This window comes from Aplidium turbinatum, chromosome 17 (assembly GCF_918807975.1).
Source record: "Aplidium turbinatum chromosome 17, kaAplTurb1.1, whole genome shotgun sequence".
Taxonomy (NCBI): domain Eukaryota; kingdom Metazoa; phylum Chordata; class Ascidiacea; order Aplousobranchia; family Polyclinidae; genus Aplidium; species Aplidium turbinatum.
The window spans coordinates 15,846,861-15,909,997 of NC_137488.1; the positions used below are offsets into that span (position 1 = coordinate 15,846,861).

The 63,137-nt window shown below is 39.2% G+C and overlaps 2 protein-coding genes across 2 annotated transcripts; both read left to right on the forward strand.

The window, feature by feature from the left end:
- Nucleotides 1–11,440: 11,440 nt before the first annotated feature.
- Nucleotides 11,441–18,862, forward strand: LOC145787006 (retinoschisin-like). The gene is made up of 5 exons (XM_082598759.1): nt 11,441–11,748; nt 12,221–12,280; nt 12,975–13,133; nt 17,793–17,962; nt 18,653–18,862. Exons 1-5 carry the CDS (start codon nt 11,475–11,477, stop codon nt 18,788–18,790), a joined length of 801 nt encoding a protein of 266 aa, XP_082454885.1. The 5' UTR covers nt 11,441–11,474; the 3' UTR covers nt 18,791–18,862.
- Nucleotides 18,863–29,253: 10,391 nt separating this feature from the next.
- On the forward strand, nt 29,254–44,687 carry LOC145786251 (lactadherin-like). The gene is made up of 10 exons (XM_082597892.1): nt 29,254–29,440; nt 29,883–29,942; nt 31,326–31,484; nt 31,781–31,950; nt 32,805–32,937; nt 38,926–39,249; nt 41,822–41,887; nt 42,282–42,440; nt 43,384–43,553; nt 44,466–44,687. The coding sequence occupies exons 1-10, from the start codon at nt 29,254–29,256 to the stop codon at nt 44,601–44,603; spliced, it is 1,566 nt and encodes a 521-aa protein (XP_082454018.1). The 3' UTR covers nt 44,604–44,687.
- Nucleotides 44,688–63,137: the final 18,450 nt, after the last annotated feature.

Here is a 63,137-nt window from a genome sequence, read left to right on the forward strand (position 1 = left end):
CTTGAGTGCTGATTAGGCCTACACAGCTGTTGTGTAAAATAAGCTACAAGATTATAAGTAACACAGCACCTAATTCGGTCAAGAAATCATAAACAAAAAAAATATTTATGACAGGGTAAAGTGGACCACCACTGGTCCACTTTATCCCACCTCTACATTACTACTAATTTAACTGTTGGCCAAATTTAGGCTAGTCAGCAACAAGAGTGAATCTACGTAATGCGTACGTGATATAGTGAGGCTCATTTTCATCATTCAAAAAAACTTCTACCGTATGTACATAAGATACAATTTAAGTTACCATACATACCTTTCAGTAGATCAGAGGGTGCAAAAAGTAATTTCCGTGCTTTTTTGTGTCTTATAAACCATGAAACCTTGAATAATGGCGTGTGCAGCTACTTTTCGTCATGCTTTACTAAACTTAATGGTATCCGCACAATAGTGAAACTTTAATAGCAAAAAAAGGCGGGGTTCCACTTTACCCCGTTGGTCCGCTTTACCTCACCTTCCCCTACTCATCTACTACAGTCAGAATGTATTTGTTATTTGTAGCAGAAGGTAAAGGTTTTTTGAAATCGATGCTTAAGCGCTCCATAGGTTGCGTAGCTTTTATCAATGGAATTTCAATTGGCTATAGAACTTAGGTTTCAACTCAGCACAAATTTTACAAGAGGATGTCATCAATAGAATAAGGCAAATTCTTTGTTTTAACGTAATGATGCATGCGAGTTACTCCAGGGTGGCATAAGGCCGCATGAATTTCATACAACGAATTGTCCATCATAGTTGCACAATACACTCTAGATAAAGTGTCCGGAGCAGTATTATACTTCCCTGCTCGATAAACGATTTCATAATCGTACTGTGATAGTCTTTTCTGGAAAACCAGTCAACCCCGCCAGTCATAACACACTTTCACATTCCACTGTGTGATTGCAATGAAGAACAGATAAATTTAACATTACGCAACAAAACCAGCTAGAAAAGACACAAAAATTGCTAGTTCTTTCTGCACCGACGTTTCACGGGATGGCGCAAACACTCCAAAAAATACATCCTCGGAGCCATGACTGGTGTTGGTGACATAGGCGTAGCCAGGGGGGGCGAAAGGGGCCATGGCCCCCCCAAAATTTTCAAAGTTTGTATTCCGAAGTTGAACCCTTTGTTAAAAATGTAATATAATTTGTATAAATTCATATCGTTTTCCAAGACATCTAGCTATTAACACCCCCAGGACTTGTTTTAGACACACAGAAAGACACCAATAAATTTTGCAAATCGTAAATCGCGCAAAGTTTACTCGATTTACGCTTCTTTTAACTAATCTGTGGAAGCAATTTCAGAATCGCTTACTCTGTTGGGTTTTTGTGTAGCTGAGTTTTTTTGTGTTCTCTACTTTTAGCAGCAGTTTTTGCCCGTTCGTGTGTAACAGCTACCTTTAATAAGTTAACAGCTGTTTATCTGCTAATAAATTTCATACAATTATTACCCTGAAAGTGTTTCCAGAAAGCGCTATAATCCATTATTTGAGTGTAATTTTGCAAAAATTTTCCGGGGGAGCATGCCCCCGGACCCCCCTAGAATACGCGTGCCTTCGGCACGCTCTAACCACCCACCAGCTTTATTGCTTCCCTTGCTTAACCCACCAGGATATGCCACTGCACATCAGGTGGCGATGTCTTAAATCAAACACTTTGTCGTTCTCTTCACTTCATCAAATATTTGCCCCCCCCCCAAATTTTTTTTCTGGCTACGCCACTGGTTGGTGTCATTCTTTTCGGTATCAAACCTGGCTTGATGTCTCCCGCAACAGTCGAATTACATCTGTCTTGACTTTTTCTCGCAGTGCGTCAGCATCGTCCGTGGAAACGTAGTGCAGAAATTGTAGCCACGACGTCTTGAAGGAGGGATGAAGACATGATGCCATAACGCATTTCATGTTGTTGAAGCACTTGTTGAATCGTTTCCTCACCCCTTCAAGGACTTTCACTTTCAACTCCTCACAGGTCACAAGATCACTGATCTCTGTCAACTTCTTCCCGCAAATTGTGATGGTTGGAAGCAAGACTCCGTAACATGCCTGGGACTCGCCCTGGAGAATGTCTAAAGCCTGGCAGATAGGCTTCATCACACGGAGATATTCGCCAAAGAAGTTGACATCAGCTAGAAAAGACCGAAACTTTACAACCAAGCCGATTATATAGCTGCTTGACCACGCCAGTACTGCAAAAAAAAAACAAGCATTTTTTTCAATTTAAATTGAAAAGTAGCGGGTAGCGGGAGTGTGACTGAAAAAAAGTAGCGTCTCTCCCGCTACCGCTACTTTGGAAAAAAATAGCGCCGCTACTGCAGACGCTACTCCAATTAAAAAGTAGCGCCGCTACCGCTACTTTTACCAAAAAAGTAGCGCGCTACTGCCCACCTCTGAGTGTAGCCTATAACTTACCTCGAGCAAAACAATAACAAAGTGATCATTGAAAGCCTGTGAATGAAACACTGTCAGATAAAGATAAAACAGATGCTATCTACTATTCTCATAAGTCATAACGATGCGGCTACTTGGCCAGAAACATTAACTCATAACATGAGAGTTGAAATCCCGGGTTGAAATAATCAAACTAGGGCCAGAAAGGTTTCAGAATAAAGAAGGGCCATTCAAGCCAGGGATTAGAGTAAATACAGGAGACAAAGAATCCTTCAGCTGTCTGAGTAAGAAGTGGTTTTATTTGGAACTTTTAATAAAATTAAACAAAACTCAGTTCAGTTTGTTTTTATTTCTGACCATCACAACGAAAAAACAATATAGCCTACCGGTATGAAAAACATAGCAGAGGTCCAGAAAAAGGTAGAAGCGACAAAACGCGGACGTTATAGCGTGCATGATACCAAAGCAGGAGAATCAGTTTCAAATATGGCACGGTCACAACACCTTAATAAATTTTTTTATAAATTTAGAAAAAAAAACGAGGAAAAAAATGGACTGTAGCGAATTTGTTTTTAAACAATTTAAATGAGTAAAAAAAGATAAAAAAAACTGCTTTAATTCTTCTGGTGTGTAGAATTTTAATCAGCTTTTACGACAGTGTCAAGGGGGTAGGGGCGGCGTTTCGTGCAAAAATCCAAGGGCGGCATATTGCGTTGCTACACCACTGGGTGGTGTGCAAGTATAATTCATTTTCAACACTTTTTGGAATTCTTGTATGTTTTAAACGTAATAACGAGACAAAATCGTTTGAATCTCAAAGCAAAATTCTTCACTGAAAGTATAATTTGGAAACAAGACGACGAATTTCTCTTCAATACACAAATGTAAGACCACCATCATTCTGGCAGAATAATTTTTCCGCTTTCCGCCTAAAAAAGTTATTCGTGAATAAATGCGAGGCAAAAAATGCGACATGACCTACCTTCGACAAACCTAAAATAAAACTATAATCCGCAACACGTGCCACTCAAATTTTACATGCATCGGATTCAGTATTGAATTACCTTTCCAGGGGTGTGCACCAATAGGTGGGGATTTGGTATGAACTCCTAGCAGAACGGTCCAAAAATGCTGGAGGATATATTTACGATAATCAAGAAAATAATGCAATTTTTTGGATAATTGATACTTCTCCAATAAATCTCAAATAAAACTATATTGGCTACTCAATCGAAATACAATTAAATTTAATATGGAGACTGTGATGTAAGTGCACAAATTTCTCTTTATAACCACCAAAGGATATTTTACTCGGATTTAAAGCTAACGCAGTAAAACTTCATGCTCATAAACATGGACGTAGGGGAAAGTTAGGGGTACGAAACAATTCTTGCCCAAAAATAATTAAATGCGCTCAAATAATTATTATAAAATTAGACCACCTGATGAAAAATTCTACACTGCTCCCAGTTGTGTGGTATACTGTAAATGTAGGCTACTTTGTCAACTATCAGTATCGTTCAAACACTGCAAAAGTAGCCTACCATAACAATACAAATAACTCAATTACAGAAAAAAACATTTTACATCAATAAGACTATGATAGGTCTACATGTAGCCTACTTCAAATTACAAATTGTCTTAACTTATGAAGATTTTAGATCACGACAATTTGTGTCGTTGTATCGAAGGTATCGTATCGAATGTATTTGTGCTTAGTTGGATTTTAAAATCTTTTTGCTGCTAAAAGTTATTTGCCAAACATGCCATTGCAGTTGCGTTGCATAACATTTCGAGAAAAATTTGTTGAGAATAGGTTTTCCTCTATTGCGAAAACTTATTTGAACATAATTAAAAAAGAACTTAATCAAATGGTTACTATTAGCCTGCTTTTTTTTGTTTCATTCTTCAGGAACTTTTATCAACAAACTCTCTGCGATGCGCCCTCTCGGTCAACGCTCGAAGACGCAAGACATGATAATTATCCTATAGAAGAAAATGAAACCATTTTTGGCAGAAAAATCAGAAAATGTCCCATTTTACGAGCAAATAGATTAATTTCGTATGTTGGAGAGAATTGCCAGGTGGCCTAAAATTCGAACAAAAAAAATGAGAAAATGGTCTAATTACATTCGGCGTCCGACGGCTATCGCGTTTTTTAGCTAGTGTTCTTAAGTTAACTTTGTGCAGTACTTATTGTGTGACCACATTATTACCCAGCATAATATGATCACTATGCTTTGCGCAGGAAAGTACGTAATCAGGTATCATCTATAAAATTTTAACGTGACTCGACCTAGAATGGAACCGATCAATAAGAGCGAATATAAACCACTAAACTGATCATCACAAAATTTTTATGTGTGCAAAACCGACAAAATTAAACGTTTAATTATTTTGAATAACGATGAAATTACCTCACAAGGGAATACGTCTTCGTTTTACTTGGTTGTACATCCCAGCTGGCAAGCTTTATTCTTTTTTACGTTGATTAAACGTCTGTTGACGTTGATTAACTTCAAAGTAATAGGACGAATTTTGCTGACTGGGATGGTAGCTGGACAATTTAATGCACATTTCTTCCGCTTTTTTCTGCTGGCAGTTCCGGAACCACTGTTGAGTCTTTGCATGTCTTTTCTGGCTGGTTTTGTTGCGTAATGTTAAATTTATCTGTTCTTCATTGCAACCACACAGTGGAATGTGAAAGTGTGTTACGTTAAACTGGTGAATCTAAGATATCCACTTTGACACAGCAATAAAATTTACTGATAAGTGTATATTTTCGTAAACAAATCATCATATTCTAACTGCGGTGATGGCAATTACTGTAGGCCTACTCTTCAAATATGAAGTAATACAGTAGTTAAAATACTAAGTTCAGTTTACATCAGAAACCTAGAAAATAAAATGAGCCAAATTATCTTTAAAACAGGAATGTGTCTGAGATACCAGCTGCTGAGGCAGGTCAGGTAACTACCACCGATGCAATGAACATTTCATTGTAAAATATTTATGCTAAAACTAAAGCAAAGTTGTTATTATTTTGCTATGAATCTACACGTAGCCTATATTTTTTCGTGCAGGATTTCTTTTAACAGTATCATTTGAGGTTTTTGTCGTAGCCAACTTGAGGCTCCTCTCTAGCCACGTAGTTTGGCTCGGCTCATTTTGATCTTATGGAACTACATTTCTCTGTTTTCATAAACATATTTCGCTCGTTTAACATTCTTCTGACTATGCGTCTCACTATAACGTGATTATGTACGCATAAGTTTCGCTTATATAATGTAACCTTGTGTGTTTTGTGACTTGTGTTGTGTTTATGAATATGGGCCTGTCTCTTTAGTGCCTGATGCAAATAAATAATAATAATAATCAGAGGCATAGGAAAAACGTGTGCTGTTAGATGTGGATATAAGGAGTAGAAATTCTTGTGCTCTTCCAAACGTGACACAATCAGGTCTAAAACTACGAAGATATTGGTTAATTGCTATTCATTTCAAAACGAAAATGAATCTCCAGAGACTTTAAACCAGAGTTGGTTCATTTACACAGTTTTCAGTCCAATTATATTACAATTACACCATCAAAATTTTGAATTGCGTTACAATTACATTGTTCTGATATTTTCAAATTACTGTAGGCTACAATTGCCGTACTTCCAAATATAATAAATTACACGGTTCAAATATAAATATTTTTATCGGTGATACTTTTATAGTTTGATTTTATCAAAAGCAAGTAGAATTGCATTTGACAAAAGTTAAGCTGCAATATGCAGTTGAGGTCACTTTTAAACCCCAACTAGCGGATTAACAAAAATAGGCTGTAGCCTACTGTTGTCATGCGAGCAACTTACCAAATGTAGGCTAATTGTAATTTAGACCAAAATGTTTTGAAATTACAACTACACAACAACAAAAAGTTCCAACTACATAAAAATGTGTAATCAATTACATGCAATTACAATTGCAATTAATCCAACTTTACTTCCAACACACTTCAAAACCCATGAGGTACAGGCAGTGGCGTACGCAGGATTTTCTCAAGGGGGGGAGGGCCATTGAAAATGCTTTTGAATCGAAACGAAAAAAATTAAAAAACGCCCATTTGCTAATAATAACCGCAGTGCCGGTCCTAGGGTATTTCGGGCCCTGTGCGGAATATACTTTTGCGGGCCCCAATGACAATGATCCAATTCAGTAGCGTAGCTAGGTATTTTTAAAGAGGAGGGGGTGGTTTGACGGTCGGCGGGCGAAGCCTGACGGCGTGACTGCTGAAGGCGACACCCAGAGGCGGGGGGTCTGGGGGGCATCCCCCAGAAAATTTTAAAAAATACTTTGAATTTGGCGCATTCTGAGAGTATGTTCAACAAAAATTTAGGTATGAATATTACTGTAAAATGGTGCTGTCCGGTGGCATAGCAAAAGGATAAGATCATGCTTTGTTTGGCATTTTTCGGAAATAAAGCTATGTCTCTACATATGTTGAGTCTGGATGCAACCTATTTCGTCCTCTGAAAAATTCAAACCCCGATTTCGTACCCTGAAATTGGAGTAACAAAATCAAATTTCGACCTATTTCGTTCCCTGAAAAGATCGAGAGAAATTTTAAAATGTTTGCGGCAACTCCGATCAGTGACTTCGGCTCTGTTCTTTTTTTTTTCTCGATCTTTTCAGGGGACGAAATAGGTTGCACCTGTTGAGTCTCTATGTTTTCTTGTTGCTAATTCCTTTGTTGAATTCACTTGTTGATTTTTTCCATTAGAAATGACAAAATTACTGCATTTTCTGAGTAAATTGCGGGCCCTGTGCGATCGCACGGTTTGCACACCCCAAAGACCGGCACTGATAGCCGATAGGTTACTGGCATAGGTACTCAGCTTGCATTGACGATAATGTTTTAATTTGCAACGGCTAGTTTACTCATTTGGAGAGTTGTTGTATTGAAAACAAACGATACCATATAACATTCTTAACGTCGCATTCAATGCTTTACGTAGACGACGTAGTTGGCTTACTAAACCCAATGAACTACGCGTATTGAGGGTACGTTCAATGGCGTACGCAGGATATTGTTCCGTGAGGGAGGGCATTCGATATAATTTGACTTTTTTTCTATCAAGAGTTGCCTTATGCTACTCTATAGTCTGACCAAGGTTTAAGGTAGCTTATCTGTTGGTAAAATATAGACTCTCACGGTCTTTGCGTATGTCACTGTAGCCTACAGATACCGATTCTGAATATGAAAAGCATGATAGTAGGCCTAAACGGAGAAGTAAAAACCATAATAGTTCGATCATGATAGGCAACGTCATTTCCTTAATTAAAGCATAAATCGAACTACTTTGTGAAAGTTTAAATATCGAATGCAATTTTAACTTTAATCAAAAATTACCGCACTCTGAACTATAGAACGAAAAAGAAGGCCTACCCTAAACCACCCTCAAGCAATAACATAATTATTTACACTACACAATCACAATAACGCTGAAAAAACACGCTCAGTAAGAGACGAAGAGTATGTAAAGCTAATAAATCATTCAATAGACAATTGAAAACTTTGATTAAAATTCTCAAGAAATGTTGCTTTCAACTCTGGTTTCTCTCCAAGCGTAGCCTACCGGTAGGCTACCCATAAAATTTCGTATCATATTATTAGCCTATTTCAAGCTCTGATACACCTAAATTTCGAAAAATGTAATACGTTTTTGGTATGCGAGATTATATGGATTAGATTACCTATAAAAATTATTTTGGATATTTATTGTGGCCCATAGACCTACCAGACAATAAACAAACTTGAATTACAATAGACGCAAAACGGTTTGCATGAGATTTTACGTAGGGCGATAAAATGACGAAAAAGGCAATAGTGTTTTTAATTATCGTCCAGCAATAATGGTGAGAGCAAAATAATGATAAGCCGGAGTGCTAGGACTAAATTCACCTGATTAGAAACGAAAACTCGGAATCTAGGCTATTGCGTTTGCACCAAGGTGATAAACGCAGCGTACACAATCAAATAAGTAATTTTACACAAAGTCCAATCGTCGATTGTTCTTGCTAAACTCTGTTATTACGTCATCATAGTTTAGCTCTAACTCCCGATGAATATACAATAATGTCAGTCCGTTGAGACGTTCTTCTACCATTGTAGATCTCAAATAATTCTTTATGTACTTTAGAGTACTGAAGATTAATACGAATGGTAGCTGTTGTTACTGGTATAGTTGCAAATATCTGTAGCAACGTTGCGATGTTGGGGAACGTTTTTAGGTCCACTGAGGCTTTGAAAGCATCAGTAACGTTGTCAGGTATACATGAACTGTTTCGCCAATGGATTTGTCATCTCAAATATTCTATTTTGACCGAATCTTTTCCACATGAAAGAAAAGAGCTGTAGCCTACGTGCTAAGGTTTTTTTCAATGGCTTCAAATGGTCGACTTGAACAATATTTCGGTAGCAGAGATTGAAGTGAAAATGCAATAGTTGTTTGAGAGCTGAATTGTTCTCGCAATTGCAGAAGACAAGCGTCTAAGAAAGGATAGAATGCGCTTCTGTGCTAGTATTCAGAGGGAGTGTCAGCTGGTACGGTACATTACTTCTCTGTTTTTGAAAGCGAGCTAATCTCGGTATAGTAATGGCTTCACCGTATAGTTCCTCAGATAGGGAAAAAATAAAAACAACATCATCTATAAAACAACATTGTTAATTGCTTTGACAGTGCAATCCAAAACATATTAAATGCCTTGATCTACGTCGATAACTACTAAAACATTTTTAGGGGGGGGGGGGGTGGCCCAATGGCCCCCTCTCTGCGTACGCTAGTGGGTACAGGCACAGCATGTTTAAGGACTGGAAACATTTATTGCGACGAATTCGAAGTCGTAAAAGCTCCGCTCATCATGTGGCGGCGTGTGTCATATACGAGGAATGAAGAAACCGTAAAACAATGCAAAGAGCGTTGCACGAGTCTTTACTGCAAAACGTACAGAAAAAATGAAGCCACATGTTGTGCGTTAGCACTGGGCCGTAAATGTCGAAGTTACGTATCTGCGCTATGTAGAAAATAGAACTCAAAAGCTTTGTTTTGCTAATTTAAGCTTGAGTTGCACACAACAAAGACGTTGTTGGATTTGCAGCATTGAGTAATACGTTCAACAATAATTAATCATCGCTTCAGCACAAGCTACTGTAGGGCGTAGGCTATGTAGGCTACTGTGTAATCGGGAGACAAAACACAAAAATTTGCTGTCTTGTCGCATCATATCACAGGCACGTTTTTCGAATAAGAAAACTGTTTCTTTAAGCGACAACATGCTCGTATGGGGTGTCATAATCTTTTGAAAGCGTGGTGGTTGGTCCAGCTTATAATAGTACTCAGGGGCTCTATCCACTTTTAGAATTCGGGGGGGTGATTTTTGGACAGTGGGCTAAAATCGTCATAGTCATTTCAACTTCTGGGGGGCGTAGCCCCCCAGACCCCCCATTGCAGCATCAACTTCATTCTGATCGAAGCTCATTCGGCATATAGGGGAGACCGGGGATATTTCGGACGCGGGGATACCTAAAATAAGGCATTTGACGTCACAGTAGAGTATTGTTAAATCACGTTTACCAAAGCTTTGTGGCTCCATTACAAATCAGGATAAAGTTTGCAAGTATGTCTAGTTTTCTTAGAAAGTTGAGGTCGAAAAAGTAACTTAGAAAGTTGAGGTCGAAAAAGTAACTTTAGTAGTGATATCGAGATTTCAAAATTGTACGTGTAAGGTCATAATTCCGTTGCAGTTAACCAAAACAAACTTTTTATTGATTGAGGTTGTAGTTAGAAAGCAATACTAAGATAAGCAAGTGATGATTTTGACCAGCAGTTAATCAGGTAGCCATATTTTCTTCATTTACCTGTAATCACGTGGTCGGGGATACTTCGGACACAATGGCCAAAGTATCCCCGTGGAAAAAATCAAACTCCAACAAAATCTTATTTTCAGATCTTTTGAATAATTTATTGGATTTTAAAGACATAATGGTTCGGACATATAAAAGAAAAACAAATATTCTGTAATAACTGTCAAATCCACTCAAAACGTCTGCATAAAATTGCTGTCCGAGATGACCCCAGGCATGTCCGAAATTACCCGGGTACCGGGGTGACTTCGGACATTTGAGGACTGTAGAGATTATGCTTTTTATAAGCATTTCCGGTTTGCTGAAAGAAACGATACTCCTACCCTTTTTCGGCAAAGCTTTACGGTTTACAACAAAATAACATTTACGAACTTGCTGTGTAATTAAAAAAAAATATGGGCTGTTTTCGAAAAATCGTCCGAGCTATCCCCGGTCTCCCCTAGATCATGTTTTGTACAGTGAAGACATGAGCTCTTTCCCACCAATGAATGTAGTCATCGAATGCATGAGCAGGGGTTAATACCCCAAACAGCAAAATCCGCCATTTTTACATTGATTTAATATCTGCAGACCTTAAATCAATGTAAAATTGACACATTTTGTTGTCTGGGACCTGGCTCGTAGTTCAGGATTGCCAAATCAAAAATTCATAAGTTATTGAAAAAATTGATAACAGTGGAAATATTTTTTTTCAAAATTCGATCAATAAAATATCACAAAACCTTTTCAAAGCCAAATTAGTGGGGGGGGTGATTTTGCATTGATCACCCCCCTCACCCCCCCTTGGATAGAGCCCATGATAGTACTGAAATATCAAGAGGCCTTTAAACAGCGCAGTTGCGTAGCTAGTTAGCTGCTGCTTTGAATACAATCGTTTACGGTAGTAAAAAAAGTTTTTAGGTAGTTAAATATCTGTTTGTTTTAGACCTACCGGTAGCTACTTAACAATTAATTAAGCAGTATTAATAGTTTTAAAGTAAACTTTAAAAAAACCTGCGCTAATCTAAGAATTGATAACAACGTTTTACGAGACGTGGAAGTAGAGATGTTAACACTCACTCTAGTTAAGTAATTTTCTTTATATTTGCAGTATTACTCAAACGGCAAATCGTAGAAAAAAGTAACAAAATAGGAAATGACATTTCTTGAAATATTTACTGTTTTTTGTCTGTTTGGTTTATTATGGAGCAACGTCGCATTTGCGCAATCTGATGACGAAGAGATGTGTTTTCCTTTTCGTCGTTCCCTTCCACGGAGACCCACAGTGGGGCAAGGCTTGCAGGGTCGTCCTGGAAAGCTCGGACCTGAAGGGCCACCTGGGCCTCAGGGGCCTCAAGGAACACCTGGAGTGTGTGGTTGCAATCCAAGCGAAATAGATCAGTTGAACGGCAAAATACAGACACTTACTGGTAAGTCAATCAATTAGTGTCATGAAGACTTATGATGTCTCCTGGAAGTGGCTACTAAATCATCACATAAAATCCAAGAGCAATACTATCATTTCAAAGTGATTTCAATAAAAACAAAATCAATATAGACCTTATAGTAGGCTAGGGTAAGAGCAACCGCTTTATTTTTGTGCAGATCTTTGCCAGGTCGGCTGCAGGTCTTAGTAAGATCTAGGTGTAGACTTAGTACCAATAAGTTAAAAAAGAAACGATTACAGTATGTTAGGTGCAAAATGAAATGCTATAAATCTCTTTTCTTACTTTGGGGCTACTGTTAGGTTGATCCATACGCTTGATGTTCCACGCCATGGCCAATACTTCCTCAGTATTTTAACCTATCAGTATTTTTTTTATTGATCAACGTTTTAATCTTTTTTTTTCGCCTTTTAAGCCTTCGACTTTTTTAATTATCAACTATAATGTTATATTACAGAAACTACAACACAGATGGCCAGTACGATCTCGAACTTAATCTTACATATGCCTGTGGATTGTAAGTATTCAATAATTGCATGTCAAGCCATTTCATGATTTCAAATCAACGATTCTGATCTAATAGGACTGAGCTGAATCCGTAACAACAAACGGCAGACCTTTTCAAAATAAAATTTCTTAACAGAAATGAAACTACTGTAAGTTAGTATGTAAGACTAGAGAGGTGGCTTTTATTGACCAACACGAAAATCGGCTCGAAACCAATCAAGCAAAACTTTTTCTTAGAAAAATTAATTTGCATTAAAACAAAATTAAACAAAGGAATTTTCCATCCAATTGAAATTTACTTTTGTTTGCTACAACTTCGAAATATTTCTCTTTGAAGACAAGCAACACTAATAACAATTGTTTAACCTTCGACACAAACTCTGCGTGCTGACATTCTCATATCACGTGTTTCATTTTCGTTTTGTATAAATAATAAAAAGAAATTGTTTCCATTTCTGAATTAAGCAAAACAAAAAAGCAATTTGCAAACAACGCAAATTGCTACTAAAAAGTTGTGTTACTTTCAGTTTGAATTTGTACAAGCTTGGACTTGAACAACAGAACTTTCCTTTCAAAATGTTCACCATAGTGAACTATTTACAGTAACTTGTGACAAAGTAAATGTGAATTGTAGGTTAGAATCAGGGCTGTTGTGTCGAGATAGTAGACTCTTTGACAGCTTATTTATTGTTATTGCATTGAAGATTTTGTCGCTCAATGCGCCGTGGGATTGAAAGATGGAAGGGTTCTTGATGCGGACATTACTGCTTCAACTATTCACAACAATAACCATGCTGCTCATCAAGCCCGGTTGGACTACAAGGGGCGATCAGGTTACAGTTGGTCATGGACTTCACTTACTTGTAAGTACAAAATATTAGCTTGAGTCTCAAATAGCTTCATTTTAGGAGCGAAATGGTTAGAAACTTAGAAAATGGTTAGAAACTTTGTTAACCTAATCAAAAATAAAAAGCACAATATGTAGATATCTAAACTCAAGTTTAGCAAACTTTTTGAAAAGTATGCTGCTTTCATCTTCAGTACGGTACTATAAATGTAAGCAATCCCTAATGCCGCTTAGTTTTAAATTAAATTGCGGATGACGTTACAAGAACCAATTACATAAAAAACAGGTGAAATGGACATTATAAGTGAAAAAAGTAACAGAAGTCAAGTTTCAAAAACATAAAAAGCTTCAAATGTAGAACTAAACTCATGCTCAGCAAGCGTTAATGTTGATCAGAAAATATTAAAATCTTTTATTACGTTTTTTCGCTCATAGCAACTTGGTGTTTGGTCGTTGTGACGTCAGCCATAATTTAATATAGAACCAAGCGACACTAGGGATTGCTTACATACATTTATAGCAGTGAAGATGAAGGCAGTGTAGTTTTCAAAAAGTTTGCTGAGCAATGAACATGGGTTTGGTATCTACATTTTGTGCTTTTTATTTTTTGATTTGAATATCACTTTCCTGCTCTAAACTGAAAAAGTAATGAATAATGATTAAATTTTTGTTTGGGGTGAAACGAACTTTAAAGAAGTCCTGACTTGCTGTGGCCGTGCTTAATTTACTTTCATCTACGTAACCTTTAAATCTGCATCGCATGCACGTTTTAAACTTCTGTGGTTTTGCCACCTTTTTCTTTTTTTCATTTTGTTCCGTATAGCACCATCTGTAACTTTATCATTGCTGTTGTTTCCGACAATAAAAAAAAAATAAATTGAATTGAATTGAAGTGGTAAAAAATTATCAAAAAGATGTGTAATATTAGAAACGTGCCTTTAAACTTTTAATCTATTTGAGAACTTGCCTTTTAAGTTTGTACCGTGTGTTTCGCATTTTGCCTTAGCCTACGCGTTTTCCATGACCTCTTGATTGGCCGCTGTTAAATACGCTTTCCTGACAGCGTTGCGTCATTCAAAACTCGAAACCAGCTCAGTGGCCGAGTGGTTTCGCCTTCGGCTCTGGTGCTGGTAGATCTGAGATCGATTCCAGGTCGGGTCAAACCGAAGACTTTAAAAACGGTACCGATTGTGTTCTATCCTGCATAGCGCAGTGAGAATGAGTCGGGTAATAACACTGGTCTACACAAAATTTCAGGTTTGGGTTTTGACGACTCATTTTAGCTAAGTTTGGGGCACTGAATCCGAAAATGAACTCAGATTTTCTCCATCACATCACGTTTTTGAGATATGAAATATCCCAAATTTTTGAAAAAAATCAATTTTTGCCCCCCCTCTGTTGTCAAAACAAGGAATTCTGATGCAATAAACACTGTTTTACCTGCAATAATCTAGCTTTAATTAGCAAACAAGCATTCTATATTATATTCACACAAATTTGCGTTGTCTTTATTAAAATTTCATGCCTTGGAATAAAAAATAGGCATGCAAAAGAGCAACCATAATAACATCAAACGCTACATTGTGCTGACGAACATGTCGATAGGACAGTGACAAGGTATTATCTGAATTATAGCCTACAGTTCACACAATATGCACATAGACATTCCAATGGAGTGCAGAAATTCTGAAGACACACACAGAAATAGCAAAGTGCCAAAATAAAGACTGACTCAAAGGGACTTGGGCAGGGCGAGTTCAGAAACAGTAAAAAAAAAGAACTTTCATAAAATATGAACTCTTCACTTATAAGCTTAAAAATGCTCTTTTGAGGGACTTTCTTTTATGAGCAGCATCTGGAATTTCTCTTTTAAAACTCCAGCAATAGTCGACCATTATATGACAATCCCACCGACCTTGATAACGTTCCTCCATAATTTTAATATCCTGGTGGAAACGTTCACCTTGTTCTTCACTAACTTTCCCAAAGTTTTCTGGAAACTCATCCGCATGGCTCTTCAAATAGTGAACTTTGATGCTTATCCTGCATCCCAAATCTTCAAAACTAAGCAGTAGCTCCCTTAAGAGATCTTTATAATTTTCTGCTTTTCTGTTTCCCAAAAAAATTCTCACAACAGCACCGAAAGCATTCCAAGCTTTAGCCTCGAATGGCAACATTGATTTTACAAAATTTTCATCCTTTAACAATTGCCTGATTTGTGGTCCATTGAAAATCCCAGCTCTTTTTTTCTCTTCACTGAGACCAAGGAAAGCATAACATATATACTTAAAACACTCTCCTTCATGATCCAAAGCTTTTACATATTGTTTCATTAGACCAAGTTTGATGTGAAGAGAAGGCAAGAGGATCTTTTTGATGTCAACTAACTGATCACGTATGATATTTTTGTCTCCAGATGTCAAGGTGAGCCTTGGAGGCCACTCTTCTTTGTTCCAGTGCTGATCCTTGGCCCTGCTGTCCCAGTAGCATAGGAAACATGGGTATTTGGTGTAGCCACTTTGTTGCCCCAGCAAAAAGTTTACCATTTTTAAATCTACACAGATGAGCCAACCATGCTCATGGTACCGTAGTACCGTACTTTAACTTTTCAAGAACGGCTTTGATGTTCTGATACTCTTCTTTCATTGTCACCGAATGTCCTGTCGGAATAGAACCGTACACGTTACCATTGTGAATTAGAACACACTTCAAACTTCGTTTGGAGCTATCAATGAAAAGTCTCCATTCGTCTGCATCATACTGTGGTAATCCCATTTCTAAAAGAAGCCCTTATATATTGTTGCAATAAACGAAATCACTGTGGGAAGCAAAATATGGAAGCAGTTCTTCTTCTCGTTTGCGGTAAAATGTCATGCTTGTACCAGCTTTGAGAAGTTTCCTTTCCTGTAGCCTTGATGCCAATAACTCCGCAGATTGCTTAAACAAATAGGCTACAAATCTCTCACTAAATCATTTAATTCCATCTGATTAAACTGGGAAGGCTTGTCTGACAGATCCTCGGGTGCTGGTTGAAAAATTTCACTTTCTCCTTCACTAAACGATGCTTCTGAAGAAGAAATAGCCTCTTCGTGTAGTTCTGGAAGTGATGTAAATACTGGCAGTGGCTTTTCATCACTGTGAGGAACTGGCCGCAGTGCCGAATCCAGATTTGGATATTTCAAACGATGTTTACTCTTTTTGTTATACCCTTTCACACTAACAAGACAAAAATAACAACCGTCAACATGATTTTGTTGCTCTCGCCAAATCATGGGTATTCCAAATTTCATTTGTGAACCTTTTCCTTGCGACCAAGTTCTCAGACATTCAACGCAGGTCTTGCACACTTTATGAGGAGCCCAGCTTTTTTCCTGGTCTCCCAACTTGACTTTAAAGTAAGCAAGATATGCCCTTTTTACAAACGTGGTAATATTGCATTGTTGAGACTTCAACATGAAGCATCCACAAATGTAACAAAATATATCCGGATCATTACAACATTTTCTTCTTTTGCTGGAAGCAGACATAGCTTGAGATCAAATATAATCTTTCTTTGTTAGTAGTTTTCTAAGAGCAAGTTTTTCCACAGAAACACAACTATACCAAAAACTTTAACCGACTTGAACTCAAACTTATAAAGTATGAAGATACCTTTTCCTTTTACAAACCACTTTTCAGCTTGAACTCTGATGTTGGTCTGTACAATGTACATGTGCTTTATGAAACTTCTATATAAATCTTCCTTACTAAGCAAGAATTTATTACTAAGTCAAATCTACTCCCACCAGCTGTCTTCCTACGATATATTCCATCTGCACACTGCATAGAGATAGCAGCTGACCCACAGATAACGCCTGAGAAGCCAATTAGACAGGGAGTTCAAGCCAGCATGGAAAAACTCAACCCTACCAATCTCCACTATGTCCTATTACGATTATCATAACAGGATTTTATTTTATTTTAGAGGAAATTTGAACCAATTTATGAATTTAGTGTAAAAATATCTTTATGTTTGAAAGTTTATAGCTGTCAGAAAATAATTATATTTGACATTTTACTGCACTAAAAATGGTAAAAATTGGTCAATTTCATGAAATAATGGCAACGAAAGAAAGCAAACTCGATGTGATAGAAAAAATCTGAGTTCATTTTCGGATTCAGCGCCCCAAAATTAGCCAAAATCAGTTGTCAAAACCCAAACCTGAAAAAAAAAGTTGAAATTTGTAGACCAGTGTAATGTGATAACATCGTAAACCTGATACAAATTAAAAATGAGCCCTGTCGCTAAAAGACCTTAGCTGTTGTAGAGCGACAATAAATAAAACCATAACATTATTTGTTTCTCGGCAGCCGATTTGTAGCAAGAAGCAATTATTGTAGCAATTATTATTATTATTCAAAACTCGAGTTTCAACAATAAGTGAATCGATTTAGTGCCGCAGTTATGTGGACGTTTACGTTGCTAGTTTATGTTGAAGTCTGAGTAGGCTACATGTTGAGATTCAAATAAAGTTATCTGTTTGTTTATGACTGTTCGTCCGAGAAGAGTTAGACGTTAAGACTTCCGCGAAACATTACAAGATGGTCTTTCAACAATCGCTTTGTATTTCTGTCAATGGATTTTTTATTAGTAGGCTCATTGATAACAATAAAGACTGCAACACCTTGCTTTCAGCCAGACGAGGTGAATGGATTCAAGTGGACTTGAAGACGCCCACGCTTGTCACTGGCGTTGTGACACAAGGCAGAGGGGATATCTCACAATGGGTCACTCAATTCAAAATTTCTTATGGAAACTCGCCAAGCAGCTTATCAGTAATCAGAAATAATAATGGACAAGAAAAAGTAAGTGGTTTAGAGGTTCAGAACTTTTTCTCAAAACAAAAAGTGACAAGATTTTCATGCAGAATTAAACTTCAGATCAGAATTCAACTTTACACAACGTATTAGAAATGAATTACACCTGGCTGAATAAACTTGGTACTGTATTGTAATGAAAAGTCACTTTCTTTCCGATCCACAGCATCTTGGTTCAACTTACTGTCACATCGACACTGAAGTTAACGGCGCTCTGTGGGTGTGACCCCTTGCGTCCCACACCTATTGAACGATCATTTTCTTGCGGACAGCCAATTCACCGAGTTTTGTTTTAAACAATCCACCATGTTTCTTGGTTGACAGGCACTGGAGTTAAACTCTCCTTATCACCCTAAAATTTATGCTTCTTCTAATAAGGAGTACCCCCGTCGATTGAAATCAAAACGAGCGTCCATAAGTGTCAATTACAAAACTTCTCCGCACGTAAAAGCTGGCAAGAAAAATATTTTCACCGCTAATTAAGCAAACAATAATCGACAGTCGGATAAATACCACCAGGCTTCACCTTGTTTTATTGCCATTGCCGATGTGGCATGCATTGGCTTTTTTCTACCGAGATAGACAACAATTTGCTGCCTGCCATATGAGTTTGACATCTGTCAGAAGATATTTCATATTTTTGAAGATTTAACTTGTTTACTTTCATCTTACATTCAGGTTTTCCAAGGCAACAGCGATCGAAATACACACGTCCTCAACAGATTCCCACAACCCATTGTTGCAAGGTACATCAGACTCATCGTGCAAGAGTGGAGTGGATTTGTTTCGATGCGTTTGGAGTATATCACTTGCTAAGCATGCATGTGTATCACCGTCACCAACCAGTTGCTGTTTGTGCACCACTCGGTTAAAATTGTACAATACACTTCTTTGCATTTACTCATCTTTGTATTAAATGTCAGACAAAAGTGTTTTCAGGTTTGCATGAACATCTTTCAACTTAATACGGATTGAGTTACGGGTTCAGTTAAGGATTACGGATTGAGTTATGGATTACTCAAAAGTAATTTAAGTTTAGCCAAATTTACGAAGAGCAAGAATGTGTTTGGTGGCAATTTTTTTTCAGCTAGTGTATCATGAACTATCGCACTGCAGTGCTAGCGTAATTCAAGTAGTTACGCGTTTGCTCCACGCTTGCAGCGAAAATACTAACAAATTCATTTTCCATTCACCTTAAAATTTGCTTCACCTTATAGGCTACTTTTGGCTATCGCGTGCGGTCATAGAGATAGAGAGTTTTATTTTCTAGTTTCAGTCAGCTATTATGTCATTGAGGTTTGCACTGATATATCTTGCAAATAATGAAATTTCTACTGTTTGGCACCGCACATATTGACTCATGTCACTTTTTATCAGTGTTGTTGACTGTAAGCTGATGTAGGGCTAACGTTTCATTGTACGCAAAAAAAGGTGAGAAACGTTAAAAGTTATGTCTTTCACCGGAAGCTGAAACTGCTACATCACACTTTGTAACATCACACATCACACTTTAAGCTTCATTGCAAGAGAGCGTCTCTAATTTTGTTTTGTAGCAATTGCTCATGGTAGGATGGACACAGTGACATAAGCCTACGTAGAATTTTCTTGCGCGGAGTCTATCCTATGAAATGGATCACCGTTCATAGTTAAGTTTGTATCTTGTGTTTTCCATTTTTTGCCTTACGTGTTTTCCATGACCTCTTAAATAGCCGCTGTTGAATACGCTTTCCTGACAGCGTTGTGGCATTCCAACTCTAGTTCCAATTATAAGTTCAATCGTTTTCGTGTCGCAGCCATGTGGGCGTTTATGTTGAAGTCTGAGTACATGTTGAGATTCAAATAAAGCTATCTGTTTGCGTATGACAGTTTGTCAGAGATAGTTAGACTTCAAGGATTTTGTGAAACAGTGCAGTCAATTGACCGGTGCGTAGTTCTAAGGTTAAAGAAATGGATTCAAAAAAATAGTTGTATTCGACTGCAGTTGTATAGGCTACGGCTGCACTGACACTGCCTGGACTGCAAAGCGCTGAAAGCAACGCATATCAGCAATGATGTAGCGCTATGTTAAAACAGATATTGTTATTATTATTATAATTGAAGTGCTTTAGTATAAATTTGTTGCGATGACGACATTTACCCACCAGTTCAGAACACTTGCTCAGAAGGTGGTTACAATCGGCCTTTAGACTGGCCAGTTTTTTGGCAAGACAAAGACCACAATTATTGCGACCACCTCCACTGTGAGGCCGAGCATATCTGTGGATAGACCATGATATTTTAGGATCAACACCCTTGTCCTTAAGGTCCCAAACCGTCTTAAATAGTTCTGTGCTATTTCGTTTAGACCAGGGGTCACCAAACTACGGCCCGCGGACCGGAACCGGCCCGCGAACTGATTTCATCCGGCCCGGCACCTGCTGCGGAAATAACAGCTGCACTACAACTGTTAAGGAAAAAAGTTACCAAACTTGACCACTTGAAGGTTATTCTTATGGTTGGGTGCTGCACCTCTAAGCCAAAATAATGTTGATGATATTATGAAAGAAAAACGATAGGCCTAATTTCAAAAATTTCACTAATTCTGGCAAATAGCAATATTAGTTGCCTATGCCTATCACAAATTATTTGAAGTTCTATAAATTATTAAAGATTCTAAAACTAAAATAAGAATTGTTTTTATAATAATACTTTTTCTATAATACCGGTAATAGGAAAACTGCCAGACACTGTTGTAAATTCTGTACATGTGCTTCTCTTGGCATTAGCAACCGTCTTTGGCTTTACAGAGACTTTTTTGTTAAAATTGTTCGTTCTTATAGTTCGTTGTTGTATGTTGAATTTGTACATTTTTCCACCAAGAAGCCTATACATGTTGGTGTTCTGTTTTTAGCATTAGGCCACCACAAATGGGGACAGCCTAGGCCAAATTTGGAAAGATGTGATGTTTTTTCAAGAGCACGATGCCCTGTAGTGTCCTATCACAGCAGGGAATAACTTATCCAGCAGCCTTTCGATTTTCATCACAACTTTGCTACTCCACCGCTGACTTTGTTGTTTATTGTGCTCAATTCAAGTCAATGGAGATTCTAAATAGGCTAGTTTTATACCTTTTCGCAATTTGCATCCGGCCCGCAGCGGTTAATCTCGCAGCAATCCGGCCCTCAGAGAAAAAAGTTTGGTGACCCCTGGTTTAGACCTATCCATGAAGGAACATTTGTGGTTGGAGAAACGTTTTTTAAAAGTCGTTTCACAACAACCAATGTAATTTAGAACCTTTGGGCCGTTGTCAATGGTGGCTTTGTAAATAACGGCTTTCTGCAAGTGTTGCACGTCGGAAGGCGAACATACAGCGATGCATAGCGCTCAAGTCCGCTTTCCCGCAATGCAGGATAAATATATGACAAACAAACAAAAAACAAACATTACCCATTCAAAGGGCGGTCGGATTTCTCTCTACAATTGCAACCAGGCTGAGATGATTCATTTGCAGCCTGCAGTATTCAATTCAATTTATTTTTTCTTGGTCGGAAAACAACAGCAATGATAAACTTACAAATAGTGAACGGGAACAAAACCAACAAAAGGAATTGCTAATCTTATTGATTTATTATGGGTGGATATGATGCTTGCAACATTCGGAGTACAACTATAGCTTAGCTTAATAGTTTTACGGTTAGACATCTTATGCAATCTATGATGGGGCGGAAAGAGGAAGGAAATGAGTTTGACAGATTTCTTACTGATGTTGCTGTCAACCTGTAAGCTGAAAGGAGGATTAAACCATAAAATTTTCCGACTCCTTATCCTAGATGTGCGCGAGTTATTAGCAAAGTTGTAGAAAAAATTCTCTGTAAAACCTCTTTTCAAAAGGGCATCATTATAAACAGATGCTGTCTTATCAAATTCATTCTGGCCAAATGATGTGACGGACAATCGTTTTGCAATCACAGGATTTGTTTCTTAATGTTAGGTGGGTAGTTGGACTGGGCATGGATATAAATGGGATCATTGTTGGATTTTCACAGAATGATGTGTTCATACTTTGATTTGGATGATTACTTTTAGAGATAATCACCAACTGCCGATCCGACTGTCAGTATAGAACGGCAGTGGTAAACTGATGCTTTCTCTTTTCAAACGATCACTGACTTAGTTATTAATGTTTTTTTACTTCAAATCAGCCCATCAAATACAATACTTTAAAAATCAATATGTCAGTGGTTCCCCACATTTCGCAGTCACGGATTACTTCTAATAAATTTTCAAGCATACGGACCTCCACATTACATTTTAGGGCTCGCCAACCCCAGGTTGGGAATCTGTGGATTCTGTGGAACAAGTATTTTCGCAGGGTTTCAATTTTGTTAATTTGATCCATTGTTTGCTGTTATGGCATTCGAGCACAGCGCAGCAACCAATGTTTTATGGCCACAGTTTAATGAAAACATGAAGAGAATCTCAGCTTGAAAGAACTCTTTTTTGCTTTTACACTCGTATAGCCTATTGAAAATGCTGCTTTATTGTTAGACATTAATTTTACATGTTTTAAAAGTGTGTAGAACCTTGTAATCATTTTGCTAAATACTAAAAGCACGTTCAGTTATACAACATGGGCCTTCCTTTGCTAAAGTGATGATATGTGATAGTTGCTTTCATGTTACTTTACTTGACCCACCACGCTTAACCAATGGGTGTAATTTCTTTTTCATTTTGCGTGGGTGCTATTTCTTCACTGTGGCTGCAGTTGGCTTGCATGCTTATCACCAAACATAGCAAATAACAAACAATTTCCTTTCAGTGGGTCGACTAACAATTGCAGGCGATCAAGCAAATAAATGCTTTGAAAATATTCACTTCTTCATGAGAGAAGTTAAAATTGCAAAAGTTTAAAACTCAAATATCAAACGTGTTGGTGTTGGCTAATGTACGCTATGGTTCAGTGCTGTAATTTTCGCAAGCATCTTTTTTCGTCTTCTTTACCGTTTTCTTCTCCAACTGATCATCTTCATCCGGTCTCTCCTCCTCAAGCGCTGGTTCGTAAATCATTATCGCACAACCGCATCGATAAACGTATGTGTTTTTCCCGTTCTTCCCAGACTGATTGGATAGGGAAAACGACTTGTCCTTGCATTCCTTCGCTTTGTGTCCTTGCCTATTGCAACGAGTGCACCACTTGCTCGATTTCTGATGATTTCTGTTAGTGTTCTTCTGGCAGTTAACAGCTTTATGACCCAAGCCATTACAATTAAAACAACGTACTTCTCTTGGAACAGCACCTCCTTTAAAATTATTTGTTTGCTCCTCGTCATTATCGCATGACAACGTCTCTTCGGTCGACAACTTCTCATCATGGGCAACTAAATACTGTTCCGCCACACTGGCTATGTCTTCTAGAGTCTTTGGACTTCTCTCCATTAAATAAACAGACAGATCTTTTGAACATGAATCTGTGAATTGTTCCTTAACTATAAGGTTTGCCAATCCGTCCAATGATTGTTCGGCCCCCGAAAGTTCAAACCATTTTAACAAAAGGTTTCTTAAACGTTCAATAAATTGACTTGGGATTTCGTGTTGTTCAGGCTTTGCCTCACGGAATCTTTGACGGTATCCATGCTCGGCAAAATTGTATCGCTTTAACAAAGCTAACTTCAATCTGTCGTAGTCCATCGCATCTTCTTGTGAAAGTCTTGAATATACATCAAGGGCTTGCCCCGACAACAACATGCTTAATTGAGTAGCCCACGCTGTCTTCTCCAATTTGGCTATTGTAGCATATCGTTCAAATCTTAACAAATAACTACCTAAATCATCTTTTTCCTCAACAAATGATGGCAAATCTGGACGTCTAACTTGCGCCACAATAACATCTCGAACATTATCGGTAGTAGAATTAGATCGCTCACCAATGTCCAGTTTTTGTCTTTCTAAATCAAGCCTTAACTTTTCCAATTTATATTGCGCTCTTCTTTCTTCAGCTTCTGCTTCCTGCTGCGCCCGTTTCTCTTCAGCTTCTGCTTCGCGTTGTGCCCGCTTCTCTTCAGCTTCTGCTTCGCGTTGTGCTCGCTTCTCTTCAGCTTCAAGTTGTGCTCGCTTCTCTTCAGCTTCAAGTTCTGCTTTCCTTATTTCACGAGCAGCTCTTCTTTCTTCTCTTTCGTCAGCTTCTTGCAGAGCTTTTTGGTCCATTATCTTGTGATACTCTTCCATCACAAACTGAGACTTCTCATTGCCACTCAGCCCCATTCGTTCAGCCATGCTCCGTAAGTTTTCGATCATCTCATTTTTGACAGTATCCGCCATTTTGACAGCTTGTTGTTGACTTATTGTTCTTTCGGTAATATTCGTTTTTCGGTTTATCCCGGACGAGCCCCCAGAATGTCACAGTTTCTTTCCATCTCTTACCAGGAAAAAGACTTGGAAAGGTTCAATAACGTAGTTTAATGGGTAGGCTATAACCGAAAAGCAGTCAATTAAATGTCGAATGTGTCTACTGGTGAAATGATAATGAAAATTCTTGAAGGACTTTAACGAACGGCTTCTCAAATAACTCTAATTTCGAACACAATTTATATCAGCACCAATTCTCATCTACTTGTATTCAATTACTTCAAATCTCAATCACCAATAGTCTCTGCACATTTTACCAATCCACAACTCATAACACAACTCTCATAATCAACTCATAAATAATAATCCATCAATTCACACCACTATTTATAGCAGGTTGCTCGGTCCAGTAACTTCGAGAAGGTTACGTAATATTATATCATAACGACTCATTGTCCTGTCACGTTGCACCAAACGTAAACAAGCAAGTTTAAGAAGTTTCTAGATTGTCACGGAGGAGTAGAAGGTTCTAGAAAACACGTTACATAATAAAGATTTCGCAATCACAGATCTACTGGTAAACATCCTGATGACGTCATGACAAACTTCACTCGGCAATTGTGAAAAACAACAGAACATTCCAGATTTGTTCTGAATGAATGTCCCGAATGCTCTGGAAACACATTACATAATAGAGATCTCGCAATCAAAGGTTACTACCGGACAATGACCGATGATAACTTATAGCATAAGAATTTTACAATCAAAACAGCACGCTCGATCACGAAACAAAGCAGCCCGTCGCGAGACCTCGCACATTGATTGTGACAGGCACAAACCTTATGTAAATAACAAAATGAGTGCAATAAATGATACGGATAGAAGCATGGCAAACTCCAATATAAATTGGTACATTGTCTGCATATTAATCGTTCTTAGAACACGTAAGAGAGTTTATTCTTTGTTAAAATGATATTATTATTATTTTACTAGAAAAATGTTACTATCTACATTAAAGGGGTTTGTGGTTGTTACCTAATCGTTTCACGGACTACTTGCCGTTTGGGTAGTCACCAAATGAGCTAGTATGGGATAATAGTAGGCTATAAAAATCTTTAAAAAATAAGTCATGTCTTTTCGCCTGTATAGCCTACACTATGCAGTAATATCACAATATGGCTATGCAAACGTGAAAAGAAAAACAATAAATGAGCATCGGCCTACAATGTAAGAAGGCAAGGAAGGGACCTTCCAATCACCTAGTGGAGCAGCCACCTTATTTAATAATTTCATATTTCCGCCCCCGGCCAAGGTGTGGCTAGTCTGATGACGATAAACAAGCAAGTCGGGAATAGATAAGTTTTAGTATACAAAAAAAAAAAAATTATACTAAGTGTAGAATTCTAGTAATTCATCATGATTCGTTCTTTTTTTTTTTCAATTAAATTTAGTTTGTATTGTTTATAAAATTGACGATAAGTCACTTTTCTTAATTTTAGAAGCGCATCATTTTATACTTTTGCGCTTTGGTACTAGTATTTTCAAGCCTGGCAACGTTATAATGTGATATGTTATGATTCTGTGATATCTTTCGCTTATGAGTGAGCGATCCCCTTTGAACTCAACAAAAATTTAGTTATACATGAAGCAGATTTTTTTTAATATTAATGCATTAGTTTAGCAACTTTCAGTCAGTAAAGCTAATTGATTGGTAAAAGATTTAGTCATAGTATGTGGGTGTGATATACTCTTCCCATACAACATCATCCATGGCTCTAGCGGCTTTATTTGTAGGCTATAGTAGACTATTTGCAGTTTGCTTAAGCAATAGGCATAGAGTGATAGCCAATTTGCTTAGGCCATAGAGCAGGAGTTCCCAACCTGTGGTACGTGTACTACTAGTGGTACGCAAAGTCATTTTAGGTGGTACGCGGATAGCTTCTGTTTTTTCACAAAAACTTGGATTCGCAACTTCATGTTTTGTTTATCTTGTTTTGTTTACAAAAAATAAATTCTCGAAGCCTATCAATAACAGTAACAAAGAATGTTAACCAATAAACTTCTGGCTTAGTGACAGTATGGCCTCTTCATATTCAACGCTAGCTTCCCATGCTGTTCCACAGCTACTGCTTTTCCCTTCCACGCGGGAATGCGAGCTGAGATTTTCAGTCATGATGAACATCAAGTCAAAAAATCGAAACCGACTGGGTGCGCCCTGCAATGACTTTCGATGCGCTGTTAGCAAATTTACACCGCGCATCGACCAATTGGTGGACAGTAAACAAAAATGTCATTAAATTTAGTTGTAGTTATTTTAGTACGCCAATATTATTCTTCTGAATAAAATATGATTCGATCAAATTAGTTGTTATGCAAGAAGTAGTACGCTTGGCAGTACAGAGCGTCCAAGTGGTACGTGATCGTAAAAAGGTTGGGAACTCCTGCCATAGAGTAACTGTTAATAACCCATAACATTGGGCAACTTCATTTTGGAAGAACTGACTTCACTTTGAAAATGACTCAAAGATCTCGCTAGTTTTTCGTGCTGTTTTTGTGACAATGTCAACGTAAGGTGCAAAGTTTCTATTGGCCAGGACACAGTAACCAGTTATACAGTGGCCCTATTTTCCGTTATCACCTACAGTATGTTATTTTTAATTTAGTGCTGTTAAGCTAACTGGTGTTTCGATGTATTTTTGGGCAATTTCAATAAAGTCGCACAATTTGGGCAATTTTTGTTTTGCTACTCATCCCATCCCTAAACCATAATGTTGTGGTCACGCACCCCTATGCCACTAAGGTTTTTTTTTTGATGGAGATATAAGGCACTTCATGCAGTACAGTAGTTATAAACCTTTTTGTTAAACGCTGCCTTGCCCTGTCAACATTTACCAGCTCCCTTTCTTCCGACAAATTTGCATTGATAAAAGCACTTGCTTCGATTGTTCATTCAAGTAGGCGAATTAAAGTAACTTTAAAATCAGTGATGCCTACCCTGTGGATGTTACTGACATGTTATTGCTTTAAGTTGCACTGTAATTTACGTTGTTGCTGATTGCTTTGTTGCTTCGTTGCCTTAAGTTCCTTTGTCGCTTTTACTGGTGTTTATTTTCAGTCTGATTTCAGTTTGCAGTTTCTGTCTTCAGAGTAACCTAGCTGCATTTTTAGCGGAATAAAATGTAGTAAAACCATCTACAATTTCTCTGTTAGAGAAGTTGTAAATGGTTTTACTACAGTTACATGTTGCAGTTTGTTCTTTGATAGCACAAGTTGTTGACAAGGTGCCTTTAAACATAATGTCACGACGAAACTTCATAAAATCTTGATACCTACGGATGAACAAAGCGAAGTGCTTCATCCAAAGTGCAAGCAAAAGCTTTAAATTCAGCTCACAAATTACTACTATTTTGCTAATTTAAGTTCTAGTTTCACACATAAAACGCGTTGTTTGATTTGCAGCAATGGAGATATGTTGAATATTTCTTCAGCACAAGCTATTGTAGCCTACAGCAGGGCTATTCAACTGGCGGACCTTCTGGGTGTTGATGTTGGACCTTGAGGCTTTGGAAGAATAACCTTATTGCCACGTTTTAGGGGTTCTTTAAACAGATTTTTACTTGGAGGAAGCAATTTTTACTGTGATTATCCTAGTTGCTGGGGGGGGGGGGGGGCTTCGACTTCCAGACTACCCAACACTTTCTCAGAAATCCAATTCGAATTATATTTTACCTAAAAAAGTGGTTCGGTACAGATAGTTTAACTTTCGTGGTTGCGTATGAAATAACTTATTCACCGGACCGCTAAAAATATTCAGCTTGTCAAACTGGACCTTTTGTTTTTGTTTTGTTTTGTTATGTTTATCCTGCATTGCGGGAAAGCGGACTTGAGCGCTATGCATCGGTGTACGCCTTCCGACGTACACCTGACCCACGCTGCAGCCGACGGCAATGTCTGTTTCCGGTTGTCTACTCTACTTATGACTTAAATTTGGTACTACTCATTACTCGAAATCGATCACTGGGTAGAGGCAATTGTCGTAAAGTTTCTTGCCCAGAGAAACAACAGCAAGTGCGGGTGGCTGGAGTCGAACATGCAGGCTCTCGACTGCGAGCCCAACGCGCTAACCACTCTGCCACTGCTGCCAACTTTGTTAAGATTAGTTGTGTAACCCTGGTGTACACTACAGTATATGCTACCTGCTTTGTGCAATCATGAGACAGAGCACAACAATTTACTGTCGTATATCACAGACACCTATTGCCAATGATGAGACTGCTTCTTCAAACGACAACAGGCTCATATGGGTAGGCTATCATGGTATTTGAAAGCGTGTTAGTAGACCCAACCTACAGTATAATGGCATTAAAATATCAACAAGCTTCTGAATAGCGCAGTTGCGTTGCTAGTTTAATTTTTCGAGTGTAATTGTTTAGTTTACAACATTATAAAAATAGTTTACGTTGTATAAAATATGCGTTTGCTTCAGACCTATCGAAACTCAGCAATCAGTTAAGCAGTATTAATCTTTACCAGCTCAGTGGCAGAGTAGTTATCGCCTTCGGCTTTAGTGCTGGTAAAAATCTTAGATCCATTCCAGGTCAGATCAGACAGACGACTTTTAAAAACGGTAACGAATGTATTCTTTCTTGAGGATAAGTCAGGTAATCATGTCATGACATCGTAAATATGATATAGAAATATATATGGGCCCTGTCACTAAAACACCTATAAGCAGTTGTAAAGTGACAATGAGTATACCATAGTATTAAATTATTATTATTACTCAGGCTACTTCAGCTACGTTAATGACTTTATACTTGTAGCACATCTCAATCAGGAGATTGTTGGCAAGATTTATAAACCAGAAAATGATATTTCTTAAAATGTTTACTGTTTTTTGTCTGTTTGGTTTGTTATGGAGCAACGTCGCATTTGCGCAATCTGATGACGAAGAGATGTGTCTTCCTTTTCGTCGTTCCCTTCCACGGAGACCCACAGTGGGGCAAGGCTTGCAGGGTCGTCCTGGAAAACTTGGACCTGGAGGACCAGCTGGACCTCAGGGGCCTCAGGGAATCCCTGGAGTGTGTGGTTGCAATCCAAGCGAAATAGATCAACTGAATGGCAAAATACAGACACTGACTAGTAAGTCATCAATTAGTGTCATGAAGGACTAATGGTGTCTCCTGGAAGTGGCTACTAGTTTAATATGATTTCAGTAAAAACAAAATCAATATAGACTACACATAGGCTGGTGTAAGAGCAACCGCTTTATTTTTGTGCTGGTTTTTACCAGGTCAGCTGCAGGTCTTTGTAAGATCTAGGGTTAGGGTTAGTAGGCCTACGAATATGTACCAAAAAAACAATTACAGTACGTTAGGTGTAAAGTGAAATGCTATAAATCTCTTTTCTTGCTTTGGGGCTACTGATTAGTTAATCCATACGCTTGATGTTTCACGCCATTGCCAATGCTCTCTCAATATTTTAGCTTATCGGTATTTTTTTATTGATCAACGTTTTAATCTTTTCTGTTCGGTCTTTTAAGCCTTTGACTTTTTTATTTATCAACTATAATGTTATATCACAGAAACTACAATACAGATGGCCAGTACGATCTCGAAGTTGACCTCACATATGCCTGTGGATTGTAAGTATTCAATAATTGCATGTCAAGCCATTTCATGATTTCAAATCAACAATTCTGATCTAATAGGACTGAGCTGAATCCGTATACAACGAACGGCAGACTTTTTCGAAATAAATTTTCTTAGCAGAAATGAAACTACTGTAAGTTAAAATGTAAAACTGGAGAGGTGGATTTTATTGACCAACACTTAAAGCGGCTCGAAACCAATCAAGCAAAAATTCTTCTTAGAAAAATTAATTTGCATTAAAACAAAAGAATGTTTCATCCAAATGAAATTTACTTTCGTTTGCTACAACTTCGAAATATTTCTCAGCAACACTAACAACACTACATTGTGTAACCTTCGACTCAAACTCTGCGTGCTGACATTCTCACATCATGTGCTTCATTTTCGTTTCGTAGCCTATGCATAACACATAGCGGTGAGTTGGCGCAGCGGGTAAGGCGCTCGCTTTCCAATCACGCAATCCTGGTTCGACTCTCGGCTTATGCTGGTTGTTGACAAACACCGCTCACCTCTACCCAGGGTGTAATAAATTGGGTGGGCGTAATTGCTGAAGTAAAGGCGGCCGAGAGAAAGGAACTGGCCACCCTACTCTCGTTAGTGCCGATGGCTTAGTATAATGAGAACCTTATTTGCTCATCCCCCGATGCTTGGATTCAAGTATGAGGCTCATCTTTACCTATACCATGGCCACCTAAAGATACGGCCTGATTTGTCACATTTTGCAGAAATTTCCAGGTTTTTCCAACTTTGGGCGAACGTTCAAATAAATTTTTCTAAAAATTAGATTTTTACGCTTTCTTTATTCTTTTCCCCAGATGACACAATTGGTTTTAACATCCTCACATGTTGAAAAACAAAGAAAATTTGATTTTGTAGATTTCAGTCAGACTGTTAATTTTCAATAACAGTCTGATTTTGCGTTTTTCAACTTACTTTTTCTCATTTGCTACTGCTTCCCCAAGGCAACAAAAAAGTTTTTTGTCATTAGGAAACCGCAAAAAGTAAAAACATTTCAAAAAATGTCACTTAAGCATTAACAGTAGCTGTAATCAAAATCTGCAAAATGTGACAAATCAGGCCGCATCTCCAGGTGGCCATGCCTATACATAACAAAAAGAAATTGTTTCCATTTCTGAATAAAGCAAAACAAAAAAGCAATTTACAAACAGTGCAAATTGCACCTAAAAAGTTGTGTTATCTTCAGTTTGAATTTGTACAAGCTTGTGCTTGAACAACAGCAATTTCCTTTCAAAATGTGTATCATATTGAACCATTGAACTTGTGACAAAGCAAATGTGAATGGTAGGTCAGAAGCAAGGCTGTGGAGTCGAGATAGTAGACTATTAGACGGCTTATTAATTGTTATTGTATTGAAGTTTTTGTCACCCAATGTGCCGTGGGATTGAAAGATGGAAGAGTTCTTGATGCGGACATTACTGCTTCAACTATTCACAATAATATCCACGCTGCTCATCAAGCCCGGTTGGATTACAAGGGGCCACCGGGTTACAGTTGGTCGTGGGCTTCACTTATTTGTAAGTACATAATATTAGCTAATATTAACCTAACATTAATATTAACCTTTAAATCTGAATCGCATGCAAGTTTTAAACTTCTGTGGTTTTGCCACCTTTTCCTTTTTTTGGTTCTGTTCCGCACACTATTCGTAACTTTATCATCGCTGTTGTATACAGAAAAAGAAAAAACATATTGAATTGAATTTGTAAAAAATTATCAAAAAGATGGAATTTCAACAATTGCTTTGTATTTCTGTCTATGGATTTTAGTAGGCCTATTGATAACAATAAATACTGCTACACCTTGCTTTCAGCCAGACGAGTTGAATGGATTCAAGTGGACTTGAAGACGCCTACATTTGTCAGTGGTGTTGTGACACAAGGCAGAGGAGATGCTCTACAATGGGTAACTAAATTCAAAATATCTTATGGAAACTCGCCAAGCAGCTTATCAGTAGTCAGAAATAATGACGGACAAGAAAAAGTAAGTGGTTTAGAGGTTCAGAATTTTTCTCAAAACAAAAAGTGACAAGATTTTCATGCAGACTTAAATTTCAGATCAGTATTCAACTTTACACAACATATTAGAAATAAATTGCATCTATTGCTATCGCTTATTTCAATTAGAGGTCACTCATGTCGTCAGGGTTGGCTTAAACCTGGCTGAATAAACTTGGTACTGTATTGAAATGAAAAGTCACTCTCTTTCTACCCGATCCACAGCATCTTGGTTCACCGGCTCCAACTGGAAAGCAAGGACTGACATATTGTAGACAGCAGTACCAGCTTTTGTCTTCTTTTCACCCGATTCTTTGCAACTGTTAGATGTTGCAGTGCTCACTGTCACATCGACACTGAAGTTAACGACGCCCTGGGCGTGTGACCGCATCCTTGCTTCCCGCGCCCATTGAACGATCATTTTCTTGCAGACAGCCAATTCGCTGAGTTTTGTTTTAAAAAAGCCACCATGTTTCTTGGTTGACAGGCACTAGAGCTAAATTCTCCTTATCGCCCTAAAGTTTACGTTTCTGCTAATAAGGAGCACCCTTGTCGATTGAAATCAAAACGAGTATCGATAAGTGTCAATTACAAAACTTCTCCCCGATAAAAGAAGGCAAGAAAAATATTTTCACCGCTAATTAAGCGGACAATACTTGACAGTCGAATAAATACCACCAGGCTTCACCTTGTTTTATTGCCATTGCCAATGTGGCATGCATTGGCTTTTTTCTACCGAGATAGACAACAATTTGCTGCCTGCCATGTGAGTTTGACATCTGTCAGAAGATACTTTATATTTTTGAAGATTTAACTTGTTTACTTTTATCTTACATTCAGGTTTTCCAAGGCAACAACGATCGAAATACACACGTTCTTAATAGATTCCCACAATCCATTGTTGCAAGGTATATCAGACTCATCGTGCAAGAGTGGAGTGGACACGTTTCAATGCGTGTGGAGTATATCACTTGCTAAGCATGCATATGTATCACCGTCACCAACCAGTTGCTGTTCGTGCATCACTCAGTTAAAATTGTGCAATACACTTCCTTGCATTTACTCATCTTTGTATTATTTTCATTCAAAAGTGTCTGGGGAAGATAGGCATGTTACAATTTATTGCAAAGCAACCTGACGTTGAACCTGTCTTCACCTTAACTAGCCTTGATGCAACCCAAATAAATGAAGAACAAAGAATGCTGAATAGTTATTTGTTTAGGCGATCCACACGTAGGCGTAGCCAGGGTAGGGCCAAAGGGGTCATGGCCCTCCTACATTTCTAAGGTTTCAACTGTGAATCATGGCCCGACGAATCATGAGGCACACGAAACAAGGGCCTCAGGCCACCCTGGTTCTGAGGGCCCCCAATTTTTTTACATTAGTACCGTAGACGTAGGTAGTGAAAGTTGTTGTGCCAGTGTGTGCACAATTGTTATTTTTGAGTAACGATTTTGCAGTAACCGTTGAGCACTCCTGCTCTGCATCGAAAGCGATTGCCAATAGGGGCCCCTAAACTTAGATGTGCCTCAGCCCCCCCGTGAGCCTTAATCAGGCCATGCTGTGAAAAAGTTATATTTCTCGCGTTTACATGCTGGAGGTCAGTTGTTAGGTCCGCATTTACGCGCTCTCCATACAGTATTAACCTTTACCGCAGTCTACACCCAACTCACTGGTGGAGGTGGTTTTACAATATAACCATTGTGTTACAAGCTTGGCAATCTGAGAAATTCTGCTTTTTTGTCAATTGTCAATTGAACTTAATACATTCATTGAGAAGGCTGTTGACCATCAAAATGCTGGTTACCACGTAAAAGTAGTCTATATTCTGCAGCGAAACATTTTGTTAAAAGCATGGAAACTGGTCAAAATGACTGTACAATCATAAACATATTGACTTTCATTGTTTCAAACTGAAATTTTCAATGCCTCAAGTAACATCTTTTCACGCAAGCATGGGATGACGAGTGCCCGGTTGGTATGGGCAAGCTGCTCCACAACTTTGATCTTGCTTGTCGTGTAGCCTTCTATGTTGAGCTGCAAGATGGTGGGGCGTCTGAACTTGTCCATGTCCATTGACCCTTGCAGCTGTGCGGTCCGGGTGGAGGCTCTTGGTTGATAAGTTTCGTTTGGCATCTGCTTGGGTGCAGATGTTACTCACAGGATGGGGCACGAGGAGCCACTTGTCTTCTGCCCCAACCAAGATATCTTGGGGTAACACTGGACAGATCGCTCACATACCGCCACATTTGGTGTCACTGCGCAAGAAACTCACATCCCGTGCTGCGCTACTCAAGCGCCTGGCAGGTTCTAGCTGGCGGGCGACGGCTGACACTTTGCGTATAGCAGCCTTAGCCCTTGTCTACTCTTCAGCAGAGTACTGTGCACCTGTCTGGTGCCGCAGTGCTCACTGCCATAACATCGACACTGCCATAAACAGCGCCCTGCGCACACTGACCGGATGCATGCGTCCCACACCATTGGACAATCTCCCCATTCTCGCTGGCATCTAACCCGCTGAGCTTCGTCGCGAAGAAGCCACTCTGTCCCTCGGTTGACGGGCACTGGACCTAACCACCTTCTCCACCACAAGATCTCTGCCTTCCCAAACGAGCACCCCCGTCGATTGAAATCAAGACACCCATTCGTGCCAGCCGCTCAACTTCTAATCAACGAATCTGATGTACAAGAGATCTCTGCGGCTGCTTGGGCGGACCATAAATGGAGTTCTGAATGGAAGTCAACCGCCACCAGACTCTATTCGTTCATCCCCGACGCCGACACACGCTCCATCGGTCTAACACTACCAAGACAGGCATGGGTGCGTCTCAACCGTCTCCGTACGGGCGTCGGCTTTTCCGCTCAACCATGGATCAATGGGGAATGGCCTCTTCCTCCTCCTGTGAATGTGGTGCCAAGGAACAGACTGCAGACCACATCATCAATGAATGCTCCATCTTCAAGCCACCTAACGGAGTGGAAGGTCTGCGTGTCATAGATGATGAAACCAAAGACCGGCTGCTTTCTAGTAACCTTCCGGTGTAGTCCGGGAACATCGTGAATCTGGGGTGGTGAAAGGATAGATCCTCGGCCCCAGACGCTCACACGATGACGCAAGCATCGAAGCATGTTAACATGAAGGAACTGTTTTGAAGCGTCTTCAAATTTGCATTGGCGCCGAAAAAGAACATCTAAAAATGCATTTGGCTGGAAACGTCAAGCGTCAAGTATGCAATCGTAGCTGTAGGCTAAGCATTAGTGCATATTGCAGCTCAGTTTGTTTCTATTTCTGACAATTACAACGAAAAACAATGTATGCCAAACATAGCAGAGGTCTAAAAAAAGTAAAAACGACAAAACGTAGACATTAAAACGTGCTTGATACCATCGTGGCGTTAACATCCGCAACTACTCCTGAGGCTGACAGGACCTTATCGCAAAAAAAGTCGACATGGTTACGCTCAATCAGTCCTGTAACTCAACGCAACAAACAGTTTACCAGCCTCATTTTTTTAATCACAAATCGATTTCGCTAACATAGCATCCTCAGTACGATCTTGTCAAGTGCAAAAATAGTAATAAAATTCTTCATTATTCTGAAGGGTATTTTCTCAGGGTACGAAATCGGGATACGAATTTTTTAGGGGACGAAATAGGTTGCATCAAGACTCAACATAGAGACATAGCTGGTCACAACGGTAAACCATAATCTCTTCGTGGGAAAATTGTTACATAAAGTTCCCGGATCCGTTCGTCTGTATGCAATGACCGAAAGAAACACTCTTCTGAGTCTATTCAAGAATTGTATTTCTGTAAAAATAGCCTCAAGGCTGTCGAAGAATGAAGAAACACCGTACCCACTAAAACTTGTCACTACAATACAAATTACTGAGATAAAGCAAAACCGTTTTAATATGCGACCAACTTTTCAAGCAACAATTTTAAAATGAGGAGATTAGATTGCAATATTTCAAACGCACGTAAGTAGCTTCTGTGACGAACGTAATAATGATAAGCATTATGAAGCTATTCAAACACCTGTTCAATTTGGCTTACACCATATCTCGTAATTCGAGATTTAACGATGATGTAATGTTTCAACAGGTGTGACAAAGGTGAATAATAATAATAATAATCATGCTTTTATTTGCGCCCATTGCGATAACATACAGTACACTGCGATCACAGATGCGATACAACAGACGACAGGAAGCAGCGAAGTGACATATAGTCTTCGAGTCAGCTGCTCCCCTTATTTTGGCTTGCCTTTAAGTGTCTTTCGCCGAGACACAGCCGCACGCTCTGGAGCGGTGTCGAACCCACGTCCTTTCGAACGTCGCGCAGACGTTCTCACCACTCGGCTACGCAGCCGACAGGTGACAGGTGGTGCAATCTTTGCTTATTTCTAGCAATAGTCCATATGACGTAAGACGTCAGGTTCAGTAGACAACGGTTTTATGTGACGTTTGATTTGTACAGATATTGTCCGTAACAATAGCTTTCCCAGTAAACATTTTTCCATGGCCCAACGTTGGCTGACGGTTGTTCGGGTTGGCTGAGTGTAGTGTGGTTTTGCCTACTTTGTCAGCTTTTGAAATATTTCAATTGAAGATACCTTCGAAGAATTGTTTAAGTTTGCTTCATGGTATTCCTTTTACAATTGTAATGGGACAATGAAAATGCAAAAAAACTTAGAATTAGGAGTCGTTCTTGCCAATGTTGGTGTGCAGTTGTACAGAACATTGGACCAACGTCATTATTTGCGGGCGATGAATGGTAACCCCTCAATGTTTTTACGTTGGCCCAAAGATTTTAAAATAAGTTGGTCCAACTGCGACGAATGGTGCAAGATACGTTGGGTCAACAGAGGAGCACTATTTTACCAACTGTCACACTACGTTGGGCCGAGGTACAATGTTTGCTGGGATTATTTCCGAAAAATGCCAAAGAAAGCATGATCTTATCCTTTTGCTATGCCACCGGACAGCACCGTTTTACAGTAATAATCTTACCCAAATTTTTGTTGAACATGCTCTCAGAATGCCCCAAATTCAAAGTAATTTTTCACAAATTTCTGGGGCAGGCCCCCACGCCCCTCACCGCTGGGTGTCGCCTTCGGCGATCACGTCGTCAGGCTTCGCCCGCCGACCGTCAAACCACCCCCTCCCCTTTAAAAATACCTAGCTACGTTACTGAATTTGATCATTGTCATTGGGGCCCGCAAAGCAGATTCCGCACAGGGCCCGAAATACCCTAAGACCGGCACTGACCACAAAGGATTATTCGCAAAGTTTTTTTATCAATTACAATAACAAAGAAACAAAAATTGAAGTGAGATTGCTAGATTAAAGCAAAGCTGACTATCATTTCGAGGACCAAAAAACGGAGCTCGCGGGCCAGGTTTGCCCGCGCGAGCCTGCAGTTGGACTACGCTGCCCTTATTACAATTGCACCATCAAAATTTTGAATTGTGATACAATTACATTGCTCTGACATTCTCAAATTGCTGTAGGCTACAATTGCTGTACTTCCAAATATAATAAATTAAACGTTTCAAATACAAAAATTAAACGTTTCAATAAATATTTTCATCGGTGATTTTTTACAGTTTGATTTTATCAAAAACAAGTAGAATTGCATTTGACAAAAGTTAAGTTGCAATATACAGTTGAGGTCACTTTTAAACCCCAACTAGCGCATTAACAAAAATAGCCCACTTATATCATGCGAGCAACTTACCAAAATGTACCGTAATTGTAATTTGGACCAAAATGTTTTGAAATTACAACTACACAACAACAAAAAGTTCCAACTACATAGAAATTTGTAATCAATTACATGCAATTACAATTGCAATTGATCCAACTTTACTTCTAACACACATCCAAACCCATGAGGTACAGCAGGTTTAAGGACTGGAAACATTAATTGCGACGAATTCGAATTCGTAAAAGCTCCAATCATCATGCGGATGCGGGTGTCATACACGAGGAATGGAGAAACAGTAAAACAATAAATGAAGCGTTGCACGGGTCTTTACTGCAAAACGTACAAAAAAAAATGAGGCCACATATTGTACGTTTGCACTGGGCCGTAACTGTAGAAGTTACGGATCTGCGCTATGTGGGAAATAGAGCTCAAAAGTTATTGTTTTGCTAATTTAAGCTCGAGTTGCACACAACAAAGACGTTGTTGGATTTGCAGCATTGAGTAGTACGTTCAACAAATCTTCGCTTCAGCACAAGCTACTGTATACAGTATAGGCTACTGTGTAATCAGGAGACAGAACACAAAAATTTACTGTCTTTTATCGCATCATATCACAGGCACGTTTTTTGAATAAGAAAACTGTTTCTTTAAGCGACCACATGCTGGTATGGGTGTCATGATGTTTAGAGCACTGAAATATCAAGAGGCCTTTAACTAGCGCAGTTACGTAGCTAGTTAGCTGTTTTGAGTACCCTACAATCGTTTACCGCGCTAAAAAAGTTTTTAAGGTGGTTAAACATGTGTTTGTTTTAGACCTACTGGTAGTTACTTAGCAATTAATTAAGCAGTATTAATGATTTTACAGTTAACTTTAAAAAACAACTGCGCTAATGCGCTTGATAACAATACCACAACCTTTCAAGCTCTCATTCGCAAAAGATTATATCAGTTTATAACCCGATGTAACTTGTTTTTCAATCAATGGATTTATGAACTAATGCGAACAGACTGTTATTATCAATCTTTTTATTTGGTTCATTACGACTCAGCTCTTCGGAGTTGAGTATCTGCCTTGTTTCTACTTTCTAGGCTATGTGTGATTGTGTAATATGGACCATCTTGAGTCTGATGCAAATAAATAAATAAATAAATAAAATAATCTAAGAATTGATAACAACGTTGTACCAGACGTGGAGGTAGAGATGTTAACACTCACTCACTCTAGTGAAGTAAGTTTCTTTATATTTTGCAGCTTCGCTCAAACGGCAGATCGTAGAAAAAAGTACGGTTACAAACCAGAAAATGATATTTCTTGAAATAGTTACTGCCTTTTGTCTGTTTGGTTTGTTATGGAGCAACGTCGCATTTGCGCAATCTGATGACGAAGAGATGTGTTTTCCTTTTCGTCGTTCCCTTCCACGGAGACCCACAGTGGGGCAAGGCTTGCAGGGTCGTCCTGGGAAACTCGGGCCTGAGGGGCCACCTGGACCTCAGGGGCCTCAAGGAACCCCTGGAGTGTGTGGTTGCAAGCCAAGTGAAATAGACCGATTAAACGTCAAAATACAGACACTGACTGGTAAGTCAATCAATTAGTGTCTCATGAAGGACCAATGGTGTCTCCTGGAAGTAGCTACTAAATTATCAGATAAAATGCAAGAGCAATACCAATAGTTTAATATGGTTTCAATAAAAACAAAATCAATATAGACCTTATAGTAGGCTAGGGTAAGAGCAACCGCTTTATTTTTGTGCAAATCTTTACCAGGTCGGCTGCAGGTCTTAGTAAGATCTAGGGTGAGTGTTAGTAAGGTGCAAAGTGAAATGCTTTAAATCTCTTTTCTTGCTTTGGGGCTACTGATTAGTTTATCCATACGCATGCTATTTCACCCAAAATATAGAACTCACTTTTGTGTTTTTAGGGATTAAAATGTCTTTCTGTGACCCATGTGATATAAAGGTTTCCATCTCTGATCTATAGCCAGGGCCGTTGACAGGATTTCTCGGGCTCGGTACCAATTGATTTTCGGACCCTCTTCATCGACAATGTTATGAATATAAAGGTTGTGTACAAACTTTTATTGATGTCGCTTGAGCATGGTCATTTAACAAATCTTGCGCAATCTTAAAATTTCTTAAACAGCAAAACTTACTATCTCTATCTAGCGGTTGCTTTTTTGAAGTTTTATTTGTCATGTGGCTCTAGAGCAGTGGTTCCCAACCTTTTTGTTGTCACGGACCCCTTTAGACAAATTTTTAATTCTGCGGACCCCTACCTAAATTTTGCCTGAAACTCAATTAACATACCATTGACTATTGTAATAATTATGCTACTCAACTACTGTACTGTGTCATATTGCATTGCCGCTATGACTCCTGTGGCAAAGATCAGGTTAAACAGTTACTCAAATAAGGAAATGAATGAATTGTTCAAGAAATGTCAGCAGTATTTGAATGTTAAGGTGACCCAAAGTGCCATGCCGAAACTTTTTCAACGTAAGCAAATTTAATGAGAGGGCTGTTGTTGCCTTTCCTGAACTAAACGACTGAACTGTGGTTGAGTTTTTGACAATGCAACATGCATGTCATCTTCAACGTCCAGGTGATTTCGATGTTTAGTTTTTATTGTAACAAGAGCTGAGAATCCTGCCTCGCAAAGGTAAGTGGTTATGAATGGCAACAAAACAATAATCGCTTGCTTTGCCAAGAATGGGTAGGTTTGCAGTTGTGAGCACCAAAATTCTTCCACATTTTTTGAATGAAGTTCAACGCATAATAACTCTTTTGATCTCAAATAAATTACCGTAGGTCATCTTTACTCAGATCATCATCGCTAACGTTGTTCAAGTCAAAAAGAAAAGGATTTCGAATGTATGTTTCAACTTCGTTCGGCGCAGGTGTTCTAAATTAAAATAACGTTGAAATGAGATTTGCAGGGTTTCGAATTGTGGTCAAAATGTTTCTCTCATAGTGATCAAAAGAGTACATTCTCTTTGAGTTTCATCCATCAAGATAAGATCTTCTAACATTGGAAAGTTAGCGTAATTACCTGCTTCCAATCTGCGTTTCCAAACCGGCAACTTGGCTAAAAACGCATTCTGTTTTTCAGCTGCATCAATTATTGTCACACCTGATTTATTTTAATGCATACCGGTACAGTATATTCTCGCCGGCTTGAGCTTGACACATTTGCATTTAAAGAGAGAAATGAAAGTAAAAAGATCGCTTTTCGTTTTTTTTTCCAAAATTCATCAAGGTAATCTCGGACCCCCAAGGGGTCCGCGGACTCCAGGTTGGGAACCACTGCTCTAGAGTATTACTTCCCGATTCCATTAATGTTTGACTAAGGTCATTTTAGGCTCACCAGAAGAGAATTTACAGCAAAGTTAGTGCAGACACTCAAAAAGTTTTCAATTTGATTTGGGAAAGGTGTTTGGGCCTCGGTCAAACATTTGCTGATTGCTGCAATCTAAAAAGCGGGTTTGGTCTAATTTTTAGTGCAGAAATAGGGATAGCAATTTTCTACGTGTGCCATTTCAGTTTTCTGAGTTTGAACAAATATTAGCCTGTTTATTTTGAAATTCGTGTTTCGGGTAATATTCGTGGTTAGGGAAATCACTATACTAGACTAAACTAAATTCTTATTTTACTGTTTGGTGGCTGAAGTGGCTATTTTACCACCAGAAATCTGAAGTGGGCCCGCTACCCAGAAGGGGGCCTGGCACTTTACCATCTGACGCCTGAAATGGCTGTTTTAACCTCTGATGGTAAGTCCTTTAGATCTGATTATATTAAGATCTTGATAATGTTTAAAGTCGCAGGGATTTTTTAAAATCCGGGCCCCTTAAGTATTCCGGCCCCGGGTCCAAAAGTACCACCTAGACTCCCCTGTCAATGCCCCTGTCTATAGGGATACGTTAATATACATTAGTTGTAAAAGTATTTGCAGCTACCTAAAGCATTTTGCATACTTTTTATATTACTAAATTTATGTTGTTTTGACGTTAGTACCGTACGCGGTGAAAAGGCATTATATCCATTCCATGAAATTGGTGACTCATCAGTATTTTTGTTACATTAGATAAACTTTTTACGCTTTTTATTATAAGCACTAGTCTTTTTTGTTCATCAGTTATGATGTTGTATCGCAGAAACTACGACACAAATGGCCAGTACGATCTCGAAGTTGATCCAACGTATCCGTATGCCTGTGGATTGTAAGTATTTAATAATAGCATGTCAAGCCATTTCATGATTTCAAATCAACGATTCTGATCTAAAAGGACTGAGCTGAATCAGTAACAACGAACCGCAGACTTTTCGATAAAATTTCTTAGCAGAAATAAAACTACTGTAAGTTAGAATGTAAAACTGGAGAGGTGAATTATTGATTTTTGCAAACAACGCAAATTGCTACTAAAAAGTTGTGTTATCTTCAGTTTGAATTTGTACAAGCTTGGACTTGAACAACAGCACTCTCCTTTCAAAATGTTTTCCATAGTGAACCATTTAACTTGTGACAAATTAAGTGTGAATGGTAGGTCAGAATCAGGGCTGTGGAGTCGAGATAGTAAGCTATTAGACGGCTTATTAATTGTTATTGTATTGAAGTTTTTGTCACTCAATGTGCCGTGGGATTGAAAGATGGAAGAGTTCTTGATGCGGACATTACTGCTTCAACTATTCACAATAATAACCATGCCGCTCATCAAGCCCGGTTGGATTATAAGGGGCGACCGGGCTACAGTTGGTCATGGACTGCACTTACTTGTAAGTACATAATATTAGCTTGAGTCTCAAATAATATCATTTTTAGGAGCGAAATGGTTGGAACATCTGTTAATCTAATCAAAAAATAAAGAACACAAAATGTTGATATCTAAACTCATGCTCAGCAAACATTTTGAAAACTGTGCTGTTTCCATCTTCAGTAGGCTACCATATATGTAAGTAATCCCTAATGCCGCTTAACTAAATTGCGGCTGACGTCACAAGGACCAATGACGTCACGACGTAAAAAAAAAACGTTAAAAGTGACATTATGAGGGAGAAAAGTAACAGAAGTCAAGTTTCAAAAACATACAAAGCCTCTAATTAGAACTAAACTCATGTTCAGCAAACGTAAAAGTTGATCAGAAAGTATTAAAATCTTTTGTTACGTTTTTTCATTCATAGCAGCTTGGTGATCAATCCTAAAAACCAAGCGGCACGAGTGATTGCTTACATACATTTATAGCACTGAAGATGAAGACAGTGTAGTTTTCAAAACGTTTGCTGAGCAATGAACATGAGTTTGGTATCTACATTTGTGCTTTTTATTTTTTGATTTGAATATCACTTTCCTGCTCCAAACTGAAAAAGTAATGAAAAATGATTAAATTTTTCTTTGGGGTGAAACGAAGTTGAAAGGTGTCCTGACTTGCCGCGGCCGTGCTTAATTCACCTTCATCTACGTGACCTTTAAATGTGCATCGCATGCACGTTTAAACTTCTGTGGTTTTGCCACCTTTTCCTTTTTTTGGTTTTGTTCCATATAACAGCATTTGTAACTTTATCATTGCTGTTGTATACCGACAAAGAAAAAATAAATTGAATTGAATTAGTAAAAACTTATAAAAAGATGAACTTCAACAATCGCTTTGTATTTCTGTCAATGAATTTTGTATTAGTAGGCCTATTGCTAACAATAAATACTGTAACACTTCGCTTTCAGCCAGACGAGGTGAATGGATTCAAGTGGACTTGAAGACGCCTACATTTGTCACTGGTGTTGTGACACAGGGCAGAGGGGATGGCTCACAATGGGTCACTAGATTCAAAATTTCTTATGGAAACTCGCCAAGCAGCTTATCAGTAATCAGAAATAATAACGGAGAAGAAAATGTAAGTAGTTCAGAGATTCAAAACTTTTTCTCAAAGCAAAAAGTGACAAGATTTTCATGCAAACTTAAATTTCAGATCAGTATTCAACTTTACACAACATATTAGACATGAATTGCATTTATTGTTATCGCTTATTCAGTCGTCAGGGTTGGCTTAAACCTGGCTGAATAAACTTAGTACTGTATTGTAATGGAAAGTCACTCTCTTTCTACCCGATCCACAGCATCTTGGTTCAACTTTGTACAGATCGTTCACGTGTCACCATCACTTGGTGTCGTTGCGCCTGCAACTACCCAGCTAAAGCCTTTCACCGGCTCCAGCTGGAAAGCAAGGGCTGACACACTGTAGACGGCAGTACCCAGCTTTTGTCTTCTCTTCACCCGATTCTTTGCAACTGTTAGATGTTGCAGTGCTCACTGTCACATCGACACTGAAGTTAACGACGCCCTGTGCGTGTGACCGCATCCTTGCGTCCCACACCTATTGAACGATCATTTTCTTGCAGACAGCCATTTCGCTGAGTTTGTTTTAAAAAATCTATCATGTTTCTTGGTTGACAGGCACTGGAGCTAAATTCTCCTTATATCACCCCAAAGTTTATTTTTCTAATAAGGAGCACCTCGGTCGATTGAAATCAAAACGAGCGTCGATTAGTGTCAATTACAAAACTTCTCCGCGGTAAAAGCTGGCAAGAAAAATATTTTCACCGCTAATTAAGCGAACAATAATTGACAGTCGGATAAATACCACCAGGCTTCACCTTGTTTTATTGCCATCGCCGATGTGGCATGCATTGGCTTTTTTCTACCGAGAGAGACAACAATTTTCTGCCTACCATATGAGTTTGACACCTGTCAGAAGATATTTCATATTTTTGAAGATTTAACTTGTTTACTTTCATCATACATTCAGGTTTTCCAAGGCAACAGCGATCGAAATACACATGTCCTCATCAGATTCCCACAACCCATTGTTGCAAGGTACATCAGACTCATCGTGCAAGCGTGGAGTGGACACGTTTCAATGCGTCTGGAGTATATCACTTGCTAAGCATGCATGTGTATCACCGTCACCAACCAGTTGCTGTTCGTGCATCACTCAGTTAAAATTGTACAATACACTTCCTTGCATTTATTCGTCTTTGTATTATTTTCATTCAAAAGTGTCTGCGGTAAGATAGGCATGTTACAATTTATTGTAAAGCGACCTAACGTTGAACCTGTGTTCACCTTCACTAGCCTAGATGCAACCCAAATATATGAAGAACAAAAAAGTGCCAAATAGTTATTTGTTTAAGCGATCCATACGTAGGCGTAGCCAGGGTAGGGCCAAAGGGGCCATGGCACTCCTACATTTCTAAGATTTCGACTGTGAATCAGGGCCCGATTAACTATGAGGCACACGAGACACAGGCCCGTTGGTTCTGGGGGCCCCCAATTTTTTTTGCATTAGTAGCCTATCGTAGGCGTAGGTAGTGAAAGTTGTTGTGCCAGTGTGTGCACAATTGTTATTTTTTGAGTAACGATTTTGCAGTAACCGTTGAGCACTCTTGCTCTGCATCGAAAGCGATTGCAAATAGGGGCCCCTAAACTTAGATGTGCCTCGGGCCCCCGTGAGCCTTAAAGGGATACTAAAGGAAAAACCTGACTTGGCGATTTTCCACGTTCTTTGTGTTGAACTTGCTACCATAAAACGATTTTCAATAAAATTTTGCCTCATTGCGGTCTGATCAGCATTCCGCGCGTACTTTTGTCAGAGCTTTCAAAACCAGAATGGGCCTGAGCAGGGAAGCGTGCGACAGTACAGTCTACGTAATAAAAGACGAGCAATCAGCTAATCACGCAACAGTTGTTACTGCCGGCGATTTAACTGTAGGCTATGTATGTAGCCTATGTACTTCAAAACATAAGATTTCTACGTCAAAACATCAGACAGTTTGTTCAAAACCTCAGATCTGATATTAAAACATCAGATGTTGTAACGTGGCTTTTGTTATTGCTGTCTTTTATGACGTATTCTCGAGCTGTGTTTGCACTTTTTGGTCATTTTGAAAAAAAATGAAAATAAATGAAACATTGGACTTTGGGCCTTGCCAGCGCCATTGAAAACAAATTTTTTTCGGTAATTTTTTTTGAAATGTATTCTTGAATGTTCAGTTTACGCATTTTAATGCTTAATTCCCGTTTGAAAATTTCATTTAGTAGGCCTTTAATCAGGCCCTGCTGTGAATAATTTATATTTCTCGCGTTTACATGCTGGAGGTCAGTTGTTAGGTCCGCATTTACGCGCTCTCCATACAGTATTAACCTTTACTTTACCGCAGTCTACAACCAACTCACTGGTGGAGGCGGTTTTACAACATAACCATTGTGTTACAAGCTTGGCAATCTGAGAAATTCTGCTTTTTTGTCAATTGCATTGAATTTAATACATTCATTGAGAAGGCTGTTGACCATCGAAATGCTGGTTACCAGTCCACGTGAAAGTAGTCTATATTCTGCAGCAAAACATTTTGTCAAAAGCATGGAAACTGGTCAAAATGCGTGTGCAATTTGAAGACAAAATACGCCAGGCAAACGGAAGAAACATAAACATATTGACTTCCATTGTTTCAGACTGAAATTTTCTATGCCTCAAGTAACATCTTTTCACGCAAGCATGTCAACATGAAGGAACTGTTTTGAAGCATCTTCAAATTTGCAATGGCGCCGAAAAAGAACATCTAAAAATGCATTTGGCTGGAAAAGTCAAGCGTCGAGTATGCAATCATAGCTGTAAGCATTAGTGCATATTCGCAGCTCAGTTTCTTTTTATTTCTGACAATTACAACGAAAGACAATGTATGCCAAACATAGCAAAGGTCTAAAAAAAAGTAGAAACGACAATTGCCCCCGGAAAATTGCCCCCTCCCCGACAATTACTCCCCCTCCCGGACAATTCCATCAAAAAGTGCGGTAAAGTTTTTTCTTAATTAGCGCTAATGGTTTGATTCTTCTTTGCGACAGAAAGATATATAAACATCGGCACTAGAAATATAAATTATAAGCGATTCCTTTTAAAAAGTCAAGCTACATTGCGATTTTCATAGTTTCTACAATGGTTGCAATGCGAGCTGAACAGTGAACAGTCTTGATAGCGTTTTTTGGTATTGGTGCAAGAAATCCTGCAATCGTTTGGTTAATTGTTACCGTTGCTAAAGCCTGCCCGCTCTTTCAATTTCAATTTTATTTTTTGCTGCTGGCGCAAACATGTACAAAACGGCAAAGTAAACATACAAATTTGACACCAACAAAAGGGAAAGATGGCAAAACCCAAAAGTTTAAAATGTACATTGATAAAACAGTGTTACCTCTATCTTAAAATTGCACAGCCACCAAACCTAGAAGCGAGATAGAATTTTTTTTTGTGAAATAGTCCTACAATTACAATTAACACGTGCAAGTGCAAGAGCGATTAAACTTTATAACACAAAGAAAAATTTCAAAAGGTGACAAGTTTCCTGAACTTTTGCTTTGTGAGTCTTCAAAAGCATTAAAAGAAAAAAAATTGATGCTATAAAAAAAATTGATGCTATACTCTTTAATGCGTCCATAAACTTCCAAACGTTTGGATGACATGCAGTAATGTTAGCTTGAAGGTGGATATGCCATCTTTCCAACGAATTGTTTGTGCGGGGAAGATCTTCCACTACACGATCATGCATGCTTCACAGTCCACATGCTGATCAGAAAACGGGGTGATCGTCTGTTAATGTGTACACTTCTTCCGATAAAGACATCTTCAAAGTAATCTACGATCGAGTCAGCTTCTGTTGGCATAGGATCCTGAAGTGTTTCAAACGCACTAACTACGTCATTTGGTCGAATGAAAGCCAGAGCTGGAAGCATACGAATTTTCAGAGCAAAGTCAGCATCTGCCTGATATTAGTCTTGCAATCCTTCTGCCTTCCTTCCCTTTGTTCGGTGTAACGAGTAACGATGTTGCCACCAAACGTCTTCGCGCTAAGAATAAACTTCACCAAGTCATGCTTAAATTTTATTATTCTCTTGGTATTCATTATCCGGGGGAAGTTGTCAAGGGGGGGTATTGTCCGGGAGGCAATTGTCCGGGGAGTTGTCCGGATACCTTTGATACCATCGTGGCGTTAACATCCGCAACTACTCCTGAGGCTGACATGACTTTTATTGCAAAAAAAAGTCGACATGGTTACGCTCAGTGATGACTTCTGATCTCCTCTCAGACTTGTGAGTGGTGAGTGCTTCATTGCCATGGTAAGAGGATCAATGAGAAGATTAATCGAGTTGCCGCGAGCCTATAGTTGGTGGGAAGCGAGGAGGGAACTTTTAATCGTGGTGCTATTAGCTATAGGCTAGTGGTGTTGTAAATATTTGTTATACTGTATTTTAGACAAAAAAATTGTTTAGAAAAGTAAGTTTTATGAAGTATGTTGTTAAGTACCAAAAGTCAAATCTAGCGATTTGACTTTTATATTTCTAAATTAGTTGCCAACTAAGCATTTTTAGTTGTTATATGTTTGGGTGGGCGGTGCCTCAGCCCCCAAGCAAATCATTGTTTATTGCTGAAAATCAAAAAATATTTGACCCCTCGCATCACGCTGCCGCATCGAGTAAACTCAGTGTTTGGACAACGCCATATAACTAACAAACCGAGTGAATAACAATTGTTTCAAAGTACCGTAATAAATTGCATAAAAGTAGGTTGAATCTCGATGACAGATGCTAGTTGACTTGCAAAGGCATGCAGTTTGAAAATGCGAGTGGGCAAACTGACTCTAATACAAACATTTGCCAATTGTTGCTACCACTGCAGCCTACCATGGCACAAACACAAAGGTCGCAACTACTGTGGCCACCTCCATTATACGGGCGAGCATAACTGTGGATGAACCATTGTCACAATCAATGTGCAAAGCCTCGTGTCGGGCTGCTTTGCGTCTTGACAGAATGTGCTGTTTTCATTATGGAATTCTGGTGCGGTGTGTTATTATCGGTTATGACCTGAAGTAACCTCTGATTGAGAAATTTGTATTATGTAACGTATTTCTAGAATCATCTGTAAGCATGCAAATCTAGAAGGTTCTGTTGTTTTTCATGATTTCTGAGCGTCGTTTGTCATGACGTCATAAGGTTGTTTATCAGTAAATGTCCGATTGCGAAATCGTTATTATGTAAGAATCTTCTTGCGAACGTGACATTCTTTAGACTTCTATAAGCTTCTGCTTGTTGACATTTATTGCAACTTGACAGAACAATGTGACATTACGTAACCTTCTCGATGTTACCAGACCGAAGCCACCTTCTATAAATAGTGGTGTAATTTGCGTAATTTTATTCTGAGATTCTGAGATTATTATTATGGGAGTTGTATTATGATGAGTTGGTGATGAGAGTTCATTATTGTAGTAGTAGCAGTTGTTAATAGACGCAAAGATTATTGTTGATCGAGAGTGGAAGTATTGAATACGAGTACTGTAAAGCAAAGTTGATGCTAATATAATTTCTGATTGAAATTAGAATCGTATGAGAAGCTGTGAGTGGATCACGTTAAACTCGATCAATAGTCGCAAGCATTGGAATCTATTGCTGTTTACTATTACTTTGATTAATTGTTGGAAGTGGTGAACCATTCGTTGGAGTCCTTCAAGCGTTTTTATATATCATTTCACCAGTAGAACTATCCGTGAATTTAATTGACTGCTTTTCGGTTTGACCCATTAAACTACGTCATTGAATCTTTCCAAGTCTTTTTCCTGGTAAGAGATAGAAAGAAATCGTGACATTCTGGGGGCTCGTCCGGGAATAACCGAAAAGATTTAACCGAAAAGCCGAAGAATACCAAAGATTTATTGAAAGAATAATAAATTAATGTCAAGATGGCGGATACTGTCAAACATGAGATGATTGAAGACTTAGGGAGCATGGCTGAACGAATGGGGCTGACTGGTAATGAAAAGTCTCAGTTTGTGATGGAAGAGTATCACAAGATAATGGACCAAAAAGCTCAGCGAGAAGCTGACGAAAGAGAAGATAGAAGAGCTGCTCGTGAAATAAGGAAAGCAGAACTTGAAGCTGAAGCAGAGGAGAAGCGGGCGCAGCGCGAAGCTGAAGAAAAACAAGCTCAACGAGAAGCTGAAGAGAAACAAGCTCAACGAGAAGCTGAAGAGAAACAAGCGCAGCGCGAAGCTGAAGCTGAAGAAAAACAAGCTCAACGAGAAGCTGAAGAGAAACAAGCGCAGCGCGAAGCTGAAGAAAAACGTGCTCAATGGCAGTACGAAACAGAAGCTGAAGAAAGAAGAGCGCAATATGAATTGGAAAAGTTAAAACTTGAATTAGAAAGACAAAAGCTGGACATTGGTGAGCGATCTAATTCTACTAATGATAATGCTCGAGATGTTATTGTGGCGCAAGTTAGACGTCCAGATTTGCCATCATTTGTTGAAGAAAAAGATGAGTTGGATAGTTATTTGTTAAGATTTGAAAGATATGCTACAATAGCCAAATTGGAGAAGTCGACGTGGGCTACCCAGCTAAGCATGTTATTATCGGGACAAGCTCTTGATGTATATTCAAGACTTTCGCAAGAAGAGGCCATGAACTACGACAGATTGAAGTTAGCTCTGTTAAAGCGATACAATTTTACCGAGCATGGATACCGTCAAAGATTCCGTGAGGCAAAGCCTGAACGACACGAAAGTCCAGGTCAATTTATTGAACGTAAGAAACCTTTTGTTAAAATGGTTTGAACTTTCGGGGGCCGAACAATCATTGGACGGATTGGCAAACCTTATAGTTAAGGAACAATTCACAGATTCATGTACAAAAGATCTGTCTGTTTATCTAATGGAGAGAAGTCCAAAGAATCTAGAAGAAATAGCCAGTGTGGCAGAACAGTACTTAGTTGCTCATGATGAGAAGTTGTCGACTGAAGAAACGTTGTCATGCGATAATGACGAGGAGCAAACAAATAATTTTAAAGGAGGTGCGGTTCCAAGAGAAGTACGTTGTTTTAATTGTAATGGCTTAGGTCATAAGTTTGTTAACTGCCGGAGAAAGACTAACAGAAATCATCAGGAATCGAGGAAGTGGTGCAATCGTTGCAATAGGCAAGGACACGAAGCGAAGGAATGCAAGGACAAGTCGTTTTCCCTTTCCAATCAGTCTGGAAAGAATGAGAAAAACACAGAGGACGTTTATCGATGCGGTTGTGCGTTAATGATTCCGGAACCCAAGCTTGGGGAGGAGAAACCGGATGAAGATGTTTGCGGAAAAATAATACCTGAAGATTACCTGCCAGTAGTGGATGGAAAAGTTGGAAACAAAAAGGTAAAAGTTTTACGTGATTCTGGTTCTACGGGTATAATGGTGAGGAGAGATTTAGCAAATGACAATCAGTTAACGGGAAAAACTGGCCATGTGACAAAGATAGATACCACTTCAATCCAAGGACCGTTAGCGATGATATATATCGAAACTCCATATTGTAGTGGGACTGTGAAAGCATTATGTTTACAAAACTCTTTAGTTGATCTTATAATCGGAAATGTTATTGAGAGAGATTCTGAAGTTACTTGTTATTCTTGTGGCAAGAATGGTCACTTTGCTCGAGATTGTTCTGCAGATAATCAGCAACGATCTCACGATGACGGATATTACGAGCGCGAAGAACCGAGGAGAAGAGGCAGGCGACGACCATTTGGAGTTTGCTATAGATGCGGTAGACGCGGACACTTCGCCAGGGAGTGCGTTGCTGACGGCGGACATTCGGAAAACAGACGTTGCCGTGACAACCATTGCTACCAATGTGGTGAGATTGGACACATAGCCAGGAGCTGCCCTTTTGATGAAAAGGCTTGCTACAATTGTCATAAAGAAGGTCATCTCGCCAAGGACTGTCCGGAGAGGAGGTGTTTCCGATGTAGGAAAATGGGTCATCTTGCTCGCCGATGCACTGAAGACATTGAGGACGATGAAAACTTTCACAGTAAACGTGACTATTGTTTTGGGAAAAGTTATCGTTGGTAGATCATGCAACGATGGACTTATGAGAATTGATTATTGAGTAATTAATTGTTTTGTGGTGTGTTTTGTATTGATTGTGTTGTTATACTGTTTGCAACAATATTCTAAGGGGGGGGCGTATGTCACAATCAATGTGCAAAGCCTCGTGTCGGGCTGCTTTGCGTCTTGACAGAATGTGCTGTTTTCATTATGGAATTCTGGTGCGGTGTGTTATTATCGGTTATGACCTGAAGTAACCTCTGATTGAGAAATTTGTATTATGTAACGTATTTCTAGAATCATCTGTAAGCATGCAAATCTAGAAGGTTCTGTTGTTTTTCATGATTTCTGAGCGTCGTTTGTCATGACGTCATAAGGTTGTTTATCAGTAAATGTCCGATTGCGAAATCGTTATTATGTAAGAATCTTCTTGCGAACGTGACATTCTTTAGACTTCTATAAGCTTCTGCTTGTTGACATTTATTGCAACTTGACAGAACAATGTGACATTACGTAACCTTCTCGATGTTACCAGACCGAAGCCACCTTCTATAAATAGTGGTGTAATTTGCGTAATTTTATTCTGAGATTCTGAGATTATTATTATGGGAGTTGTATTATGATGAGTTGGTGATGAGAGTTCATTATTGTAGTAGTAGCAGTTGTTAATAGACGCAAAGATTATTGTTGATCGAGAGTGGAAGTATTGAATACGAGTACTGTAAAGCAAAGTTGATGCTAATATAATTTCTGATTGAAATTAGAATCGTATGAGAAGCTGTGAGTGGATCACGTTAAACTCGATCAATAGTCGCAAGCATTGGAATCTATTGCTGTTTACTATTACTTTGATTAATTGTTGGAAGTGGTGAACCATTCGTTGGAGTCCTTCAAGCGTTTTTATATATCATTTCACCAGTAGAACTATCCGTGAATTTAATTGACTGCTTTTCGGTTTGACCCATTAAACTACGTCATTGAATCTTTCCAAGTCTTTTTCCTGGTAAGAGATAGAAAGAAATCGTGACAACCATGATGTTTTAGGTCCAACACCGTTGTCTTTAAAGTCCCAAACCGCCTCTATAGCTCAGTGCAATTTATTTTAGACCTAAACTTATCTGTGAGGGAACATTTATCATTGTAGAAAAAGTCGTTTCACAACAACCAATATAGTTTAGGTCTTTTGAGCCCTTATCAATAGTGGATTTATAAATAACGGCGGCATTTTACAAGGATTGCCCATTCAAAAGTCAATCGCATTTTACTTGGCATTTTTGGCTGACCATCTTCAGTCTTAGATTTCCGCTTAAGCTGCAACATTAGCGTTTTGATGTTCACACCTACTTTACCAACGACTGCTCCAGCCTTCATTTGTCTTGTGGCAAAGCGGATCAGAATCATGCAATGTGGTTGTTAAATCACAATCAATTGCTACAACTTCTTAATGAGTTCTACTACACATGGGTCACATTGAACAGGATCAGATGTGACGTTGGCTGTACTGGAGCTAATTTGTTTAGGTGGGGGTTGCATAATTCGCCGATATGTGTCTGCGGAGCGGTAGAACAAACAATGCAACACATACTCCACGAATGTTCCATCTTACGACCCCCAAGTGGAATCACTGGTATTCGACAACTGGACCCAACTACCGTATCTTGGCTGCACGAGGAGGCATTGCCAATCTAAGCTACTACAAGTCAAACGAAAGAAGAAGAAGACTGCACATGTCAGGGAATAATAAAATCTGTAATTATTTTATTACCTCAATTGAATTCACAAAAGAAAGGGAATCATTGTGTGGCGCCCTTGGAAAATTTGAAACGATGCACGAGGGCGTCGGGATGCATAATTGGAAATCTATGCAGTAAGCTGATAGCTTGCTACACTCAGCAACACACCAGTACATCATAAAAGCTTGTTTAGATTTCTCAGAGAACCTTTATCGAGTAAAGTTACAACCGTTAAGTGGCACTCAATTCCAACCGTGTTGTCGCTTCTTAAATCTTACGCTGCAACACAGTTACAAATCCAACAAAAACTAAATTGTTTGCAATATGTACAGTAATACAGTGTGTTCAAATTATTTTGTGAGCTGTATGTTGTTCTGGCTTGGTGGTGGCTATCTTAATTTTTGGTTACGTCTTTGTCGTTGTACAGAGGAGGGTGACTCGCCTCACACACGTTGGTTGACATTGCCTTAGGTCTCAGAGTGAGAGCTTCCAACGTTAAGTTGATCAACAAAGGCAAGCCAGTCATTGTGGTCTATCAGAAGCAACTTAACAAGGTTTGTAGTGCCAACATAAATCAAAGACTTGAAAATAGATTTAGCTGGTTCGTGCCACAATTGTTTCTTAATATTCATATGGTAATCCATGGCCACCTAAAGATATGGCCTGATTTGTCACATTTTGCAGAAATTTCCAGGTTTTTCTAACTTTGGGCGAACGTTTAAATAAATTTTTCTAAAAATTAGATTTGTACGCTTTTTTGATTCTTTTCCCCAGGTGACACAATAGGTTTTAACATCCTCACATGTTGAAAAACAAATAAAATTTGATTTCGAAGATTTTAGTCAGACTGTTAATTTTTAAATAACAGTCTGATTTGCGTTTTTCAACTTACTTTTTCTCATTTGCTACTGCTTCCCCAAGACAACAAAAACGTTTTATGTCATTAGGAAACCGCAAAAAGTAAAAACATCTCAAAAAATGTCAGTCAATCACTAGCAGTAACTGTAATCAAAATCCGCAAAATGTGACAAATCAGGCCGCATCTCCAGGTGGCCATGGGTAATCTTAATATTCCTGCTTGGCACTTGGAATTAAAGAAATGGAGATACTTTAATTTGTATGATTAGTTGATTACCCTCAGAGTTAATCACCAAATGCATATCCGACCGTCAGTAGGCTATAGGACGGTAGTAATACATTGATGCTTTTTTTCTTTTCAAACGACAACTGACTTAGTCCTTGAAATTTTTTTTGCTTCAAATCAGCTTGTCAAATACAATACTTTAAGAATCAGTAGGTGTTTCAACAGGGTTTCAATTTTGTGGCATCATTGCCATGCACTGCGCATTTGAGCACAGCGCAGAAACCAATACTTTAAGGGCAGAGAATACTGAAAATATGAAGAGAATCTCAAGTTAATAAAGGATTAAATCCTATTTGTCAATTGTCTTTACATGTTTTAAACTATCCAGAAGTTTGCAATCATGTTGCTATGTAACAACAGTAGCTTCAGTTATTCAACATAGGCTTCCCTATTGCTGAAGTGACGATTTGTTATAGTTGCTTCTTTGCTACCTTTCTTGGCCCACCACACTTCTTTGCCAGTGGGTGTAATTTCCTTTTCGTAATGAGTGGGTGTTATTTCAGCGCTGTGGCGACAGTTTGCTTGCATAGGCCACTTATCACCAAAATAGCAAAATAACTAACAATTCAGCTTCAGTGGATCAAGTAACAATTGCAGGCAATCAACGAATCAAGCAGATAAATACTATGAAAATATGCACCTCTCTATCAGGAAAGTTTAAAATTGCAACAGTTGGGAACTCAAATATCAAAAGTATTGGCTATTGGCTAGTGTACCTTGTGTTAAGCTACAGGTGCTGTAACATTTTAGCAAAAGTAAACAAAATCAATGAGTAAATTTACGGCGGCAAAAGTTTTACCAATAATTTTTGGCTTACAAGTAACCAAACCTGGCTGATTTCTTTTATTTAAAACAAGAAGGGTAAGTCCAACAGCTATTCATTATGCATGATTGTGAAAAATCGTTGCTGCTTGTAAAGTGAACTTCAGTTTAAAAGTGCCGCTTGTCATAATAAAAATCGGTTGCTTGTTTGTCCAACTTTTAGTATTGCACTGTGATTAGCTACTTTAAATCATTTGAATTTGTCACTTCAAGGCAAAAGTACTGACCTTCTAATGCAGGGGTGGGCAACGTGCAGCCCGCGAGCCGCATGCGGCCCTTTTCTATTTTTTGTGCGGCCCTTCATCTTCTTCCAGCTATTTTCCTCAAATAAGGCTATTTAACTCTTAGAAGGTTGGGCTCCTGGAGTCTTGTTCAGTTTGGGGGGTGCTGTCGATTCTTCTTATGCTTTAGGAGTGACAGGTATCTCTGTTATTTTTTAAGGCACGGTTTCAAAATTTGGGATTCACTTTGTAAAAGTATTCGCGCTGAGCATATCCGAAAATTAAAACTATGTGAATTTTAGAACTGTTCATATACGTTGAAATGTTGAGGTGAAGAGCATGCATTGCAACGTTGTGATTAAAATTTGTTTTACATAATTTTACATACAGCCAATTTCCTTCACGCTGTGAAACAATTAGGATTAACGAGACACGGGCCAAATTAATTACTTTCATCTAGCTGGTGGGAAAATTTTGAACAATAGATTATGAAATATTTCAGAGGATGTGCTGCTTATATCTTTTTATTTATAACCTTTATTTGCTCAAAATTTCAGCTCAATAGAGGTGAATAAAACTTAGGAAAAAGTCAAGAAATCTCGTAGTTGCAACCTCAGTGGTTTATATCTTTAGGCTATGTTTGTTTATTTTAAATTTGCATTAACTGTTGAATTGACTCCATGTTTATTTTTGGTTGTATGATAGATGACACCACAGGTCATATGTTAAAGCGGTTCAAGTTGTCAGGTTATGCAGCAATTGGTTTAAATTTCATCTTAAAAAAAAACTTTCCAACTAACCCCAGTCTCCTCTATCTATTTTGAATTTTAGCGTACAGCAGCCTAGTGCTTGTCTATTTATTCAGTGTCTTTATTTTTTTTAAACACAATCTTTACTTTTTTTTCTTGCTTTTACTTTCTGTTGTTGGAAGGTGTTACAGATGCAATTTTTGACCTTCGGGATTTTTTTGTGTAAAAGCCTTTTATACTTCTTTTTGCCAAAACCAGACGCAGAAAGATGCAATGATTTCGGAAAGATTTGTTTCTGAAGAAATGAAAGTCACAACCCTTTTTTCTTCTGCTGTTAGTAGATCATGCCACAAATTTTATGAATGTTGCTTTGCTTTTTGAACACAAAATAAGACTGACATTTTAAAATTCCTTACAAATCAATAAAATTCTTTGAAGATGGCATCAACTAACCTGCCAAAAAAGCTTGTAGATAATAATCGGGTGAAGTTTGACTTGTATATTTCCTTTTTTCAACCTTTGAATTCTTAATTTGAAAATATCGCACGCCATATCAGTCAACGTTTATTTAAAATCGCAATCAAATGACAGAAAGCTGGATGATGCGCCGTGTCTGACTTTTCCTCACGGCCGCGTAGCACAAACCATGGCTGCAGAGTAGGAAGGATTTTGGTGTGTTCGTGACAGTAGGTATCTTATAAAAAAAAAAATGAATAAAACGTCGAAGCCTTTTGCGTTCTTGTAGAGTCAGTCAGGCGTCTTCGATTTGACTTCACAAGCCCAGGGCACAAACCCAATGTTGTACGCGTCAATGAAATAAATTGACGGCGTCAGCGAGAATTGCCAAAAACTTCACGGCGTAAAGTACTGCGTCAGCTCTTAAAGAAATTGACGGCGTCAGCGCTAATTTCTAGCGCTATTTTAGCTAGGGTCTCACAAAGCAGAAGTATTTCAACCAAGTTTAGGCTAACAATAGCTATAAATAAAAAGCAGGTTTATGTTTTGAGACTGTACTGTAATTGGCTGCTTAGCCTATTAGTTATTGCCAGTGTTGTACGTTGACGGCGTCAAATTTTTGTTGACAATGAGGCTAGCGCCGTCAGTTTATTTTTTAGTTGACGGAAGTGATAGCGCCGTCAACTATTTTGCCGATTTTAAGCGTCAAGCGCTATGCGTCATTTTTTGTTTTCATAGAAAATCTTGTTTCACAATGAGAGTTTCACAATGTATTCTGGCCAGCGCGACTCATCCGAATTACCCGCTTTCGCGTTGGTTGGAATGGCTTCCTGGAATACAAGCGAAAGAAGTTCGCCAAATGGTGATCACTCATGTCGTGAGCAGTATCGGGAACGAGGGATCAGAGAGAGAAAGGGAAAAATCAATAAATGTCATCGCGGAGGTTGAAGATACTTTATTTCAAGAGCTCTATGCCTCTGAAAAGATAGATTGTAAGATATTTTCTCTTTACTGCATAAGTTTTGAAGTTCACGTGTTTACGAGTGGCAATATATTGATAAGTGCCCTCTTTGACGGCATAGCAGCTTTCTCCTGGCGATTCATCAACCATAATTGATGTACTGGAAAGTTTCATAGTTTAAAACAATATAGAAGAAACACTTTATTTTGGAAAATATTTTGGTGATTTCATATGCCCTTGCAAAACACGGTGGCTCCAAGTTTATTGTGACGTAACAATTTACTGAAATCATCGCCCCTTGGGATTGCCTACAGAAACAACATTCCATGATTTCATCGAAAATATTGTTTTGCTTAATGCTTATCAAGAAACTGTCCCTGGATAGGTGATTTTTTGGCTTCCCATTTCTTTGTTGCCTTTTTATTTTTTGTAGACTTTCATTGATATTTGTGGATCATTTCTTACCTTTTACATTGAAACTTTCAGCAGTAAGCAAAGATGTCTCACACAACAGAAACTCCAATTGAGCAGGAAAATCCATCTTCTGAGGAAACCCAGGACCTTCCAGCGGTTTCAGCGTCAGGTTCGCCGGAAACTCATGTCGAGGAATTCTCTCTGGACAAAGCAACGCGAGAAGACAAAAGGTTAGCTTCTTGGTTTGTTTTATGCCAGAAAGCTGCAAAAGCTAAGAGTCTTGTAGAATTTGCAAACGCTGAAGAGTTGTTTCAGCGGGTTTATGACCGGCTGCTACCAATAATGGAGGATCACTTAAAAACTTTTAAATACGCAAATGATGAGTTTTGCGAACTAGAGGCTATGAAGCAGGCTTGGATGTAAAGGAAATTAGACATTAGCGTTGCTCGAGCAGAACTGAGCGCCAAACCCGGGCCGCATCTTGAAAGTTCAGCTTTGCGGGAAAAGCCAGCGGCGAGTGTGGTGTATAGCCGATCAAAGAGGTCTAGCCGCTCTCGCTCTTCCTGTAGCACGTCTGTCAGTGAAAGGCAGAGAACGGAGGCGGCGCTAGCCAAGAAGCTATTGGACCTTTATTCGCCATTTCGAGACCCATTTGGAGAGTCGAGCTCACACCGATGGAATGCGAATGACTCTACTATTGCAGCAGTGCCGAGGGAAAGCCAAGCACTTAATCGAACATTGTTCGATTATCGACTCCAGTGGAGGATACGCAGAAGCGAGGAAACTTCTGCACGACAATTATGGCGTGCCCATAGGCGTAGCCAGGGGGGCGAACGGGGCCATGGCCCCCCCAAATTTTCAAAGTTTGGATTCCGAAGTTGAACCCTTTGTTGAAAATATAATATAATTTGTATAAATTTATATTGTTTTCCAAGACATCTGGCTATTAACACCCCCCAGGACTTGTTTTAGACACACAAAAAGACACCAATAAATTTTGCAAATTATAAATCGCGCAAAGTTTACGCGATTTACGCTTCTTTTAACTAATCTGTGGAAGCAATTTCAGAATCGCTTACTCTGTAGGGTTTTTGTGTAGCTGAGTTTTTTGTGTTCTCTAATTTTAGCCGCAGTTTTTGCCCGTTTGTGTGTAGATAAGAGCTACCTTTAATAAGTTAATAGCTGTTTATCTGCTAATAAGTTTCATACAAATATTACCCTGAAAGTGTTTCCAGAAAGCGTTATAATCCATTATTTAAGTGTAATTTTGCAAAAATTTTCCGGGGGAGCATGCCCCCGGACCCCCCTAGAATACGCGTGCCTTCGGCACGCTCTAACCCCCACCAGCTTTATTGCTTCCCTTGCTTAACCCACCAGGATGCGCCACTGCACATCAGGTGGTGATGTCTTAAATCAAACATTTTGTCGTTCACTTCAATTCATCAAATATTTGGCCCCCCCCAAAAATTTTTTCTGGCTACGCCACTGGGCGTGCCCCAGATTGTCGCTAGGTCTTTCGTTACAAGGCTCATGGGAAGGCCTGATATAAAGAGCGAAGACGCGATGGGCATGCGCGACTATTCCCAACTCTTACGTCAGTGTTCACTGGTGTTAGGGAAGCTCGAAAACTTGGGCGACCTTAACACAGTGGATACCATGGTGATGCTGGCTGCCAAGTTGCCAATGGAAACTCAGAGAGGCTGGAGGCGCCGCACTGCAAACATTATGCTGCAGTCAGGGAGGCAAGCTACATTTAACGACTTTGTAGGGTTTGTGGAAGAAGAATCGAGAGTATTAAACGCTTTTGGAGGTTTACTGTGCAGGTCGATGAAACGAGATCAAAGGGTCCCTGCCAGCCCCCGATACACCCAGAAGAGTTCTTGTTCTGCCGTTGAAGCGACGGTTGCTTCACGGCCGAGGATGGCATGCTACCTTTGCAACGGACCGCATCTGATAGGTAGATGCAATGAATTTCTGAAAAAGTCAATTTCTGATCGCAGGGACTTTATCAGATACAAAGGAAGGTGTTACAACTGCTTCAGCGACAAGCACGTTGTTAGGTCTTGTGATAGACCGCCGGCTTGCACAGCAAAGGGTTGTGGACGTCGCCACAACACTTTGCTACATGAGGAAATGGGACCTACTGGCCCGAGACAGCAGCTTGACTTTTCATCAGGTCCCAGTAACATTAACCAAAGCATAGATAGCAATGGCAGGCCAGCCACCATTGCAAGGTGCGAAACATTGTCTGAGGAAAGAAAGAATTTCTTTTTCTGCGTTATCCCGGTCAAGGTTTATAACGAGAATAAATGCTTGACCGCATTTTTAGACACAGGAAGTGACACCACGTTTTGCACCACGTCACTGGTCAAGAGATTGGGTTTAAGAGGTCAGCCAGACAGAATCCAATTGACAACTGTTGGCCAAAGGCCGAGATCGATCGATTGCCAAAAAGTAGATTTTAAAATTCGGCCGCTAGATGACAGTGATGAGCTGGAGATTAAACAAGCGGTGTCGCTGGACGATTTGGCATTCAGAAACAATCGTTCTTTGACAGATTCAGATGTAGAAGTATGGCCTCACCTGAAGGGTATCCAAATTCCTCATCTGGATACTGAAGAGGTTGCATTGTTAATTGGCACTGACGTCCCATACGCTCACAGGAATCTGGATTCGAAGTATGGAGGGAGAAGAGACCCCTGTGCATTGAAGACTCCTTTGGGATGGAGCGTGATAGGACCCGGAATCGAGCGGGAAAACTCAAAACTGGCAATGGTTAATCGAATAAGTCAATATCAGATACAGAACCTCCAGACAATTTTTAGGGACGTAGATTTTCCTACTTCAGTGGAGGACGGGAAAGTCCGTGATGATGACCGCGCAGATGCGGCACGGTACCTCCCTCATGACCCAGTGTTCGACCAAAATAAACCAGACACATTAAAAATTGTTTCCGATTGTGTGGCCCAACACAGAGGAATGTCATTAGACAACGTATTTATGCAAAGGCCATTGTACCAGCCTGATGTAGACGAATGGAGGGAGCGGTTCCCTCAACTCTTTGAATTGCAGAGTGTCACTTTGCAACATTGTTTAAAGCCATTGCAGTTAGGTAGGGTGAACATAGACCGACTGCATTACTTTTCTGACACTTCCAGTCAAAATTACGGCGCGATTTCGTATCCGCACTTTGTTAATGATAACTTTACAAACATCTTGAGGGTAGAAGGACGCTTGGAGAATACAGCGAGTCCTTGCAATGTCAAACATCCAATCATTCTTTCGTATTCAAGTCAATCTAAAATTTCGTTTATTTTGAAGCAGAGTCTCCATGTTGGTCATGCAGGAATAGCACACACTTGGACGTCTTTGCATGAGCGGTTTTACTTCTTCAAGGATTCCGCCGCTGTGCGGAAGATCGTTAGCAGCTATGTGACAACAGGAGAACAGAAGATGACTGATCTACCTGATGTTTGTCTACGCTCTGAGGAGCTTCTTTTCAGTTCTGTCAGAATCGACTACTTCGGACCCTTCATGGTTAAGCAGGGAAGGAGCATGGTAAAAAGGTATGGATGCATTTTCACTTGCTTAACTATGAGGGCTGTCCACTTAAAGATTGCCTATGACATGTCTACTGACGCATTTCTTAATGCTTTTCGGCGGTTCGCTGCCAGACGGGGAAATCCTAAGGAAGTGTTTAGTGATAATGGCACCAATTTTGTCGGTGCACATCGCATATTAAAGGATTGTTTGAGATCTTTACAGGACCCCAGCATTGAACAATACTTTCGACGAAAAGCGATGAGGTGGAATTTCAATCCACCAGGGGCGTCTCACTTCGGAGGCGTTTGGAAACGAATGATCCGATCGGTTCGACGGATTCTCGACTTTATGCTCTTCAAGTTCGGCACACTGACGGACGACACACTGAACACTTTCCTGATTGAAGTGGAGAACATCCTGAACTCACGACCGCTGGTTCCAGTGAACTACAATTCGACGAATCAACAACCACTGACACCAAATCATTTATTGCGACACAATTTGGGGAATGATCCTCCAATGCTTTCCGAGAAGGCCAACGAAAAGGACTGCTATGCGCGACGGCAATGGCGAAGAGTTCATTTCCTAGCCGATGAGTTCTGGCGAAGATGGAAAAAGGAGTACCTACCGACAATCGCTTTGAGACAAAAATGGCCGGACCGAAAATTGTCGTCGTCTTAACTTAATTAAATTAAAAACGTCGTCTTAATTGTTGACGATAATTTTCCACGACGACGTTGGACTATGGGAAAAATCATTCATACATATCCAGATGAGCACGGAGTAGTGCAACAAGTAGATGTTCGAGTCGGTACCGGCATCCTGAGAAGGCCGATTGCAAAGCTGTGTCTTATCTGCAAGCCAGCCGAGGCCTCGAATGATACCGCTATCGACACAAATACTGTATAGATCGAAGCAGTGCAAGAACTGCGTTTTCATGCGCTTCTACGAAGCAATTGCCTGGATTTCAGAGCAAATAATAGACGCTTTGCTGATTTTATGAATGCTCTGCTGATCCGTTGCTGCGGAAACCCGATGTATCGGAAGTCAATTGTGGATTGTATTTTTCGCGGTATCTACGCATTGTCGTTTCTGCATGCGGTGCGGAGACAACAATGCGTAGATACATAATGTTTCGTATTTGTGTTTTATGACTCGCTTCAGTATTGCAGCCGTAGTTTTTGCCCTTTGTAATTGCGAAAATATCTTGTTTTACGTTAAAAATAGGCTTGCATATTTTTCCTATTTTTGGAGGGAGTGTAAGATATTTTCTCTTTACTGCATAAGTTTTGAAGTTCACGTGTTTACGAGTGGCAATATATTGATATGTGCCCTCTTTGACGGCATAGCAGCTTTCTCCTGGCGATTCATCAACTATAATTGATGTACTGGAAAGTTTCATAGTTTAAAACAATAAAGAACAGGGGTGTGCAACGTGCGGCCCGCGAAGAAAAATTGTGCGGCCCGCGAAGATGTGCCAATTTTGAATTGTGTGCGGCCCGCGAAACGTGTTTATAATTTAG

Bases quoted from the DNA above. Each gene is read 5' to 3' on its own strand.
- LOC145787006 (XM_082598759.1), top strand. From the start codon at position 11,475: ATGACATTTCTTGAAATATTTACTGTTTTTTGTCTGTTTGGTTTATTA. The intron at 13,134-17,792 runs GTAAGTACAAAA...CCTTGCTTTCAG, and splicing joins GTCATGGACTTCACTTACTT to CCAGACGAGGTGAATGGATT. The intron at 17,963-18,652 runs GTAAGTGGTTTA...TCTTACATTCAG, and splicing joins ATAATAATGGACAAGAAAAA to GTTTTCCAAGGCAACAGCGA.
- LOC145786251 (XM_082597892.1), top strand. From the start codon at position 29,254: ATGTGTCTTCCTTTTCGTCGTTCCCTTCCACGGAGACCCACAGTGGGG. The intron at 29,943-31,325 runs GTAAGTATTCAA...ATTGTATTGAAG, and splicing joins CTCACATATGCCTGTGGATT to TTTTTGTCACCCAATGTGCC. The intron at 41,888-42,281 runs GTAAGTATTTAA...ATTGTATTGAAG, and splicing joins TATCCGTATGCCTGTGGATT to TTTTTGTCACTCAATGTGCC.